Source organism: Triticum dicoccoides, chromosome 1B, assembly GCF_002162155.2.
Source record: "Triticum dicoccoides isolate Atlit2015 ecotype Zavitan chromosome 1B, WEW_v2.0, whole genome shotgun sequence".
NCBI lineage: Eukaryota > Viridiplantae > Streptophyta > Magnoliopsida > Poales > Poaceae > Triticum > Triticum dicoccoides.
Window position 1 is genome coordinate 361,362,620 of NC_041381.1, and position 72,089 is coordinate 361,434,708.

The 72,089-nt window shown below is 43.4% G+C and overlaps 1 protein-coding gene across 2 annotated transcripts; it reads left to right on the forward strand.

Annotated features, from left to right (window-relative positions):
* The first annotated feature begins 36,115 nt into the window (after positions 1-36,115).
* Positions 36,116-44,524, forward strand: LOC119335520 (F-box/LRR-repeat protein At3g48880-like). Of its 2 annotated transcripts, none has more exons than XM_037607644.1 (3): positions 36,116-36,340; positions 42,887-43,254; positions 43,643-44,524. In XM_037607644.1, the coding sequence occupies exons 2-3, from the start codon at positions 42,899-42,901 to the stop codon at positions 44,250-44,252; spliced, it is 966 nt and encodes a 321-aa protein (XP_037463541.1). In that variant the 5' UTR covers positions 36,116-36,340; positions 42,887-42,898; the 3' UTR covers positions 44,253-44,524. The 2 variants fall into 2 exon arrangements, with proteins under 2 accessions (XP_037463541.1, XP_037463546.1); XM_037607649.1 differs by lacking the exon at positions 36,116-36,340 and adding an exon at positions 39,678-39,702.
* The last annotated feature ends 27,565 nt before the right edge of the window (positions 44,525-72,089 follow it).

Genomic DNA, 72,089 nt, shown 5'->3' on the forward strand with positions numbered 1-72,089 from the left:
TCAGATCAAGATGGCAGTTAAGGACCAGGAGAAGACAACTTTCATTACTCCATTTGGAGCCTTCTGCTATGTGTCTATGCCTTTTGGGCTTAAGAGTGCCCAGGCGACTTATCAACAATGTGTACAGAACTGTCTTCACAATCAGATTGGGTGTAATGTTCATGCTTATGTGGATGACATTGTGGTAAAATCTAGAGAGAAAGAGACTTTGATAGATGATCTGAAAGAGACCTTTGATAAGCTCCGGGTCTACAAGATGATGCTTAACCCGGCCAAATGCGTTTTTGGTGTACCTGCAGGCAAGCTCCTGGGTTTTCTGGTTTCTAACAGAGGCATTGAGGTTAACCCAGAGAAGATCAAGGAAATCACCTCTTTGGCTAAACCGGCGTGTATTAATGACGTTCAGCGTCTGGCGGGTCGTATTGCTACTTTAAGCCGGTTCATAAGCCGGTTGGGCAAGAAGGCCATACCGCTATATTAGATGATGAAGAAGACAAACGACTTCGTCTGGAGTGACGCTACTAACGCTGCCTTTGAAGATTTGAAGAGACAACTGGCTGAGCCGCCGGTTCTTGCTGCTCCCATTGATAAGGATCCCTTATTGTTATATGTGGCTGCTAACACACGGGCTGTCAGTGTGGCCATTGTGGTGGAGCGCAAGGAGGCTGGCAAGGAACATCCGGTTCAATGGCCGGTTTACTACATCAGTGAGGTGCTCATTGAGTCCAAGCAACGATATCATCATTGGCAGAAGCTCGTTTATGGGGTGTTCATGGCAAGCCGGAAGCTTAAGCAATATTTCTTGGGCCATCCTATCACTGTGGTCAGTTCTACTCCTCTAGGAGATATCATTCAAAACAGAGAAGCCACAGGACGAGTCGCCAAGTGGGCCATTGAGCTTGGGCCTCACGGTTTAAAGTATGTGCCACGCACTCCTATCAAATCTCAAGCACTGGTGGACTTCATCAATGATTGGACAGAGCTGCAGATGCCTGAAGAGAAGTCGGATAACACATATTGGACTATTCACTTTGATGGGTCTAGGCAATTGGAGGGCTCGGGGGCTGGAGTCGTGTTAGCTTCCCCTCGAGGTGACAAATTTTGTTATGTGCTACGGTTGATGTTTCCCTGTACTAACAATGCAGCTGAGTATGAGGCCTTACTCCATGGTCTTCGCATGGCTAAGGAGATGAGCTTAAGCCGGGTAAGATGCTCTGGCGACTCAGATTTGGTGGCTCAACAAGTATCAGGCAAGTGGGATTCCAAGGATCCTCTTATGGCGGCTTATCGCCGTGAGGTTGATGCCATTGCTGGACATTTCAATGGTTACCAAGTGGAGCACATTGACCGCAGAAAGAACGAGGCGGCTGATGCCTTAAGCAGGCTGGGCTCCTAGCGTAAGCCGGTGTTGCCTAATACTTTCTTGGATATTCTCCATAACCCTTCTGTCAAGTTGCCTACAGAGGAAGACTTGGTTGTTCCTGACCCGGAAGCACAATTGGTGGCGGCTCTTCACGTCATCCCAGATTGGACAGTGCCTTAGTTGGCTTACATGACCCGGGGCGAATTGCCTGAGGATGAAACCTTGGCTAGGCAGATAACCCGGTGGTCTAAGTCAATGACAATTTCCAATGGCGAGTTGCATCATCGTAGTGTCACTCGGACGTTCCAGTGTTGTGTTTCTCCTAAAGAAGGTCAAGAAATTCTTCATGAGATTCATGAAGGAGATTGTGGCCATCATGCCGGGTCAAAATCCCTTGTGGCCAAGGCTTTTCGTCATGGATTTTATTGGCTGGCGGCTCATGCTGATGCGGAGGATCTGGTCAGTAAATGTGATGGTTGTCAGAAGTTCTCAAGACGTGCTCACGTGCTGGCTCAAGAGTTGAGGATGACTCCAATTACCTGGCCGTTTGCAGTCTGGGTGCTTGACATGGTTGGGCCTTTCAAAAGGTCCAAAGATAAAAAGACCCACCTCTTGGTGGCGGTTGACAAGTTCACAAAGTGGGTTGAGGCAGAGCCAGTTAGTAAGTGTGACGCAGCCACGGCGGTTCAATTCATTAAGAAGGTGATATTTCGCTTTGGCTTTCCACACAGCATTATAACTGACAATGGTACTAATCTTTCTAAAGGTGCCATGGAAGAGTTTTGTCAACGTGAGCATAGTCGGCTTGATGTTTCGTCAGTGGCTCATCCCCAATTCGATGGTAAGGCTGAAAGAGCCAATCAGGAAATCTTGAAAGGCATCAAGCCCGGGCTTTTGGTTCCTTTGCAACGGACGTCGGGTTGTTGGGTTGAGGAGTTACCCTCTGTGATATGGAGCATCAATACTACTCCTAACAGGTCTACGGGGTATATGCCTTTTTTCATGGTTTACGGAGCCGAGGCGGTTCTTCCAAGTGACATCCATCATGACTCGTCCCGTGTGGCGGCTTATGTTGAAGCTGATAAGGAACAAGCTCGTCAAGATGCACTTGACGTGTCGGATGAAAAGCGTGACTTGGCAGTAGCCCGCTCGGCGATTTACCAACAAGACTTGCACCGCTATCACAGCCGCCGGGTTGAATCCAGAACCTTTTAGGAAGGTGATTTGGTGCTCCGGCTCATCCAGGATCAAACTGATGCACACAAGTTATCCCCACCTTGGGAAGGGCCCTTTGTGGTCAGCAAGAACTTGAACAATAGGTCATACTACCTTATCGATGTTCGAGAGCACAAAGACTCATGTAAGTCGGACGAGGAGACCCGCCGGCCGTGGAATATCGCTCATCTTCGTCCTTACTACACTTGAGCCACCGTCTCTCATGATGTACATATTTTGACGATGTATATATTATGATAAGTAATAAAGCAGGATCTCTGTCCTTTTTCATCCTGTCTTCATTATTGTCACTTCAAATGATCACCTGGGGGCTGATCGTATTCTAATCTAGCTTGACCCGCTTGATCTGGCTTATGATCATATTTGAATCGAGCCGTTAAACCTCATGATCACTAGTGGGCTTCCTGTTCAAACATAGGTCGTATTCGAACCAAAGAGAACATAGCTGTCGGTACCCTCTTGATCGGCACACTGCCGAGCTCACCAGGGGGCTTCTTGATCTATTCGAATGATAGCTCAACCCCTTTTGGGAATCGACTTTGATCGTATTCGAATCAGAGTCGTTAAAAAACTCTCAAGGTCATTACGGGGCTTCCTGTTCAAACATAGGTCGTATTCAAACCAAAGAGAACATAGCTGTTGGTACCCTCTTGATCGGCGCAATGCTAAAGCCACTGGGGGCTACATGATCGTATTCGAATCCTAGCTTAACCCCTTTGGAACGGTTTATTGATCGTATTCGAATTAGAAGCCTCGATTGTCTCTTCTTATTTGCTTTAAGTTTTATATGAAAGCAGCCTTTTTTTTACTTGAGACTTTTTTTGTTCAAAGATCTAAGCGTGAGTGTGGTTTAAGTTTAACCCGGCTTGGCTTTGGATGATAAGTCGCCAACATATGACAATCATCATATCTTTGGAAGTGTTGGCTTCTAAGGATTGGGTTATCACCCTTACTGTTCGAAACTGGTAGTACAAATCAAAGGATCACAGGTATAATATTATAGTTGTGTTTTAAAAATTATATTCCACAACAAGCTTATCTGTGACTCTTTTTTCCATATTTATGGTTATATGTAAAGATATTATGACCCGCCTTGCGGTAAGCCGCCAAGGGATCTTGTGATCTATTTCTGTGTCCAGGACAGTTCAGAGCCTTGCTAAAGCATAAGGAAAACAGATGATAAGTATAATACGGGTGAATATAAGATGGCGGCTTAGCAAGTGTTGAGCACCAAAAATATGCACGATGGCACAGCAAAACAAAGTTATTTCTACCCTATTACATGACTCCCCGAGTCCAAATGATTCATATTGTTTTTCACCAGATCACAGGTATGAACCGCCTGGCGGGTTAATTCTCGTGTTGACCTGAAGCATCCGGGTCAGCCCTCTCCGCTTCTTCGCCCTGTTCCCTTTCCTGGAAGGTTGATGATGACCATTCAATGCCATTCAAAGCTTCAAATTTAGCTTCATCATCAATTAGTCCGGCTGGGTCAACTTCAGGGGCGAAGGTATGCTTACGGAGTGGGGGGATCAGGCTGGTCACTTTGTAATGTGGCATTGGAATTCTCTGGTTCTCCGTGTTATAACCCGGCTGGTACTTGGTGAGATCTGCTTCATCAGCTATCAGGGTAGCCATGGGGTGTATCTCCTTCACACAAGTGGCGAAGTCTTCCTGTTCAAAGGGAGTGCCATCCTCCTTAAGGCTTGGATAACCAGTGGCGATGTCGGCCGGGTCTAACTCCGGTAGACAAGCTTTGGCCCGACTTAAGGCAGCCACAGCTCCGGCTCTTACAGACGATCGCCTTAGTTCAGTAAATCATTGGGGCAGCACAGCGAGTTTCCATAGCACATCCGCCAGAAGGGTGGGCACTTCATTTGACAGGGCCACTGTGGCTAAGGCGCGCTAAGACCCGGTGTAGAGTTGTTCTACCAGTGTGTAAACCGCCTTCAGCTTGATCAGCATGTCTTGGTTCAGATTTGAACTCCTGGGGCCTGCATACCAATGTCAGGTGAGTTGATAATAAGTTATAGGATCACTTGAAAGATTCAACTATTTGACACTTGCAGGGTGACTTACCAAAGATTGATGAGACCATTTGAGTGACATGGCATTTTAAGCCGGATAATTCACTGGTCACCTCTTCAAGAGCTGCCTCTGCCTTCTCAGCTCGATTGATCAAAGCAATTTTTTCATCAAACCAGGCCTCTCCATTTCAAAGTATGTTTTTAGTTTTTCTTGTTCAGATATACTGAATTCAAACTTGGAGTTGGCTTTTTGGGTTTCCGTCTCTTGAGCTTGCAGGCGATTCTTCAAGTCAGATACCTCTGATTCCAGTTAACTGGTGCTGGCCTGTACAAATACCGGGTCAAGGTCATGACTATTATCATACAATATTAAGTCCCAAGCCTTTTGCAAGCAACAACACTTGGCACTTGGGGGCTAATGTCTACCAAAGAATTTTACTTAAGTAGGCGGTTTATGAGAGTAAGTCCCAAGCACTTTGCAAGCAAGAGTACTTGGCACTTGGGGTCTAATGCATATTGTTGTTAAAGTTTCTCAAGTATCTTATTCTATACAAGCATATGAAGAACCAGCTTAACCATGTTGATTAAGCTGGACCTTGGGGACTACGGAGTAAGCCATTTTTTCTTACATGTTATTCCAAAAATATCACTAATGTTATTTAGCTTGTTTCTAAGTCTACAGCATATTCATTATAAGCAATAGACTTGGGGGCTGGCATAGTAAGGATAAATGAGTACAGAGAAAGGATTGTACCTCAAACTTCTGGTGCATCTGCTTCACCATGTCAATTTCGATGTCACGGTTGCTGTGCACTTGGCTCATATAGCCAAAAAAACTTCCCCGATACTCATATGAGTATAATCAGCGACATCAAACTTGACCCAGCGGCGTTCCAGAAGCTCCTCCTTGGCGGAACACTTGGCCAGCACGATTGGTCTCCCCAGCTCAGCAAAGCCGGTCTTGGTGATCTCAACATCAGGGTCTTGAGGATTATCCGTCCTGGCCGGGCTAGGGATCTCCTAGTTTTTAGAGCCATCAGCGGCTCGCTCGGCAGGCGGGTCAGCAATTGGAGTTGGTGTGTCTTGAGCTGGTTCAGGTGGCGGCTCATGAGTTGAAGTTTCAGGTGCGGTCGTTCCAAGTTCCGGCTCGTTGAAGATTGGCTCTTCGGCCGACTTGTTCTTTTTCACCCTTTTGTTGTGCTTTGCTTTTCCGCTGCATAAGATCAAAAGGTCAGTGCAAGTACAACGAATTGAAATGAACACAGGATAAAGCAGGTTATCATTACCCTGGAGCAGTCTTGAAAGCCGGCAGATTAGACTGCATTGAGTCACCGGAGGAAGGTCAAGTTTCCTGATAATTTGAGTCAGAAGAATTGAGTGGTTGATGAGTGAGACATGCCAAAGGATAAAAGAGATCTGAATCAGAGGTGGCCTTGTTCCGGCGCTTCCTTGGTGTATTGGGTAAGCCGGAGGAGAGTTCCGCATCTTTACTGGTCCGGGTCTGCCTCCGTCTCTCCTGAATCTGTCGCTTCAAAAGAAATTGAGGATCGTAATAAGCTAAAGGATGTGAAAATCTTACTTTCCGGGTTACTCTTCGGATTTTCTGTCTTGGCAAAGGCTTGGAGTCGGAGGAAATGATAGTTACCTCTGCATCCTTTCCATGACTTGTTCATGTGTCCTCCTGCTGATAATTGGTGTCAATAAGATGGTTAAAAAAGGAGCCAAGAGAGTCAAGGGTTACCTCCGACTTAGAAGAATCTTCTAGCCGAAGTAAGTCAGAGGCGGTGGCCTTCTTGCCCTTCTTCTTCGCAGCTTCTTTCCTGGCGGCTCTCTTGGCCTTCCTGGCCTTTTTCGCAGCTTGGTGGTCATATTTAACCTTCCAGAATTTATCACCCGCCTTTGGAAATCAGCAAAGTGTGAGTACAAATAAAACATCAAGGAATGAAGGTAATTATTCAGATGGGCAGCTTACCGCTGGAGCCGGGTTAGCTTCACAGAAAGGGCTTAAGCCCACCTTACCACAATCTTCTAGGCTCTCGTTCAAAAGCGACTTCGCCATATCGTTGATGACATCTTCAGGAAAATCATCAGAGTTGTGCCGCAGAGGATCATCTTTCTTGCCTGTGTAGGTGCACATCAGGCCGAGGCGGCGGCTCAATGGAATAACCCGCCAGGCGAGCCAAACCTGGACTAAATCGATGCCATTTAGCATGTTCCGCAGAAGAGCCTTGATCTTAGCCAGGGTGGGGGCAAGCGTCTTGCGTTCGATGGTTGTTATCTTGTCAGTAAGTGGATGTTTGGACTCCAGACGCGGAGCACGGAAGCTGGGCAGAGGATTTTCATCAGCTGGAGAAGTGTCTTGACAATAGAACCATGTCTGATTCCAGTCTTTGGGATGACTCGGTGGGTTGGCATAAGGAAAAATAACGTCTCTCCGATGTTGGATCAAGACACCACCGAGTTCCAAGCTTTGGCCGTTGGCACACTCATTCTGGCGCTTTAAGTAGAATAACTCTTTAAAGAGTAGCAAGCTGGGTTCTTCTCCAAGGTACACCTCGCTGAACACTTGAAAGTTGCGAATATTCGACACGGAATTGGGTTCGATGTCATGAGGACGGAGGTCAAAGAAGTTCAGGACGTCCCTAAAGAATTTTGAGCTGGGTGGTGAAAAACCCCGGTTCATGTGATCAGTGAAAATGATGACCTCCCCTGCTTTGGGCTGGGGAATTTCCTCCTCCGGACCAGGAGCATGATAGGACATGACTTCCTTCTTCGGCAGATAGCCGGTCTTAACAAAGTCATCCAGCGTATTGTCTATGATGATGGATTTGACCCAGTTGCATGAAGTGGGTGCTTTCGGTGCCATTATGATGAAAGCCTAAGAAAGATTAAAAAGTTCTGGTTCAAATTTAAGCCGGAGAAAAATATTACAGTACATATTCATGATAGCGGCTTATAAAGGGGCCTAATGGTATAAGGCTAATGATGTCAGATTATTTAAGCCGCCATGAGCGCCATAAGCAGTTAAGTTGTTTAAACCGCCATGGGCGGTCAAGATTATCAATCGAGGTTGCCTTTTTAAGCCAGTGATAAGAGTCAACATGGCTAGGTGGATCTAACAGATACATGTTTTTTGCCTAAGTGTTGCATAAACAAGTTTCATAGATTGCAGCTATTATTTTGGATCAAACGGCTATTCAGAAAAGGAAATATTCTAGACCTAAAACAAAGTATAGAGGAGTTCATCAGTTCTAAAGAGGCCTTTGTACAAGAAAAAGGGATCTACTAGCATCTGAAATGGATGTGAAACAGCTACCGCGTGAGTTTAATACTTCTTTTAGATCAAAAGAGGTTGCGGTGGAGAAACTACGAAGAATCCGTGATGAACAGCGAAGAACATAGAAGAACTCGCAAACACTAATGTGGATCTAAGGTGTGGAAAGGCAAAGACTTACGGACACAGATCTACTGCGGAGGGTCGCCGCCGTTCTCTGGACAGACTCAGGTCGATGCAGCGGCCGGGGTCAAGGAAGACGAAGTGCGCTGCAGCGGCGGTGGAGCTCGAGCGGCAGTGGGGTTGCGAGAGGAAGAAGAAGAGGAAGGGGGAGAATGAGGAAAGACCTGGTCAGATCTATTTATAAGGAAAGACTATTAAGTGGGCGCGGAAAACGAGGAGGCCGAAAACATGGTTATCCAGCTACACGGACGCCTCGATTTTTGGTATGGTCATTAAGATAATGATCCGTTGAGATACGTTGGGCAAAAAATGCATTAATGGCATATGACGTCATGGCGAGCTACCATGAATCCAAAGGATGATGTCATGGCGGGTTATAAAAATTTCATAAGCAAAGAGCAGGAGATTTTTCTTAAGTGTTGAAGATTGACATGAACCAGTTCAAACCAATCTGGGGCCTAAGGTTGGGGATATAACTATTAGGTATGACCCGCCCAAGAGGTGCCGGGTTATACCTATGAAGATTCTTGAAGCCTAATACAAGCCTGAAGATGGCAGTTCAATGAAGGGCCCAAAGCCCATAGGTGATTTAAGGCCTCCAGAGATAAGCCACCATATGTACATGACTTGTATTGTAAAGCAAGAATAGTTAGAAACTGAGCCGGACACTGTTTATGAGCCGGCCGGGATTCTGTGAGCTGCTGGGCGTCGACCTCTGTATATAAAGGGACGATCCAGCGGCAGTTCAGGGCAAGTAACATCATATCGAAAGCTAGGTCAAGCGATGTCGCTCCCTGGTTATCGAGACATAAGCAATCCTAGCTCAAATGGATCGTAGGCTTTTACCTACACCGTAAGGGGCCGAACTAGTATAAACCCCGTGTCCTTTGTCCCGATTAACCCCTTTAAGCTTCCTAGTTGCGATGGCTCCACGACTAAGTCCTTTCACTAGGACATCTGACATGACAATTCCACGACAATTACCAAAACCACCCAGGGATAGTTGCACTTCCACTCTCCCCCTTTTTGGTAATTGATGACAACATATAGATCAAAGCTTCAACAAATGATAATAAGATTGAAATACATCGTTGCTTTGAGAAGTATGTGATAAGCAAGAGCTCCCCCTAAATTTGTGCATTATTTAAGATTTGCTTCTGAATGCAAATGCACAATTGATTAGTATCATGGGTTATTCTTCCATGTCACATACATCTTGGTGGAGCGCCCAAAATGATAATAGTTAAAAGCATGCACTCATCACCAAGCAAAGTGAATGATCATATATGGATACAAGAGATAATTTCATTCAAGCACACATTAAAGTAGCATATGATCAAACACATGATCATCCAAGTATCTCACAAAAGGACATAATGTATCAAGCAAACACACATTAAAGTTCAACCAAATAAAGTGCAAGAGAGACAAAAAGCAACTCTCTCTCTCTCTCTCTCTCAGACTATGATCTATACATACTTCTCCCCCTTTGGCAACAAGTTACCAAAAAGTTCAAATATGCATAGTGCTATGCGTATCTCACGCTTGGTCTCCATGAGGTGGGGTAGTGATGACTCCAAGGAAGAAGGCTTCAGTTGATGTAGCTGGAGCTGGTGAAGTGGCTGTTGGAGGTGGCACTGAAGTTGTGGCTACTGGTGCTGATGTAGTAGCTAGTGTATCTGGAACTGGCACTGCAGTAGACCTCTGACCTCTTGGCACATACTGAAAAGCTTCTGTAGTTGTCTTGCCTTTCTTCTCCTCTGCTTCCTCCTGGAGCTGCTCAACTACTGTCTGTATCTCAGTGACTTTTAGATCAAGATCATAGAATTTTTGCTCAATGATCCTTTCCAAGCTCTCCTGATTCTAAGTCAGGGTGGCCAAGCCCTTCTCAATCCTCAAGGTAGATTGGATTAGAAATCCAAGTTGATCTTGTTTGCTCTTCAAGAACACCTGAGATGCCTCTTCAGCACATGGCATCTTTGCAGCTTTCTCTGCCCTTGCCTTTGCTCTCTTCTCATGTGCTTGCACTGATGAAGGGTCATTCTCATCCATCACAACTGTGTTGTCTTCAAAATCTGGATTGAGAGGTAAGTGCTCCTTATCCAACAAATAAGTGCATGTGCCCATCTTTGAGTTGATGAGAACCTGAATTTGTGGAGCATACCCACAAGACCTTTTCTGATTAGCAGTTGTCCTCTTGATTGTCTCTACAATCAGATTCATCACCTTGAATTTCGGAGGGACATAAAAAATGTGCAGCAAATTGATTGAATGTCCTCTTATCATCCTGTGATCTCCAGACTTGGGCAAAAGAGTATGCCTCAGGATGATGTTGATTGTAGGCAGACCAGACAATAGATACTTCACTGAGCCCAACTTATGAGTTTCCAAGGCTTCATCAGGAATCTCCTTGTACATACTTGCCATGGGGTTGTGGCCTTTCTTCTTCTTGGCATACACATCCAAGTCATCCTCATGAGCTTCTGGAGCATTGATCAATTTGGCCCATTCTTCAACAGTTGATTGGTACCTTGTACCTTCAGACATCCATACTATCCTTCCATCTGGATAGAAGTGAGCAGTGGAGTAGAATTGCATGATCAGCTCATCATTCCACTTAGTGAGCTTCTGTCCAACAAACTTGTCAACTCCACAAGCCTTGAAGCTATCATATACTCCTGGGAAGTGATCTTCATTCTCTCTGATGTATGTTCAGTCAACCCATCTCATGTCACAGACAATTGGCTTCTTGTCAAGCAGAATGGTCTCATAGAAGTCTTACTGTTCTTTAGTGTGGAACATGTAATCTACACCAGTTCTCCTTCTCACAGCATAGGGATCACTTTTCCTCCAAAGTCTCAGACCTGCATCCTTCCTAATGCTCATGTCCTCTGCCACTGGATGAGTGTCATTGTGGTCTGGGATCTTTGGTTTGAGATTTCTCAGCACATGGGCTTCAGCATCTTCTTATTCAGCTTCAGGCACTGGGGCCTTGTTCTTCTCTTCAGCAGGTATGTTCCTTGTGCTTCTCGTGGGTGTTGACTTGGTGGTTTGAGAAGCAACTTTGGGAGCAGATTTCGGCTTAGGAGCAGCCCCTGACTTGATTGCATCTCCCATAAGCTTTTGGGATTTGGGTGCTGGTGCAACATCCTCTTCATCTTCCTCTTCAGAATCTATCATCATAGTGGACTTTCCAAGAACTTCGGCAATAGCGGTTCTTGCCCTCTTCTTCTTCTTGCCATCACCAGCTGCCTCACCATCTTCAGATTCTAGAGTGAATTTCATGGTTTCTCTGTGGCAACTTTTCTTGGCTTGGATGTTGGGATTCTCCTTGCTGGTGCTTTCTTGTTCAAGCCAGGCTTTGTTGAAGCAGCAGTGCCATACTCCTTCTTCATCACCTTCTTCTTTGAGGTGGCCTCATCCTCAGCTGCAACATAATCCTCATCCTCAGACTCTGAGGTTCTCTTATTCCTTGCTCTAGTGGCTGCCTTGGGCAAGTTACTAGGTGTGCTCCTGCTGCCCTCATCATAGCTGCTTGAGGTACTAGTGCCCTCACTCATTTGCACTTGCTCTTTAGACTTATTCTGGCTATCACTTTGGTTAGACATCTTGCCAAGCAAACTGACAACAACCCTGTGAATAGATATAGACGAGGTAGAGTAGATGAGCATCACAAAGTACAGAGATTTTTGCAAACCAAATGAGTCAAAAACTTAGTTTTAGTTTTCTACAAAAATGATCTCGAAGCTACCAAATTGATAAACTCGGTGATACCGAAGCAACCTTTGGAACCTAAACTAGTGAACTCGGTCAGATCGAGTCACAGTTTGGTGGCACCGAGATTACTAGGGTTTCACAGAGAATTGAACTCGGTCACACCGATTTATAGTTTTCAGTCAGACCAGAAAGCGCATGTGCAATGGCCTAAGCCAAATTGGTGAGACCAATTTCTACGGTTCGGTCGGTCCAGGATGAGTTCTGCGGAGTGCTAACCCTAAAATTTTCGAATCAAACAAAGCCCAAGGAAGATTTCTCTAGATAGATTGATTTCATCCGTGGCAAGAATCATGGCATTGTCCCCGTGCTTAGAATCGGAGGTAAATAGATAGCACAACGGGTCGAAAACATACCCTAGTTCGGTGGGTGTTCGCTACGGCGGCGACGGCGAAGCTGATTCCGTCAACGGCGGCAGAAACCAGCGGCGGGAGGTTGCTAGCAGCGAGGAGGGGATCTGAAGACCCGAGGAGGCAGAGCAGGACACACGCGGGCTGAGGGGTTTTGAAGAAATTTCCAAAATCTCACCCATGAGTATATATATCCCGACCCTGTCGGTGTGACCGAGTGGAACAACTCGGTGGCACCAAGATTGCAGAATCGCAAGCGGTTGCTACAACTCGGTGTGACCGATATGTTCAAATCGGTTGCACCAAGATGAAAACCTAGATCAACTTAGTGAACTCGGTTTGACAAAAATGGATGACTCGGTCAGACCGAAATGCACAAAGAGGTTTTGGAAGTTTAAGTCTATGACAAATCGGGGACTCCGAGTGCTCCTCACACAGACTGGTTCAAATCTGACTTGATCAAACTTTGTGATGTAGCATGAGTAGAGTTTGAGACGAGAAAAGCATAGATAGCTAGAGAAGGTTCTTAGGCAATCTTGTCCATCCACTTGGCAATAGAGAAAGCGCCAAACAATCAAAGCAACAAGTGGATGTCCTCGAATTAGTAAAATATGCAACCAACATGCTCACACAATAAAATGGCAAATAAAATATGTGGCAAAGCATGCACAATCACTCTAGCATCTATCAAGCAATTTGCGATGACTAGGTCATCTATATATGAGTATATTGACTTAGGAGTCAAATGAGAACATTTGAACATAGGTCATACTCATCGTTTAAGCACAAGTGGGGTTGCCACTTTTACATAAAGCATTGTTGTGTTCACACCATTAGAGTTGCTTTAGCTCAAGTCTTAGAGTAAAGCTCCCCCTAGATGTGATTTTCCCCCTAAGAGGGATAAACTAACCTTGGGTTTTGTCGATGATGACTTCATGTAGGTGTTGAAGATGTGGATGCTCAATGTTGATGTAGATCATTCGGAGCTAACCATTGGAGTGAGTTGCACTTTCAATACCTACACAGGTTAGTCCCACAAGGAACAAACAAGGATATCCATAGACATAGAGTGGTGTACACACAAGATGATGTCCATGAAAGCATTAGGTTACCTTGTCCCTTGTCTTACCAATAGAGGGTTTGTGACTCCTTGAATAGTGCAAGATGTGGAAGTTGTTTGCACTTGTCCTTGCCAAAATGATATGAGTGAAGTGTGTTGGCGGAGTCACCCTCAAGAACTCTCTAGTTCTTCTTCTTTGGGATCCACATAATCTTGATGGGAATCATTAGGGTTGTAGTCGTACTTGATGAAGTAGAACTTGATGTAGTCTTGGGAACCCACCTGACCAAGGCCTTGGGAGCTCCTTCAAATGCATCAATCTCCTCTTGAAGCTTATCCTTGCCTTTTTGCTTGTGGTCTTGTGGTGGAAGATCATCTTGAGCTTCTGTCCCTTGGAAAGAAGTAGGATCATACTTCTCTTATTGAGGAAAAAACTTCATCTCGGGGTATTGATCTTCTTCCCATTCAACTCCATTGGCATTGAACTTTCGTTCAAAACCAACACCTTGATTCTTCCGGTGCCTTCCTTGCTTGCGTACAATTTCCTCAAATTGCTTACTTCATGTAAGGCTCTTGTAAACACCTTTCTCTATAATTCCCTTCAATAAGCTATTTTCCTGCTCAAGTGTAACTTGGCTAAGAGAATCATTAGTGGAATCAAGAGAACTACTAGAACCAACAACATTGGATTTAGCATGATTATTGTTACTACTAGAAGAAGAATCTTTCTTACTTTTGTTGCTAGATTTAACTTGTGGCATGTAAGTAGACAAGAGTAAACGCTTGGCAATGTAAGAAGAACTTTTCTTGCGAAGATCATCATTGATTGCCTTTAAAAACTCATGCTCTTGCTCAAGGTTGAGCTTTTCAAAGTGTAACTTCTCATGAGTCTTTAAAAGTTCTCGATGATCTTCCAAGGTAGTTTCATGATCTAACTTAAGAGTGTTTAGTTCTTTAGTTAGACGCTCAATCCTCTCCTTATCACTGTCATTCGTTTTATCTTGATTAGCATGATTAATTGACGTTTCATCATAGTATTCATCACTAGAGTTGTCAACAAGTAAATCATCATCACCTAACAAATCATCTTCATCACTATTGAAATCAACATACTCGGGGTGTGATAACTTTGGGCCTTTAGCCATGAAGCATCTTCCAATTCCTTCATTTGGTGAGTCAAATATGTCATAGGAGTTGGTTGACACAAGTGCTAGACCGGCAACACCTTCATCTTGAGTATATTCGGAGTCGGAGTGATAACTTCTTTCAGAGTGATGGTCGGAGTCGGAACCGGATACCCATTCACCAACATGAGCTTGATGTCTTCGTTTTGTGTAGCTCTTTGATGATTTGTCCTTCCTTTCCGATTAGACTCAATTCTTCATTGAAGGTTTGTTTCTTCACCATTAGACTCAATTCTTCTTAAAGGCAATCAATCGGTCGGTCATCTCTTCCATCCAAGGCTCTTAGGATCTTCTTGATGATGAATCTATCGGTCATCTCTTCACTTCCTAAGCCGGCAATCTCATTTGTGATGAGAGCAGGCCTAGAGTACATTTCAGCGACACCTTCACCATCCTTCATTTTGAACTTGTCAAGTTGACTTTGAAGCACATCCAATTTGGATTCCTTGATGGAGTCGGTACCTTCGTGCATATCAATCGAAGTATCCCAAATTTCCTTTGCATTCTCAAGGTGGCTGATTTTGTTGAATTCTTCGGGGCACAATCTGTTGAAGAGAATATCACAAGCTTGAGCGTTGTATTGCACCATCTTCAACTCTTCCACGGTAGCTTCAACGGTTTGGTTCTCTCCCATCGAAGAATTCACCTTGCAAGCCAATACACACAATAGCCCAAACGGCAGGGTTATGTCCAAGAATATGCATTTTCATCTTATGCTTCCAACTAGCAAAATTAGTACCATCAAAGTAAGGACCTCTACGGTGGTAATTTCCCTCGGTAGACGTCATACTCTCCTAGGTTGTGAAACCAAGGCTATGATCACCAAAAGCAATGGAAAGCAAGGAAAATGGAGACCGTAGCTCTGATACCACTTGTAGGATCGAAAGTATGTCTAGAGGGGGGGTGATTAGACTACTTGACCAAATAAAAATCTAGCCTTTTCCCAATTTTAGTTCTTGGCAGATTTTAGCAACTTAGCACAAGTCAAGCAATCAACCTACACATGCAATTCTAAGAGTATAGCAGCGGAATGTAAATCATTGCATATCAAGGTAAAGGTGAGGAGTTTGGAGGGAGCAAACGCAATGTTGACATGGAGATTTTTGGCTTGGTTCCGATAGGTGGTGCTATCGTACATCCACGTTGATGGAGGCTTCAACCCACGAAGGGTAACGGTTGCGCGAGTCCACGGAGGGCTCCACCCACGAAGGGTCCACAAAGAAGCAACCTTGTCTGTCCCACCATGGCCATCGCCCATGAAGGACTTGCCTCATTAGGGTAGATCTTCATGAAGTAGGCGATCTCCTTGCCCGTACAAACTCCTTGGTTCAACTCCACAATCTTAACGGAGGCTCCCAAGTGAGAACCAATCTAGGAGACACCACTCTCCAAAAGGTAATAGATGGTGTGTTGTTGATGAACTCCTTGCTCTTGTGCTTCAAATGATAGTCTCCCCAACACTCAACTCTCTCTCATAGGATTGAATTTGGTGGAAAGATGATTTGAGTGGAAAGCAACTTGGGGAAGGCTAGAGATCAAGATTCATATGGTTGGATTGGAATATCTTGGCCTCAACACATGAGTAGGTGGTTCTCTCTCAGAAAATGAATCCTGGAAGTGTAGGCTTGTTCTGATGGCTTCCCTCACGAATGAGGAGAGGGTGGAGGGGTATATATATCGTCCACACAAAATCTAACCGTTACACACAATTTACCAAACTCAGTGGGACCGGATCATAAAACTCGGTCAGGCCGATTTAGTACATAATGTGACCGTTAGGCATTTCGGTGGGACCGACACATCAACTCGGTGGAACCGATTTTGTTAGGATTAGGGCATAACATAAACTCGGTGAGACCGATTACACAAACTCGGTGGGACTGACTTTGGTAATTAGCTAACCAGAGTTGGTCAGGCCAACTCGGTGGGACCGATTCGCTCATCCGGTGGGACCGAAACGTTACGAAAGGGAAACAGGGAGTTTGCATTGCGAACTCGGTGGGACCGATCGCTCATCTCGGTTAGACCGAAATGTTACGAAGGGAAACAGAGAGTTTGCAATCCCATCTCGGTGAGACCGAGATCCCTATCGGTGAGACCGAAGTGACTAGGGTTTCTGGCAGTGGCTATGTCAAATGAACTCGGTGGCACCGGATGGATCAAATCGGTGGGGCTGAGTTTGACTTTTGGTTTGGTACATATGTGGATATGAGAAAGTGGTTGAGGGTTTTTGGATCATATCATAAAGCATTTTGAGAAAAGCAAGCCATTAAGCAACACCTCATCCCCTTTTAATAGTATTGGCTTTTCCTATAGACTCAATGTGATCTTGGATCACTAAAAGTAAAATGTAGAGTCTTGAGCTTTAGAGCTTTCAGCCAATCCTTTGTCCTTAGCATTTTGAGGGGTCCACAATCCTAATCCATGCCATGCCAATCATTGAACTTTCCTGAAATATTCATCTTAAAATAGCATTAGTTCAATGAGCTAAATGTTGTTAATCATTACCAAAACCACCCAGGGATAGTTGCAGTTTCACAACTTCATTGTCAAAATCAATTGAAACCTCTTCCAAAATAGTGGATTCATCATTAAATGATGACCTCTCCAAATTCACTCTCATAATTATTACAATAAGATTCAATACCCTCCAAAATAGTGGGATCATTATTTCCTAGAGTTGACACTCTTCCAAACCCACTTTAATCAATATAATCATCATAAATAGGAGGCATGCTTTCATCATAATAAACTTGCTCATCAAAAATTGGGGGCTAAAAATATCATCTTCATCAAATACAACATCCCCAAGCTTATGGCTCTGCATATCATTAGCATCATGGATATTTAAAGAATTCATACTAGCAACATTGCAATCATGCTCATCATTCAAATATTTTATGCCAAACATTTTATTGAATTCTTCTTCTATCAACCGAGCACAATTTTCTGATCCATCATTTTCAAGAAAGACATGATAAAGACTAATAATATGAGGCCACCTCAATTCCATTTTTTGTAGTTTTCTTTTATAAACCAACTAGTGATAAAATAAGAAACTAAAAGATCAATTGCAAGATCTAAAGATATACCTTCAAGCACTCACCTCCTCGACAACGGTGCCAGAAAAGAGCTTGATGACTACTACACAACTTGTTCTTGTAGACCCGTTTTGGGCCTCCAAGCGCAATATTTTGTAGGACAGTAGCAAATTTCCCTCAAGTGGATGACCAAAGGTTTATACATCCGTGGGAGGCATAGGATGAAGATGGTCTCTCTCAAACAACCCTGCAACCAAATAACAAAGAGTCTCTTGTGTCCCCAACACACCAAATACAATGGTGAATTGTATAGGTGCACTAGTTCGACAAAGAGATGGTGATACAAGTGTAGTAATGATAGTAGATATTGATTTTTGTAACAGTAACAATAAGAAACAACAAGGTAGCAAGCAACAAAGTGAGCACAAACGGTATTGCAATGCTTGAAAATGAGGCCTAGGGTTCACACTTTCACTAGTGCAATATCTCAACAATGCTAATATAATTGGATCATATAACCATCCCTCAACGTGCGATGAAGAACCACTCCAAAGTACTTATCTAGCGAAGAACATAAGATCAAATTGTTTGTAGGGTACGAAACCACCTCAAAGTTATCCTTTCCGATCAATCTATCGAGCTATCCCTATAATTGCCACAAACAGCCCAAGAGTTCGTACTAAAATAACACCTTATGATACACATCAACCAACTCTAATGTCACCTAGATACTCCAATGTCACCACAAGTATCCATGAGTTGATTATATGATATGCATCAAACAATTTCAGATTCATAATATTCAATCCAACACAAAGAACCTCAAAGAGTGCCCCGAGATTTCTACCAGAGAAACAAAGACAAAAACATGCATCAACCCCTATGCATAGATTACCCCAATGTCACCTCAAGAATCCGCGAGTTGAGTGCCAAAACATATATCAAGTGAACCAATATGATACCCCATTGTCATCACGAGTATCCATAGCAACACATACATCAAGTGTTCTCAAATCCATAAAAGTATTCAATCCGATAAAAGTGAAATCTTAAAGGAAAAACTAAATTCATCACAACAAGATAGAGAGGGAGAAACACCATATGATCCAACTATATTAACAAAGCTCGCGGTACATCAAGATTGTGACAAATCAAGAACACGAGAGAGAGAGAAGAGAGAGAGAACACATAGCTACTGGTACAAACCCTCAGCCCCGAGGGTGGACTACTCCCTCCTCATCATGGTGGCTGCAGGGATAATGAAGATGGCCTCCGGTGATGATTTCCCCCTCCGGCAGGGTGCCGAAACAGGGCCTAAATTGGTTTTTTGTGGCTATAGAGGCTTGCGGCGATGGAACTTCTGATCTAGGGTTATTTCTAGGGGTTTCTATATTTATATGATTTTTTGGTGTCGATCTCACGCTGAGATGGGCCTCGAGGAGCCCACTACCCATGTGGGCGCGCTAGAGGGGGGTGGCGCGTCCTGGTACCTAGTGGGCAGCAAGGGCCCCCCTCCAGTGGTTCTTTGCTCTAATATTCTTCATTTATTCCATAAAAAATCTTCAAAAAGTTTCGTCCAATTCCGAGAACTTTTATTTCTACACAAAAAACAACACCATGGTAGTTTTGCTGAAAACAGGATGAATCCGGGTTAGTTCCATTCAAATCGTACCAAAACCATATAAAATTGTTGTAAATATGGCATGAATACTTCATAAATTATAGATACGTTGGAGACGTATCAGGCATCCCCTCTTTCTTCTAACGACGATCGACAATTTTACTTGGAGCTATATTTCTATTTGCCAAATGTCATGAGTTTCACTTGGAGCGTCTTGTGTTACATGAGTCTTTGCTTGTTTTGCTTTTTAGTTTTCCACAATCATCCTTGCTGGACACACCTATTTGAGGGACTGATGCTATGACTTTTTAGAATTGCTCCATGTGCTTCACTTAAATTTTTTGAGCTATGGAATTGGTCTAGTACTCCACTTATATCTTTTTGAGCATGGTGATAGTTTAACCTTTGAAAAAAATACTCTCACGCTCCACTTAGATCATTTTGAGAGACGAAAATTTTGAAGAAATATTTATGCTCTTGTTCTTCACTTAAATTTATTTGTGAGCTTGTTAGAAGAAATGGTAATATAAGAAATTAGTCCCAAAGTGATGGATATTCAAGGGGAATATAATAAAAACTTTCATGAAGATCATTGGATATTATAAACTTGGTTCTTGTAATAGTATTGAGATGGAGATAGTAATATGTGAGTCATGTTGGTGAGTAATTATGCTTTAGTAAGAATATTGGTGTTAAGGTTTGTGATTCCCTATGCAAGCACGAAAGTCAGTAGTTATGCAATGAAGTTATATCCTACTTATGGTGCATTATTCAGTGTTAGTTATGTGTAATGCTCGTTTATGATCGTTTTTGTTTTTTGGTTGGTTGCTTCTCAATCTATTTGCTAGCCTTTCCTTGTACTAAGCGGGAATACTGCTTGTGCATCCAAACTCCTTAAACCAAGTTGTGCCAAATGACTCCACCATACCTACCTATATGCAGTATTTCCATGTCGTTCCAAGTAAATTTGTATGTGCCAACTCTAATTTTCAAATGAATTTCCTTTTGTGTGCCTGTACCGCTCATGAAGCAGTAGGGGGTGGCCAATATTTTCCATGCTAGATAGGTTATTCTCAAGGTGAGTGTTTATTCACTTGTCATTGCACGAGAGTGTGGCGGGTAATAGGGATGCCTAGTCCCGAAATGCAAAAAATACTATGATAATAAATTCCTTGGAAAGTGTTGGTATGGAAGGCACACCCGTGGGTACGGCTAGCCATGGATTGTGAAAGAATGGTTGAAATAAACTTTATTTTATGTTTGGGAACTGCCTATGATTTATCAAGCACACAAAATATTGGGAATTCTCGGTCATTTTCGTTCAAGGGAAAAAAGCATGCCTCTCAAAACAATTTTATATCTCAATTTAACCTATGAGCTCTGGCACCTCTACAAATCTCTGCTTCCCTCTGCAAAGGGCCTATCTATTTATTTTATGCAATTTTTATTTTTATTGAGTCTCGATCTTCTCTTATAAAGAACCAACTAGGGAACACTATTATCATACTTGTGCATTGGGCATAGCTAATATTCGAGTGTATTTCATGAATGGATCAATGATTGAGCATGATGGGCCAGGGATAGCTTTCTTTAGTGTTGATATTTTAAAAGACATGGTTGCTTGTTGATATGCTTGAGTATTGATGTCTTCATGTCAATTATAGACTATTGCTTTGAATCATCTAAAGTCCAAATATCCATGCTACAAAAGAAAAAGAATATGTGATGAACATGTTAGGCAGCATTCCACATCAAAAATTCTGTTTTATCATTTACCTACTCGAGGACGAGCAGGAATTAAGCTCGGGGATGTTGATATGTCTCCAACGTATCTATAATTTTTGATTGTTCCATGCTATTATAGTATCAACCTTTGATGTTTTATATTCATTTACTAGCAACTTTATATCGTTTTTTGGGACTAACCTATTGACATAGTGCCCAATGCCAATTGTTGTTTTTTGCTTATTTTTTTACTTTGCAGAATATCAATACCAAATGAAGTCCAAATGCAATGAAACTTTTTTGAGATTTTTTTCTGCCCAGAAGACACCCAGGGAGACAAAGGAGAACACGGGAGGAGGCCCGTGGGGCCCACTAGGCACTAGGGCGTGCTAGGGGGCCCAGGTGCGCCATGGTGGGTAGTGGAGCCCATGGGAACCTTCTCGACCGACTTCCATCTCTATAAATACTCTAAAATCCCCAAAACCCTAGGGGAGTCAAGGAAATATAGTTTCCGCCGCCGCAAGTTCCAGAACCACGAGATCCAATCTAAAGGCCTTTTTCGGCACTCTGTCGGATGGTGCAATGATCACTGAGGGGTTCTTCATCATCCTTGTTGCCTCTCCGATGATGCGTGAGTAGTTTACCACATACCTACGGGTCCGTAGCTAGTAGCTAGATGGCTTCTTCTTTCTTTTTGATCTTCAATACAATATTCTCCTCGATGTTCTTAGAGATCTATTTGATGCAACTCTTCTTTTGCGATGTGTTTCTTGAGATCTGATGAATTGTGAGTTTATATCAGTTCTATCCATGAATATTATTTGAGTCTTTGTTGAACTCTTATATGCATGATTGTTATAGCCTCATATTTCTTCTCCGAAATTTTGGTTTGGTTTGTCCAACTAGATTGATTTTCTTGCCATGGAAACAGGTGCTTTGTGATGAGTTCGATCTTGCGGTGCTCAATCTCGGTGACAGAAAGAGACATGACATGCATGTATCGTTTCTATTAAGGGTAACAAGATGGGGTTTATGTTAGTTTATCTTGTCTACATTATGTCATCGTTCTTATTGTATTACTCTATTTTCCATGAACTTAATACACTAGATGCATGATGGATAGCGGTCGATGTGTGAAGTAATAGTAGTAGATGCAGGTAGGAGTCGGTCTACTAATCTTGGACATGATGCCTATATACACGATAATTGCCTTGGATATCGTCATGATTATTCGCTTTTCTATCAATTGCCCAACAGTAATTTGTTTACCCGTCGTATGCTATTTTCTTGAGAGAAGCTTCTAGTGAAAACTACGGCCCCCGGGTCTATTTCCTATCATATTAAAACTAAAAATACCTTCCTACACTTTTTCTTTCTTTATTTTATTTTGTGTTTTAGTTAGATCTATTTACCAAATATCATACAATTTAACCTATCTCAATACCGAGGAGGGATTGACAACCCCTCTTACGCATTGGGTTGCAAGTCTTTGTTGTTTGTGTGCAGATATTGTTTAGATAGTGTTGCTTGGTTCTCCTACTGGATTGATAACCTTGGTTTTATAACTGAGGCTACTTACATTTGTCGTGCTGCATCATCCCCTCATCTTTGGGGAAATACCAACACAGATACGAGCAATCATGGACAGACGCGTAGGAGGGCTCCGGCTCCTCCTCCTCCTTCCCGACCTCATCCATGTAGGCGAGCATCTCCTCCTCCTCTGCGGTGTGCTCCGCCTCCATCTCCTGCCGACGACGACATCTGGCCTCCGCATCCGGCTCTGAGCAGAGGGAATTGAGGATGGCATATTGCTCTGCCTGCAGATCCGCGTCCATAGTGTCCCCACATCCTCCTCCCCCTCCTCCAACTCTCCTCCAGATCCACTGCATCCGGAGGTAGCCCCGCGGAGATCCGGGCTTCGCGCCTTGCCCGGATCTGCTCAAGGAGCTGCAGCCAGCGCTCCGGCGTTAGAAATGGGTAGCTCCTCAGCCAGCGGCATTAGGGCTTGGCTGCTAGTACTGGCGGACGGGGAGTGGAAAGTGGTGGCTGCAGCAGACAAGAGGAGTGTAGGACCTTGAGAAGATGTGTCTAGAGGGGGGGTGATTAGACACTAAGTACCAAAGTTGCAGTTTTTAAGATTCCTTAAGTTTAAGTGGAGTTTAGGCACAAGTTTAACAATCACAATACATATCAAGCAAGCATGCAAAGAGTATATGAGCAGCGGAAAGTAAAGCATGCAACTTGCAAGAATGTAAAGGGAAGGGTTTTGGAGGATTCAAACGCAATTGGAGACACGGATGTTTTTGGCGTGGTTTCGATAGGTGGTGCTATCGTACATCCACGTTGATGGAGACTTCAACCCACGAAGGGTAACGGTTGCGCGAGTCCACGGAGGGCTCCACCCACGAAGGGTCCACGAAGAAGCAACCTTGTCTATCCCACCATGGCCGTCGCCCACGAAGGACTTGCCTCACTAGCGGTAAATCTTCACGAAGTAGGCGATCTCCTTGCCCTTACAAACTCCTTGGTTCAACTCCACAATCTTGTCAGAGGCTCCCAAGTGACACCTAGCCAATCTAGGAGACACCACTCTCCAAGAAGTAACAAATGGTGCGTTGATGATGAACTCCTTGCTCTTGTGCTTCAAATGATAGTCTCCCCAACACTCAACTCTCTCTCATAGGATTTGGATCTGGTGGAAAGAAGATTTGAGTGGAAAGCAACTTGGGGAAGGCTAGAGATCAAGATTCATATGGTAGGAATGGAATATCTTGGCCTTAACACATGAGTAGGTAGTTCTCTCTCAGAAAATGTATGCTGGAAGTGTAGGTTTAGTCTGATGGCTCTCTCCACAAATGAAGAGGAGGTGGAGGGGTATATATAGCCTCCACACAAAATCTAACCGTTACACACAATCTACCAAACTCGGTGGGACCGAATCGTTAAACTCGGTCAGACCGATTTAGCAAATAATGTGACTGTTAGGATTTTCGGTGGGACCGAAATGCAACTCGGTGAGACCGATATGGTTAGGGTTAGGGCATAACGTAATCTCGGTAAGACCGATTACACAAACTCGGTGAGACCGAATTTGGTAATAAGCTTTCCAGAGAGTTGGTCAGGCAAACTCGGTTGGACCGATTACACAAACTTGGTGGGACCGATTTTGGTAATGAGTCAACCAGGAAGTTTGCATTGTAATCTCGGTAGTACCGATTGCTCAAACTCGGTGAGACCGATTTTGGTAATGGACATACACAGAGAAATTTCAATCCCATCTCAGTGAGACCGAGATCCCTATCGGTAAGACCGATTTGCTTAAGGTTTGTGGCAGTGGCTATGACATGCAAAATCGGTGGCGCTGGATAGAAAGAATCGGTGTGACCGATTTTGGCTTTAGGTTTTAGGACATATGTGTGGAAGTGGGAAAGCAGTTGAGGGTGTTGGAGCATATCACTAAGCACTGTGGAGCAAGAAACTCATTAAGCAACACCTCATCCCTCCTTGATAGTATTGGCTTTTCCTATAGACTCAATGTGATCTTGGATCACTAAAATGGAAAATGAAGAGTCTTGAGCTTGAAGCTTGAGCCAATCCTTTGTCCTTAGCATCTTGAAGGAGTTCCCACATCCTTTAGTCCATGCCACTCCATTGTTGAACTTATCTGAAACATACTGGATAAAGGTGTTAGTCCAACAAGAGATATGTTGACATTAATTACCAAAAGCACCTAGGGAGCACTTGTGCTTTCAAATCTCCCCCTTTTTGGTAATTGATGACAACATACATCAAAGCTTTAGATAAAGATATAAAGAGTAGCAAGTAAAGCTTTGGAAAGACATGTAACAGGCATAGGCTCCCCCTACATGTATGCAATCATGTAAATATGGAATATAGAAGCATGTGAGAGCATAACCATGATAGAGTAGGCAATGTGTTACATGTATCTTGGCCATATGCATCAGAGCAAAGAATATCAAAGAAAATACCTTCATGCCCATGAGTCCTTCTTGCAAACAGTATGTACATCAGCAAGAATTCCTCATGTACATGATTGTGATGCATATACTTACCTTGTAGTCTTGGATAGGCTTAGGATAGAATGAACCTGCGTAAACAAGGTTAGATAACACAGATGCACCTACTAGCCAGAGCAAACAAAAGAAACCACAAGAATACCAAGACTGGGATGACATGTAGAGAGTAAGTACTAAGTGCCACATTGGATTAGACATGTCCCCAAGAGTAAAGATATGCAATGAATTTGAATGATTTCTTTCCCTTAGATGTCTTGCTCCCCCTGAATCTAGCATGGGATACTGGGAGAAGATAGGGAATAGAAAATCAGAGATGAAAGATATGAATGATGAACAGAGCTAATGCAAGCTAATGCAAATAAGCACAAAAGATCATATGAACATGTCTCTCCCCTCAAGAAGACATGTGGCATCTCTCCTCTTAAACACCAAGCATCTGGGATCCTTGAGAAATACTTCTACTTAAGCATTCTCTCCCCCTGGAGATCTCTCTCTCCCCCTGAGGATCTCTCTCTCCCCCTGAGAAGGTGATATACTCTTTCTCTGATGTGATCTCTCTCTGAATGATAAGCTTTGATGTGATCTCTCTCTCCCCCTTTGACATCAATTTCCAAGAAGGGTTTTCTGGAATCTGTCGAATGGGTTTGGTCCTTGAGTCACGGCACAAAGCAAGAATAAAAATGTGATGCTTGTAGAGGACAAGATTTATTGAGTGGAGCTGGAACAGAAGAAACATAGAATATGTGGCAAACTGTTTTTCTTGATGTGAAATCGGTGGCACCGAGTGGTATGCTTCGGTTGTACCGAAAGGATTCGGTTGGACCGAAGACAACAAATCGGTGAAACCGAGTTCATCACAGAGTAAACACTTGTCACCTCAGCTCACTAGACTAGTAAGATCTCACAAAGATTTGCAAGGAATTTACTGAAGGATATGCAATGAATTTGAATGCAGAAAAATGCAGAGCAAACTGAAAGAAATATAGATGAAGTTTTTTTTTGAAAGGGGAAACAAATATGCATGAGACAAATGCAAAAACACAGACAAGAACACAAGAGAACTTCATCTAGAGATGGTCAGCGACAAAGTCACCTATGTTAGAGTATATAGGAGTCAAGTGAGATCACTTGATCATAGGTCATACTCATCGTTTAAGCTCAAAATGGGGTTGCCATTTTTTTAAGCATCTTGATGTATTCACATCTTGTCGAGTTGCTTTAGCTCATGACTTGGAGTAAAGCTTCTCTAAGATGAAATAGCATACCTTGGTTGGTGGTGTTGTCCATGTAGTTGAACTTGTGTGGGTTGCTCAAGGTTGATGTAGCTCATCAAGAATTTGGAGCACCACTTGGAATTTGAGTCCATCTACCTACATGGGTTAGTTCTTGCAAGGAAGAGCACTTGTGTATCCAAAAATGACAATCATGAAGCTCAACATAGAATTTGTCAAAGGATATGTTTGAGTGGTTTCGTGCTTCCTTGACTTCAACCACCTTAGTGTAGAGACTTGGTGATGTAGAGATTGCTCAAGATGTGAGTAGATTACAATCTCATGGAATTTGATTCAACCAAGTACCTACATGGGTTAGATAACATGCAAGATGCAAATATATCCAAGACATAAGATTTTCATCATAAGAGAAGTATCAAGGATTAGTCATAGCCTCATGTCTTGCATGTATCCAATGGAGTTTCTACTCCAAGTTTGAAGCATCGATGATGTTCAATTCTCCTCTTAACCTGCAAAACACTTTCTCATCAAGAGGTTTAGCGAATATATCCGCTAATTGCTTTTCGGTGCGAACATGCTTAAGATCAATGTCACCCTTAGCAACATGATCTCGAATGAAATGATGACGAACTTCAATATGCTTAGTTCGAGAATGTTGCACAGGATTATGACCAATTTTGATAGCACTTTCATTGTCACAAAGCAATGGAACATGTCTCACATATATCCCATAATCTTTAAGAGTTTGGGTCATCCAAAGTAATTGAGCACAACAAGAACCAGCGGCAATATATTCCGCTTCGGCGGTGGATAAGGATACCGAGTTTTGTTTCTTGGAGGAACAAGACACAAGAGATCTACCAAGAAATTGACAAGTACCCGAAGTGGACTTTCTATCAACCTTGTCTTCGGCATAGTCCGAGTCGGAATAGCCAACAAGATCGAAAGAGGTCCTCTTAGGATACCAAATGCCAAAATTCGGTGTATGGATTAAGTATCTCACTATCCTTTTCACGGCCTTAAGATGACATTCTTTAGGAGCAGCTTGATATCGTGCACACATGCACACACTTAGCATGATATCGGGACGTGAAGCACATAGATATAACAATGAACCAATCATAGAGCGATAAACCTTTTGATCAACCGGTTCACTATCTTTGGTCAAGTCAAGATGTCCACTAGTAGGCATGGGTGTAGACATACCTTTGCATTCTTGCATATTGAACTTCTTGAATAAGTCCTTGGTGTACTTCGTTTGAGAAACAAAGGCACCTTCCTTAGTTTGCTTGATTTGCAACCCAAGAAAGAATTTGAGTTCACTCATCATAGACATCTCAAACTTCTCCGACATTAGCTTCCCAAACTTTTCACTAAAATGAGGGTTAGTTGAACCAAATATAATATCATCAACATAGATTTGGCACACAAATAGTTCTCCATTAACCCTTTTAGTAAAAAGAGTAGAATCAATTTTCCCAATTTCAAAGCCTTTTTCAATAAGGAACTTGGTCAAGCATTTATACCATGCTCTAGGAGCTTGTTTAAGACCATAAAGGGCTTTGTGAAGTTTGTAAACATGATTTGGTTTCTTAGGATTGACAAAGCCGGGAGGTTGCTTAACATAAACTTCCTCCTCTATTTCACCATTTAGAAAAGCACTTTTAATGTCCACTTGGTACAAGGTGATATCATGATGATTAGCATAGGCAAGTAAGATGCGAATGGACTCAAGTCTAGCAACGGGAGCGTAAGTCTCACCATAGTCCATACCTTCGACTTGTGTGTAGCCTTGGGCGACGAGACGTGCTTTGTTGCGAACTACTTGTCCATCTTCATCTTGCTTGTTGCGAAACACCCATTTGGTACCGATGACGTTGTGGTTGTTGTCGGGCTTCTCAACCAATGTCCAAACTTGGTTCCTCTCAAAGTTATGTAGCTCTTCATGCATAGCATTTATCCAATCCGGATCTTCCAATGCTTCTTAAACCTTCATAGGTTCAATGCTAGAGATGAAAGAATAGTTTTCACAAAAGTTAGCTAAACGAGTTTTAGAGCGAGTGATTCTCCCGGTTTGAATGTCATTGTAGATTTGCTCGACGGGATGATCTTTAGCAATTCTTGCTCGAACTCGTGAAAGCTTTTGCTTGGGTCTTCGTTGAACATCTTCTTCATCTTGTTCTTCTTCTTGGCCTTCTTCATTGTTGGTGTTGTCGTTCTTTTGTCGTGGTGGAGAAGGAGGTTGCTGACGTTCATTTTGATGCACTTCCTCGTTTTCTTCATCTTGGTGTGTCCCACTTGTGGATGCTTCCGTATCAACTCTTGGTTCACCTTGTCGTGAAGTAGAAGCTTCCACTTGGACGGACGAGGTACTCTCCTTCACCTCCGTTGGACGGACCTTGCCAATAGACAAGTCTTGGATTGCTTCCGAAGGATCTTTGTCTCCTACATCAATTGGTAATTGCTCTACTTGCGAGCCGTTAGATTCATCAAACTTCACATCTACCGTTTCTTCAACCTTTCGGGTGAAATTGTTGTAGACACGGTAAGTGTGAGAGTTTGAGCCATAACCTAGTAGGAAACCTTCATGAGCCTTAGGAGCAAATTTAGAACGACGATGCTTATCAAGAATGTAGCACTTTGAGCCGAATACTCGAAAGTATCCAACTTGGGGTTTGTTACCGGTGAGGAGCTCGTATGCCGTCTTGCCGAGTAGCTTGTGAAGATACAAGCGATTAGTTGCATGACAAGCTGTCTCAACCGCTTCTGCCCAAAAATGCTTCGGTGTCTTGTACTCATCAAGCATCGTTCTCGCCATTTCGATGAGCGTCCGGTTCTTCCTCCCAACAACTCCGTTTTGTTGAGGTGTGTACGTAGTCGAGAACTCGTGTGAAATCCCTTCTTCGTCAAGAAAGGTGTCCACATTTGCGTTCTTGAACTCCGTTCCGTTGTCGCTGCGAACCTTCTTGATCTTCACTTCAAATTGATTTTGGGCCTTCCTAGCGAAGTTTTTGAAGATATTTTGGACCTGCGATTTATCATCGAGAAAGAACATCCACGTAAATCTTGAAAAATCATCAACTATAACTAGACCAAAAGAATTTCCACCGAGACTCTTGTAAGAGTTGGGACCAAAAAGATCCATGTGAAGTAGCTCGAGTGGCCTCCTTGTGGTCATGATGTTTTCACGGGATGCCTTCCTCCAACTTGTTTACCTGCCTGACAAGCACTGCAAAGTCTATCCTTATCAAATATGACATCGTTAACTCCAAGGATATGATTTCCCTTAATAAGCTTGTCAAGGTTTCGCATACCAACATGACCTAATCGTCTATGCCATAACTAACCTTTTGAGGATTAAGCAATGAAGCAAGTTTTAGGTTGAGCCTTTTTAGTGAAATCAACAATGTATAGATCACCTCTACGCACACCGGTAAAGACCATTTTATGATTGTCTCGACGAAACACTTGGCAATCTACTTTAGTAAATAGGACATTGAAACCGAAATCAGCAAGTCTAGATACTGAAAGTAAGTTGTATCCAAGAGATTCAACGAGCATGACATTTTGTATGGAGCTATCATGTGATATGGCCACCTTACTAAGGCCAACCACCTTACCCTTTGAGTTGTCACCGAAAGTGACATACTTTCGAGGACTATCATTTTCAGCAAGCTCACGAAACATGTCTTTATCTCCGGTCATGTGATCGGTACATCCACTATCAAGGACCCATTCCTTTTCTCCTGACATATATCCCCGAAGATTTGCCATAAGACCAAAATGTCTCATTGCATCATCAAGATCGAAGTCACTATCATCATCCTCATCATAGTATCCATGTTCAACATCGTCATGTGGTGGAACAAGTCCTAGAGAGGGTGATTCGTTAGAGTGAGTTTGACAATGATCCTGCTTATGAATTTTTATAGCTTCGGAAATAATATCACTAATAATTCCAACATCTCCTTTGGCACGCATAAGGTTTGTAAGCTCAAATAGACGATCACCAAACATAGGATCACTAGTATTCATTTTACTCAAAGCAATGGACTTATGAAGAATTTCATCAAGATTTTTCAAGGAATAATTTGGAAAGCGTTCCTCAAGAAATTTCCATATGGTGTAGGCACACTTAAAAGTAGGCAAGCATCCAATCAAGTTTCTAGGCAATCCTCTAATGATAAGTTCGGCAGTTCTAAGATTCCTAATCATGTCAATTAACTCATCATGGGTAGGATGCATAGGATCAACATAAGGTGCACAAGGACTAGCAATGTACTTGTTCAAATGATATAGATTGAAAATTACAAGCATCTCATTTTTTCACTCATGAAAATACTCTCCATCAAGAATAGGCACTCTATGTCTAAGAATCCCAATAGTAGACTCATCCATCTTCCTCCAATGGTGATTAAACCAAAGCAATGGAGACCAATGCTCTGATACCACTTGTAGGACCTTGAGAAGATGTCTCTAGAGGGGGGTTGATTAGACACTAAGTACCAAAGTTGCAGTTTTTAAGATTCCTTAAGTTTAAGTGGAGTTTAGGCACAAGTTTAACAATCACAATACATGTCAAGCAAGCATGAAAAGAGTATATGAGCAGCGGAAAGTAAAGCATGCAACTTGCAAGAATGTAAAGGGAAGGGTTTTGGAGGATTCAAACGCAATTGGAGACACGGATGTTTTTAGCGTGGTTCCGATAGGTGGTGCTATCGTACATCCACGTTGATGGAGACTTGAACCCACGAAGGGTAACGGTTGCGCGAGTCCACGGAGGGCTCCACCCACGAAGGGTCCACGAAGAAGCAACCTTGTCTATCCCACCATGGCTGTCGCCCACGAAGGACTTGCCTCACTAGCGGTAAATCTTCACGAAGTAGGCGATCTCCTTGCCCTTACAAACTCCTTGGTTCAACTCCACAATCTTGTCGGAGGCTCCCAAGTGACACCTAGCCAATCTAGGAGACACCACTCTCCAAGAAGTAACAAATGGTGCGTTGATGATGAACTCCTTGCTCTTGTGCTTCAAATGATAGTCTCCCCAACACTCAACTCTCTCTCATAGGATTTGGATCTGGTGGAAAGAAGATTTGAGTGGAAAGCAACTTGGGGAAGGCTAGAGATCAAGATTCATATGGTAGGAATGGAATATCTTGGCCTCAACACATGAGTAGGTAGTTCTCTCTCAGAAAATGTATGCTAGAAGTGTAGGTTCAGTCTGATGGCTCTCTCCACAAATGAAGAGGAGGTGGAGGGGTATATATAGCCTCCACACAAAATCTAACCGTTACACACAATCTTCAAACTCGGTGGGACCGAATCGTTAAACTCGGTCAGACCGATTTAGCAAATAATGTGACCGTTAGGATTTTCGGTGGGACCGAAATGCAACTCGGTGAGACCGATATGGTTAGGGTTAGGGCATAACGTAATCTCGGTAAGACCGATTACACAAACTCGGTGAGACCGAATTTGGTAATAAGCTTTCCAGAGAGTTGGTCAGGCAAACTCGGTTGGACCGATTACACAAACTTGGTGGGACCGATTTTGGTAATGAGTCAACCAGGAAGTTTGCATTGTAATCTCGGTAGTACCGATTGCTCAAACTCGGTGAGATTGATTTTGGTAATGGACATACACAGAGAGATTCAATCCCATCTCGGTGAGACCGAGATCCCTATCGGTAAGACCGATTTGCTTAGGATTTGTGGCAGTGGCTATGACATGCAAAATCGGTGGCGCTGGATAGAAAGAATCGGTGTGACCGATTTTGGCTTTAGGTTTTAGGACATATGTGTGGAAGTGGGAAAGCAGTTGAGGGTGTTGGAGCATATCACTAAGCACTGTGGAGCAAGAAACTCATTAAGCAACACCTCATCCCTCCTTGATAGTATTGGCTTTTCCTATAGACTCAATGTGATCTGAGATCAGCAAAATGGAAAATGAAGAGTCTTGAGCTTGAAGCTTGAGCCAATCCTTTGTCCTTAGCATCTTGAAGGAGTTCCCACATCCTTTAGTCCATGCCACTCCATTGTTGAACTTATCTGAAACATACTAGATAGAGGTGTTAGTCCAACAAGAGATATGTTGACATTAATCACCAAAACCACCTAGGGAGCACTTGTGCTTTCAAGGAGGAAAATATGGAGGGGGGTTTCGGTGCCGACCGTTGGCTTAAATAGCCGGCTAGGCAGTACGCGGCCCGCTAGAGCAGCGCCACGCGGCGACATCGGTCCAACGGAGGAGACAAGGTTCAGACCGCCGGGTTTCAGACTATTTTCGTGTGGGACCCCAGCGTCAGTCCGACATGGCGGGCTCCGCTCCATATTTGTTCTAGATATGAGGGGTGCTGGTCAGCTCAGGCGTTTGAGGCCCGTTTGAGGCGCCCGTCTGAGCCAAAATTTAGTGACCGGTCAGTGACCGGGCGGCCCGCCAGGATGTATGAGACGAATTTAAAGCGTTCGGCTGTAGATTTATTATATATGAGGCAATTTTTTGCATACGTTTAGAAAAAGGGGCCGGGAAGCACTTTGCCCAACATCGATTTTGGAAATGGGGGGGAGGGGTTGTTGATGAAAAATTTGAAAGAGTAACTATGCATTTTTTTAGAGAAGTTACTATGCAATTAAGAGGGTAGGGAGTAACATACTTTGACCCGCAAGCTGGGATAGAGTTGATACAATCACATGGGTGTCCTTACATCTAGTGTTTAAAACGGAAAATGGCCAATTTCAAAAAAAGAACATGTCTAATCTCCCGTTTTCACACAAAAAAACCCATCTTGGCATACTTGTTTGGTCCCCAAAACACGACTTTGACCAAAACCTAATAAAGCTCCAGACATACTACCTCTGTCCTGGTTATAAGTCCCCTTTGTATTTTGTGTCAAATTTTAACTAAAAATTTAACTAACAAAATATAAATGCATGTCACCAAAAATTATATTGTTGGATTCGTATTTGAATATAGCTTTCAATTATATTATTTATTATTTTTTTGCGGGGAAATTATATTATTTATTATGATATGAATTAATATTTTGTTAGTTAAATTTAAGGTCAAAATTTGACGCGGATTACAAAGGGGACTAATAAAGAAGGACGGAGGTAATAGTATCCAAATAGTTTTGAGACAAATTTGTGCACATAGTTTTAAACATTACTGCACGTGTTAGCCAAAGCCATGCCCCGTGTCATTTCCGTTTGACTCTGACATGAGGCGATGCACCATGGCAGAGAGATCTTCAGAGGAAGATACGTACATGACCGAGGAAGTCAGTGCGAGGTCATCGAACGCACCACGCAAAAAGCAGATACCTGGCAGAGGAAGAAGCGAGGAACAACAGCTTACCACCGGCAGGCAAAATCTATCTATCAATCTCGGAAAAGTAGACGGGAGGGAGAGACGGCAGCAGGGTGACGTCGCAGAGAGGGACAGCTGAGGCGGTCACCGCAGGGGAGGTGACGGAATGAAGAGAGAGCCTTTTGTCGGCCTCCCCGGCCGTCCGCGTGGAAGAAAGAAAAGGCAGCGGCAGCGAGGCATATTCGTCCCCCACTTGCCCGGGCGATCGGCGTCCGGAAAAAGCCGCGTTCGCCGCACGCTCCACCGGCCTCCGCTGGCAACGAGACCATCGGCTGGACTGCTGAAAGGGTTGGCTCCTTTTCCCTCTGCTCGGTTCCCACGTCCCAGCTCTGCTGTCAGATTAGATTACAAGATCGAGGTGGGAACGCGCTACGATCTGATCAAGCCAAGCCAAGCCAACCCAATGCGTCCAGCATCATTGGAACGCAATTAACGTCGCCTTAACAATGCCCATAACCGTTCCGTTCCGTTCCACGGAACAGCAGAAACCACAGCCAGGCTGAGGCAGGCCGACGCGGTACTTAGAGCATCTCCAACAGCCGCGCTAAACTAGCGCCGTGTTTTAAAACAGGCGTTTTTAGCGCGCGCGCAACGCGTCAGGGCGCTCCAGCGGGCGCGCAAAAACGGCGCGCGCGCTAAAACAGGTTGGACGCGCGGGCAAAAACACTTACCCGCGCGGCGTATTTCGGGCGCCCACTACAGCGCGCGGCACACTCGAGCGCTCGCGCCCGCTCTTCCTCTCGCGCTTCCACCTCCGACCGGCCGCGCCGCCGCCGCCGCCTGCGCACCCCGGCGACCGTCTCAGGCTTCCCCGGCTTATCCCCGCGCGCCCGCGCTTCCGCCCATCCCCTCCTAGTACCGCCGGCGCCCGCGCGCCTCCTTCGTCCGAGGAACAACGCCCGAGCGCTCGCTGCCGCGCCGCGCCCGCAAGGTGTTTGACAAAACGCCTACAAGGTATGTATTGCTCAAACTTCATGAATTTGGTGCATGTTTTGAATTGTAGTTTTTATAGTATAGTATTGAACATTGTAGATGAGTTCGTCGTATGATTCTTCCGAAGAAGAATTTGATATGGAAGAGGAGGAGGATCTTGCAATGATCGTAGCTATGCATATCAATAAAAAACCGAAGCACGGTGGTTCGGTTATGGGTCGGGAGAAAATTTGGAGAGATAGGATTGATGCCCATAACAGATTGATGAAGAACTATTTCGTGGAGAATCCCACGTACCCGGAGTCGTATTTTCGTCGCCGGTTTAGGATGAGCACTGAGTTGTTCAGGCGCATTGCAGAGAAACTAGCGAGCCATGACCGTTTTTTCCAGCAAGAGCTCGGGCATAGCACTTTTCTGAAGGTGACAGCCGCTTTGCGTATGTTGGCATACGGTATCCCGGCTGATCTAGTTGATGATCATTTGGCTATGGGTGAGAGCCAAGCCATCATGTGTGTCAAGCGCTTTACAGTGGGAATTGTGCAAGTGTTTGGCGAGGAGTATTTGAGAGCTCCCACTGCTGAAGACGCCGCAAGGCTATTGGCGATGAACAAAGCGCGCGGCTTTCCTGGCATGCTTGGCTCAATAGATTGCATGCATTGGAGTTGGAAGAATTGTCCAAAGGCATGGCATGGGCAATTCCACGGCCAAAAAAAGGGTTCCACTATAATCCTTGAAGCGGTGGCCGATCAGGAGACTTGGATTTGACATGCATTCTTTGGAATGCCTGGATCTTTGAATGATATCAATGTTCTCAACCGGTCACCACTGATGAATAAGATTGCAAACGGTGAGTTGCCACCTATGCAGTTTGTAGCAAATGACCATACGTACAACTATGGCTATTATCTAGCGGATGGCATCTATCCAAAGTGGCAAACCTTTCTGAAGCCGTTGAAAAAACCGAAGGTAAGAAAAATCTTGATTTCCACAATGCTCAGGCGGCGGCTAGAAAAGATGTGGAGAGAGCATTTGGGATTTTGCAAGCCCAATTTGCTATTGTGAGAGGACCGGCAAGATTTTGGGATCAACAAATGCTTTGGTACATCATGCACGCTTGTGTGATCATGCACAACATGATCATCGAGAATGAGCGTGGCCAAGATTTAGACTACTCACAGTATGAGCTCTTGGGACATCCCGTGCGAGTGCGGCGGAGGGCTGAAAGGGTAGCCCGTTTTGTTGCCTCCTATCATGCCATTCGGCGTCCCGCAACGCACAATGAACTTCAGAAAGATCTAATTAAAGAGTGGTGGGCATGGCATGGACGGCAAAGAGCATGAACTTCATGAACTATTTGTTGTGTTGTAACAATTTATTTTGAACTATTTGTTGTTGTACTGAACGATAAACTATTTGTTTGTGTTGTAATGATTTATTTTAAACTATTTGTTATGATTTTTATTTTGTTTGTTTGCTCATTTTTGTTCATCTTCTTGCAAATGTATATGTGATTTGTGCGGTGCGCGCTGCATTTTTGCGCCCTGCTGTAGCAGCGTGCGCGCTGCATTATAGCGCCGCTGCTGGAGCCAGCGCAGGCGGGCGCGCAAAACCAGCCGCAGCGCGTGTTAACAGTTTTTTGCGCGCGGCGCTATAGCGCGGCTGTTGGAGATGCTCTTAACGCCCAGCAATACGCCCGCGCCCGCTCCGCTTCGTTCTCTTCGCCCCGGTTGAGTAGGCCGAGAGGGAGAGCGAGACCCATGCTCGACACCGCGACGCCCCGCAGTTTCCGACCCAGCCTCTGCCGCTCGTCGCCACCGGTGGCCGCCGCCGGACCAGCTCCCGGCCCCGATCTCCTCCTCCCGAGCCAGCGCCCGTCGGGGCCGCGCCGGTCGCGCCCCGGCTTCCTCCTCCTGCCCCCGGAGATCCATTCGGGTAAACACTTCTCTCCCTCCCTCCTGGCTTACCTTCCATAGGCCCGATCGATTTCGCGCCCCCACTAGTCCGCGCCGCGGGGAATTGGGCCGAACCCGTCGAGGGACTCCGCATCCGCCTCTCGCCGTCGCTGGATTAGCCGTGAATTGCCTGATGTCTGCGCGTGCGCAACTGGTGTCGATACGGTTGGTTCCTCCGCCGCCCATGATTTCGCGCGGGTCTGGTGGTCGGTTGGTGCTGACGGATTGCGCTCCTAGGAGTATGGGAACGATGGAATTGTTCGAGATTCATGCTCCTGTCTGTCTGTCGGTTCGCGTGTCGGTTTTGGTGCTCGTATGGTTCGTGGGATGGACATCGCCTAGTTTCTCCCATTTGTCCTTGCGCTGCTGAAATTCTCTTTGTGCGTGTTCATCGGAAAACACGATCCATTCGTTCATTGTTAGGTTCTTGTGTTTTCCCCCGTTTCACTCTACGGTAAATTGTGCGGCAAAACTCCGAACCGTGTGTCACTAGTTTAGTTTTCTATGGAAAATGGAACGGGGGCGAGGCCAGCCCCATTGAAGGAAAAATTGGGCGGCTACCTTGTCAAGGGGAGGGTGGATCATCCCCAGTGAAAATTGCATTTGTGGCACCTCTGCCAGTTACGGGATCAGTGGATTAGTGGTGAATGTGATAAGATTCGACCTTCTTCAAATACCCCTTCTCCTCTCGCAAGAGATTTTTAGGTTGTATTTCTTCTCTATTGTGGATGAACTAGAGTTATATAGTTGCATTTCCTTCCCATTCCACTACAATTCTGAGTAGGCTATCGCAACTGTAACTATGAATTTGGGCTTTCAGCTTTGTTATTTCGTTCCAGCTATTGCAACCAGAAAATGTTACTCGGCGGAGGTTTCTTAAGGTGGTTGTTTAGCTGTGGGAGTAGCACATTTCCCATTTTGCCAGTTTCTTTTTTTTAGGGAAAGCCTTCATGGCGCTCCCATTTCTCCAGTTAAAAGGGCTGAAATCTCTTGTGGGCTGCTTTCTCTTTTTAGTGTATCTTTGTTTTGCTTATATATATAGGATTCGTATGTATGCATGGTATGTACTCCCTCCGTTTCTTTTTACTTCGCATATAAGATTTGGTCAAAGTCAAACTACACAAAGTTTGACTAAATTTATATTAAAAAAATATGAACATCTACAATACTGAAACTATATAGTATGAAAATACGTTTCATGATGCATCTCATAATATTGATTTCATATTGTGAATGTTTATATTTTTTAATATAAAGTTAGTCAAACTCTACAAAGCTTGACTTTGACCAAACCTTATATGCAGACTAAAAAGAAACGGAGGGAGTATGTACCTTTTCATCTTAATCTCCATGTACTTTTTCTAATGCACAATAAAGTCTGCTGGTTTAGGCCAACTGATTTTGTCCGCTTTTTGTCCGTTTGGCTCGGCTAGGCAGACACCAATGTCTGTTTTTGTGCGCTGGCCTGTAGGTGCGCCCAACGCGGACGGACGCATTTCACATTTGCATTCGCTTAAGGACAGATTTTGAATATATTTTTAAAAAATAAAAGGCAGCAAGTCCAGTTTTCATTAATTAAAACTAAAAATATTAAATAAAAACAGCTAGTGGTGGGCGGTAGATCTAGGTGGCATCGGCGTCGTCCTCCTTGGTCATGGTCAAGTCGACGTAGACTGGAGCCTCCATCCACGGGAACGCCTGCTGGAAGGCTGCCAGCACTGTCGCCTGCTGCTGCTCCGCCCGCCGCTCAGCTTCCATCTCACGCTCAGCCGCATGCCGCTCGGCCTTCGCCAGGTACTGCTTGGCCTCCTTGTCGTCGTGCCCACCCACACGGCCGGGCACGAGACGTACACCGGCACCATGCTCGGCCACAACCACGTTTGCGTAGGCTCAGGCGTGGGCGGTGCTGGCGGCCGTGGGGGCGCGTTCGCTTGCATTCCGGCCGCCAAATCGGCCAGCGCCTTCTCAAGGCCAGGCCACCTGGCGAGCTCGTTGAGCTCGGACTCCTTGATGGCCCTCTTCTTCGCCTCCTCGAGGGCTCACAATGTAGGCCTTCTCCTCCTCCTCCTGATCCTCCTTCACCACCACCGGCAGCGGTGGTGAAGCGGGTGCATGGGGCGCACGATCGAAGGACAACCGACGTTGCTCCTCGTGCTCGGTGGCGAACCATGCGTCTTAGTTTGGCGAATCCAGTGCGTATGCTGGGTCGCGGCAGAGGTCGGCCAGGAGTTGAGCACGGCGGCGTGTGGTCTGAGGTCGGCATCGCCGGCGTCGGAACCCTATCGGGATTGAGGTGCCACCTGTGCAGCAGGTTCACGTCGGGCCACGGCACCGACACACGATGCTCCCAGAAGTACTGGCAGCGGTGCACCGACATGTATAGGTGAAAGCATGGCCATGGTTCAGCACCTGGCAGCGCCATGCTGAAGTTGGCCGGGCTGCGTCACCCCGACGAGTTGCCGGTCTCGTGATCATTCTTCCCGAACCCCATGGTGGCGGCGACTAGGCTGGGTTGTCAGGCGGATGGGGGGCAACAAGAAGAAGAGGATTAGGGAGGAAAGCATTAAAAAGGACGGGTGTGGACTGGTTTTGTTGGCTGACGTGCGGGCCCAAGCGCACACGTGGAATTTAATAGGACCGGTGGGTGGTGGTTGGGCGGCCAACGTGCGGGCCTGAGGCAGACACCGACCGGACGCGCGGCACGTTTCTCTTGTGTCCGTGTGGACGCAAATTGGGCCCAAATTTGGGGCGAAAGTCCGTCTGAGACGGGTTTGCGTCGGCGCGTTGGGCCGTGGTTTTTGGTCTCGTGGCCCCAAATGGACCAAAGCGGATGAAATGGGTTGCCGTGTTGGAGTTGGCCTTAAACACCCTTGATGAATGGGTTGGAGTTTACTTTTGGGTTCATATTTACTGGCTGTATTTTGTGGAAAGAGGCTAGCTGATAAGTTGAATACCTTAATTGTTCAAATCATGTCAAATTCTGGTACTTACTAAGTCACGGCTGCACTAACTGTACATACCTTAGTAACAAACAGCACAACATTTTATTGGCGGCATTGAAAGCGGATGGGGAATTACTTTACTCTTTTGTTAGGTTCAACCTACATTACGTTCAGGTTTCCATATGAGTTGCACCTGCACTATGTATTCTCATTCCTGTCTTTGATGAAAAGTTAGCTCAATACAAACTATTATACAACGGCACCTCGCAGATCCCAATCCAGCCTCCGCCGCCGCCGCCGCGGGATCATCCCTCGGCCTCGGTCTCCTCCTGAGCCAGCCGTGGTCGGGGCTGCGCTGGTCGCGCCCCGGCTTCCTCCTCCCCTTGCCAGATCCATTCGGGTAATACTCCTCTCTTTCTCCCTCTTGGCTTCCCTAGGCCAGATCGTTTTCGCGCCCCCTAATCCACGCCGTGGGGAATTGAGCCGAACCCGTCGTGAGATTCCGCGTCACACTGTTGCTGGATTAGCCGTGAATTGCTGGTTGGTGCTGACGGATTGTGCTCCTCAGGAGTACGGAAATCATGGAATCGTTCGAGATTCATGCTCCTGTCCGTCGGTTCGCGTGTCGGTTAGGTGCTCGTACGGTTTGTGAGAAGGACATTGCCTAGTTTCTCTCATTTATCGCGGCACTGCTGGAATTTTTTTGTGCATGTTCGTCGGAAAGCGAAGGGGAGCCTTGGCGCAGTGGTAAAGCTGCTGCCTTGTGACCATGAGGTCATGGGTTCAAGTCCTGGAAACAGCCTCTTACAGAAATGTAGGGAAAGGCTGCGTACTATAGACCCAAAGTGGTCGGACCCTTTCCTGGACCCTGCGCAAGCGGGAGCTACATGCACCAGGTTGCCCTTTTTTTTCGTCGGAAAGCACGATTTATTCGTTCATTGTTAGGTTCTTGTGTTTTTTCCCCGTTCCACTCTACGGTAAATTGTGCGGCAAAACTCTGAACCTGTGTCACTGGTTTCGTCTTCTATGGAAAATGGAACCGGAGCGGGGCCGGCCCCTGTTGATTGAAGAAAATAAATTAGGCGGCTACCTTGTCCAGGGAGGGAATGTTAAACAGGTGTATACACGGTGTTGTGGATCATTCCCAGTGAAAATTGCATTTGTGGCGCCTGTACCAGTTACAGGATCAGTGGATTAGTGGTGAATGTGATAGATTTGGCCTTCTTCAAATACCCCTTCTCCTCTGAAGAGATTTTTAGGTTGTATTTCTTCTCTGTTGGGGATGAAATAGAATTTTATAGTTATATTTCCTTCCTATTCGGTAGTCACTACATTTCTGAGTAGGCTATCGCAACTGTTACCATAAATTTGTGCTTTCGGCTTTATTATTTAATTCCATTGTATTTCCTTCCTATTCGGTAGTCACTACATTTCTGAGTAGGCTATCGCAACTGTTACCATAAAATTGTGCTTTCAGCTTTTTATTTAATTCCAGCTATTGCAACCGTAAAATGTTACTCGGTGGACGTTCTTAAGGTGGTTGTTTAGCTGCAGGAGTAGCACATTTCCCATTTCCCCAGTTAAAAGTGCTGAAATCTCTTGTGGGCTCTTTGTAAATCTATCTTTGTTACTCAGCTTTCATAAGCACACATGGTATGCATGTACCATTCTTCTTAATCTGCGTGTACTTGTTCTAATGCACAATAAAGTCTGCTGGTTTAAACTCATTTGATGAATGGGTTGGAATTTACTTTTGTGGAAACAGGCTAGCTGATAAGCTGAATACCTTAATTGTTTATATCATGTTAAGCTCAGGTACTTACTAAGTTCATATTTACTGGCTAGTATGGTGTGGAAACAGGCTAGCTGATAAGCTGAATACCTTAATTGTTTGTATCATGTTAAGCTCAGGTACTTACTAAGTCACGGCTCCACTAACTGTACGTACCTTAGTAACAAACAGCACAACATTTTGTTGGTGACATTGAAAGAGAATGTGGAATTACTTTACTTTTTTTTGTTAGGTTCAACATACATTACCTTCAGGTTTCCATACGAACTGCAGTATTCCCGTTCCTGTCTTTAATGAAAAACTAGCTGATACAAACTATTATAGTTACCTTCCTAGTTTAGAAGTTAGCTGGAGCATGCATTGCTGCCTCTGTTTGATTTGTTTCTATTTATTTATTTTGTATTAGAAGGAGCACACAAACTCTGCGCGCAGATTACAGAGCCAAAGCCATCAACGGTGGTGTTATCCAAAAACAAACAACAGGCTGCTAAGGAAAACAGAGTAGGCCTAATAAAAAAGTGGAAGGTGGAAAAACAATCTACAGTAGTGCAAGAGCTACTCCCTCCTTCCCAAAATCTAAGGCACATAAGTTTGATCCTAGTCAAACTGTGTTAAGTTTGGGAAAAAGGGAGAAGTTGCCTCATTCCAGGAAGTAACACAATTGATCGTTGTTGCTAGCACCTTAGTATCTCAGAATTAATCCTTTGATCAGATTGGTTTAACTTTATGTTTTAGCTCAATAATCCTTAGGCCGCATTTGGAAACTTGGGAAAAAAATGTACTCCCTCCGTCCCATAATATAAGAACGCTTTTGACACTAGTATAGTGTTAAAAACGTTCTTATATTTTGGGACAGAGGGAGTACAACCAGATGAAATCTGCAATACCTTAAAAAAAAATTAGGTGGTGGTGGTGGGAGTTAACTTCCCACTCCACCCCAATCTCCCTCATCTATCTAGAACCCACCAGACCTGTCCTGTTTGGAAGAGTTCACTCCCCACACTATCGCATCTCCCTCATCTATCTAGAACCCACCAGACCCCTCCTGTTTGTAAGAGTTCACTCGCCACGCCATCCGCATCTCCCTCATCTATCTAGAACCCACCAGCCCCTCCTGTTTGGAAGAGTTCACTCGCCACGCTATCCGCATCTCCCTCATCTATCTAGAACCCACCAGAACCCTCCTGTTTGGAAGAGTTCACTCCCCATGCCATCCGCATCTTCCTCATCCATCTAGAACTCACTAGTCCTCTCCGGTTTGGAAGAGTTCTCCCCACTCCACCCAATCTCCCCTACTCATCTAGAACTCATCAGACCCTCGGGTTTGAAAAAAAAAATCCATAAATAAAGAACTAAAAATTAATGTACTTGGAGTCTTGAACCTCATACACGCCTGTAGGTACGCCTTTTTTGTTTGTTTTATCATTGTTTTAGAAACTGTAATACCATAGATTTAGAAGGGATTCAACACTTGAGCTACATTGTTGATCGAATAAAATATAAAAAATTGGCTCACGTTGTACCTAGTGCTTACCATATTTGTTTGCATGTCGAGGGTCACCATACTTCTTCTCACTAGTTATTGCATTGATCCTAGAAATAGAATATGTGGTAATTGAGCCAATTTCCTGTTCGTTTTGTGAACTAACTTGTTTCATTTTATCACGAGTGTACTCATTCATATGTGTTCATGGACACTCATATTTGGGCACAAGCTTTTATTAGTGCCATGTACATGGCAGAAGCCTGGCCAGATCTTTTCACCAATTGATGTGTTTTTGTTGATTTTCAGGATTTGATAATAATGGGGGAGAGCAAATGGATGGGAAAAAGATGGGAGGAGATGGATACTGATGTTCTCGTGAAGATATTTAAGGAGCTAAACTTGGTTGAGCTATCACCAGTATCTCAAGTTTGCCGCTTATGGCGTTTGGCCTGTTCAGATCCACTTATATGGGGCACTCTTGACTTTGGGCTTCTAAAATCCAACTTCATTCAAACAAGAGCATCTCCATATATTTGGGTTGATGACAGGTCTGACAAGAGGCTTGCAAAAATACTACGGGTGGCAATGGCAATTAGCCGTGGAAATGTTAATTGTATGATATTCCATTACAATCTGTACATGAAAGATGAACACCTGCATTACATCTCACAAAGGTAACTAGTCTTTGCTACGTAGTTTTATTTATGTTTTGTTTCTGTATTCCGCTATATTAAATCTGCATTACATCTCACAAAGGTTGCTTTAATTATGAAGCTCGTGTGCCCAATGAGCTTCGTAATCAAAGCAACCTTAAGACATTAAATTGGTGAGGGGTTGAAATATTATTGCCTTTAATCTTCATGGCTTGCACTGCCAGTTTTGAAGATTATCTGTGTAGCCAATGAATCTATAATAGGTCCAAGGAATGTTTTTTAAGTTGAATGGATGGTTTTATATCATTGATCATATCTTGACAATGCTCTTGATGCTCAAGTTTTATGGCGTGTCATTGTAAATTGAGGAACGCTAACAGTAAATAGTTGTGTACTCCTTGTTTAACAGATCTCCTCATCTGAAACGATTGGTTATGCCAGCATGGAACCGCATTTCAAGGGCGGGAATATGCCAAGCTATTGAAAGGTGGGAAGAGCTGGAGTCCTTGACTATGCCTACCATTGGTCATCCTCCATATATCATGGAGGGGTTAGCCAATAACTGCAAGAACTTTAAAGAGCTCAAGATCATGGGTTCATTTGATCTCCTATTTGCTTCAGCAGTTACCACATACCTTCCAAAGCTGAAAGTCTTGAGCCTTCGTTGCTCAAAGGTGACAATGGGTGCCTTGCAATGTGTTCTGAACTCGCTGGAGCATCTTGAGGTTCTGAATATTTCCCACTGCCTGCTGTTTGAGATGGCGACGAATGGGCGTAGGCAAGTGATTCATGAGCTAGATAACAAAGCTCTCGAGAGAGCTTCCCGGCTGCGGGAGTTCCACCACTGCCAAAGCAGACAATGTGTCGCATGCCAGCGGATGATGCTGGATGAAGGTATCTTGCGGTGGTATAGGTATGAGGACTGGTTTTGGCGACGGGATGAGGTGAGATCGCTTGATCTGAAAGATTATGGGAGGCTGTTTGGTGCACAGTGTGAGATGCTGACATCGGTGGATTAGATGCTAATCGGGAAATAAACCTGCCTCCTCATTTTAGAAGCTTGCTGATGATGAGCCAGTCATTCGTAAATCGTAGCAAAGCATCGGTAAGCTGTAACCCCAGAGAAATAATGGCAATAATAATGTGCATGCATGGTGGTGTGGATAGCTTATGTTGTAAATGGATGAATAGTCTGTCTTGTTTGAAGGTGTTGTTGCATATCTGTGGTGTTCAGAATGTAAAACTCAGAAACATATGCTTTGAAGTGGTGTTTGCATTGGACTTGGATTCATGGTTATCGTGTTTCTTTCATGCACGGGTTAGGCTATTTCCAGGCCCAGGTGGGCTGTGATGGAAATAACCCAGGTTGGCTATCTCCAAGCTGGTATTCATTCGGTGCCTTTATTCTTTCAAAAGAATTTCCTTCCAATTTCTTTGTTGTTTGAGCTATATTTCTGCTGTCAGGTAGCATGTCGTGATCTTCCTACCTGCTTGTCTGAGGCTACGACAGTGAAGGTGTTAATTTTTTTTTTTGGAGGAGTGAAGGTGTCAACATTAGTGTGATACTTCACCATTTCATAATGTCGATTTTTTGAACAGTTAAACTTTGTAAACTTTGATCAAGTTTATAAAAAGGTATTCTTATCTACAATACAAAATATATAAAATATGAAACAACATCTTATGATGAATCTAGTGATATATGGTTGGTATTCTAGATTTAAATATTTTTTTTCATAAATTTGATCAAAGTTTGCAAGAGCTGACTTTTAAAAAAATCTATATGCACTGCATTATGAACAAAGGGAGTACTATCTTACACTTAAACGCAGTGGAAGTGTTGAATGCTCCTGTGATACTATCTTACACTGAAATGCGAAAAAATAAATGGAGGGTGCTATTTAAGAACGTCGTTGTGCTATCAGGCCCTCCCAATGCTCCACCTTGTACATGTGCTAAGGCTGTCATGTAGGCAAAAAGTCTGATGTGGCAAGGTAATTAAGAGGAGAGAGATGAGTGTGGTGATCCGAGGAAGAAACAATGCTAAGCGCGAGAACCTAGGCAAAAGACTTAAATGGAAGAATTCCACCAATGCATGAAGAACTTTAGTTGTAAAACCATTAAATGAAGGATGCTTAGCACCAACAAGTTAAACACCTATGCATTGGGGGCTTTAGTTGCTAAAATTTTTAATGTGCTTAGCACCTCATGTAAGCACCAATGCATTGTAAGTAGCCTCAATCAATAAACAACAAGTACACATCTTTTTCTGAGAGACTCTAATCTTCATAATCAATCATGTCAGTATAAAGAACACGAGAATTACAAAAATTATAATAAGATGCATGGACTATCTAGTGTGACGACTACAACATTGTAGTGAGTTAAAGGCGTGTCGCCGTCATTGGTTCTCCTTCACAGGAGCCGGGGAAACCTTAGACAGTCCAAAAATCTCCTTGTGATGGCCCCACAAGACCAATACACCCGAAAAATAATTCATCATCGATGAAGGCAGTCCCAGATCCAAAGGGTCAAATTTGTAAACACTCAAACGAAGACGAATTAATATCGACAGATCCATTAAAGACCAACACCGACCGGATCCCGCGAGACCGCACGGAGATACACTTACACGCCCTTGGAGAACGCTAGACACACCATTGGGATGGGTATCAAACGTGAGAGACATTGTTCCTAGAGGGACATCGTCGCCCCCACAACTCCAACCAAGAAGCTAGACCTAACAAGAGCGAGAGCAGGGGTCCCTCCCCATTTGGGGGGGAGGGGGGGTCCTCTGCACCTCCACGACCCAAAGGCCATCCGAGATGAGATGGATAGGCGACGACACCGAAGGTAGGAGAAGGAAAGCATGGGTCTTTTTGTGGGGGAGAAAAGAGACACGTAGTTGTCAAGTGTGCTACATAACTACAAGTACACTTTAGTTCTCTAATAAGTAATAAGACATAGAAACGTGCTGGCAGCACTACATGTCGGCCGGGTGATAATCCAAGACGATTGATTGCCTAGGGAGCCGCTGGATGGATTGCAAGACAGTCGTCCGATCTCTCCCGCGTTAGTCGCCGAGGTGTGCCAGCCTTTGCAACAATGCTAGTATTGTGCTCAGCTTTGAAACACAAGTCCTATTGCGCTCTTCACTGAACCGTTTTTCCTTTGTTTCACACTATGCGTCGACCTTCATCTCGTTGCAACACGTGCCATATTGCAATCACCATTGCAACATGGTCCATGTTGTGGTCACCTTCGCTTGCGTGAGGTGGGCCTTTTATCACCCACTGCAACATGGCTTGCGGTCACCCATTGTAATATGGACCATGTTGCAATCCCTCGCCGTTGCATTGTCGCCGTTGCACCATCGCCACCATTTGCGACGGGGTTTTCGGCAAAATCCGTGCGTGTCGCTGATACGTCTCCAACGTACCTATAATTTTTGATTGTTCCATGCTGTTATATTATCATTTTTGAATGTTTTACAATAATTTTATACCAACATTATATCATTTTTTGGGACGAACCTATTGATATAGTGCCCAGTGCCAGTTGTTGTTTTTTGCTTATTTTTTACTTCGCAAAAAATCAATACCAAACGGAGTCCAAACGCAGCGAAACTTTTTGGAGATTTTTTTGGACTAGAAGACACAAGATGAGCCAAAGAAATACCAGAGGGGTGCTCCGAGGGGGGGCACAACCCACCTAGGTGCGCCTGGGGGCCAGACGCTCCCTGGTGGGTTGTGCCCACCTCGGTGGCCTCCCGCACCGCCTTTTCGCCCTATAAATACCCAAGTATTCCAGAAATCCTAGGGGAGTTATCGAAACACAATTCTAGCCGCCGCAAGTTCCAGAACCATGAGATCCAATCTAGACACCATCACGGAGGGGTTCATCATCCTCATTGGTGCCTCTCTGATGATGCATGAGTAGTTCATTGTAGACATATGGGTCCGTAGGCAGTAGCTAGATGGCTTCTTCTCTCTTTTGATTCTCAATACAATGGTGTGTTTGTTGGGATCCGATTAACTTTGAGTTTATGATCAGATCTATTTTATCCATGAAAGTTATTTGAGTTTTGATCTCTTATATGCATGATTACTTATAGCCTCATATTTCTTCTTCGAATCTTTGCTTTAGTTAGGCCGACTAGATCGATTTTTCTTGCCATGGGAAGAGGTGCTTTGTGATGGATTCGATCGTGCGGTGTTCTTTCCCAGTGACAGTAGGGCAACAAGACACGTATTGATCGTTGCTATTAAGGATAACAAGATGGGGTCTATTACTACATGAATAGATCTTGTCTACATCATGTCATCGTTCTTATTACATTACTCCATTACTCCATGAACTTAGTACACTAGATGCATGCTGGATAGCGGCCGATGTGTGGAGTAATAGTAGTATGCAGGCAGGAGTCGGTCTACTAATCTTGAACGTGATGCCTATATACATGATCATTGCCTTGGATATCGTCATGATTATTCGCTTTTCTATCAATTTCCCAACAATAATTTGTTCACCCGTCGTATGCTATTTTCTTGAGAGAAGCTTCTAGTGAAAACAACGGCCCCCGGGTCTATTCTTTATCATATTTGCTTCGAGATCTATTTTTATATGCTTTTGTTTTCAGATCTATTATTCTAAAACCCCAAAAACACCTTGCTACACTTTTTCTTTATTTTTTTATCAAGAGATCCATTTATCCAAAATCATACAAATCAATCTATCATTTACCCGGGAGGGATTGACAACCCTCTTACGCGCCGGGTTGCAAGTATTTGTTCTTTGTGTGTAGGTACCGTTTACATAGTGTTGCTTGGTACTCCTACTGGTTCGATAACCTTGGTTTCATCACCGAGGGAAATACCTACCGTAGCTGTGCAGCAACATCCCTTCCTCTTCGGGGAAAAACCTGATGCGGACACGAGCCATCAAGAAAGGATATCTGGCGCTGTTGCCGGGGAGGCATCATCAACATCTATCAGGTTCCTAATCTCAAATCTCATCTCCTTGCAATTTACATTATTTGCCATTTGCCTCTCGTTTTCATCTCCCCCATTTCACAAAAATTTGTTATTTTATTCGCCCTCTTTTTCGTTAGCCGTTTTCTCGTCACATATGTTTTTGTGTGCAATCTTGTTTGCGTAGTCACGATGACTCGAGAAAACTCCAAGTTGTGTGATTTTTCCAATGCCAATAATAATGATTTTATTAGCACTCCGATTGCTCCTCCCGCCACTAGTGCCGAATCTTGTGATATTAAAGCCGCTTTGTTGAGTTTTGTTATGAAAGATCAATTTTCCGGCACTCCTAATGAGGATGCCGCGTCCCATCTAAACACCTTTATAGAATTATGCGATATGCAAAAGAAAAAAGATGTGGACAATGATATTGTGAAGTTGAAATTATCTTTGTTTTCTTCGCGAGATCGTGCAAATATTTGGTTTTCTTCTTTGCCTCACGATAGTATCGATTCTTGGGATAAGTGCAAAGATGCTTTATTACTAAGTATTTTCCGCCCGAAAAATTATTTCCCTTAGGACACAAATCATGAATTTTAAGCAATTTGAGCATGAACATGTTGCGTAAACTTGGAAAAGAATGAAATTGATGCTAAGAAATTGTCATACTCATGGTTTAAATCTTTGGATGATCATACAAAAAATTTATGCGGGGTTGAATTTTGTTTCTAGAAATCTTTTAGTTTCCACCGCGGGTGGTACTTTTATGGAAATTACTTTGGGTGAAGCTACTAAATTTCTAAACAATATTATGGAAAATTATTCACAATGGCATACCGAAAGAGCACCTACTAGTATGAAAATTAATTCGGTTGAAGAAATTAGTACTTTGAGTGAAAAAGTTGATGCTCTTATGAAATTGGTTGCTAATAAAAGTGGCCCTATTGATCTTGGTGATGTGCTTTTGTATACATTGATTGAGCAAAATAGTGATCCGTAGATTTGAAGTTGGTCTCGCGAAACAATTTCAATAACAATGCTTATAGAGGTAATATTAATCTAGGCCTTTTCCTGGAAATTCCCCTAATAATTATGGTAATTCCCATGGTAATCCTTCTTATAATAATAATAGGAATACTTCTGATCTTGAGAATAGTATTACAGAATTTATCAATGCTCAAAAGATTTTTAATAATACGATAGAAGAAAAGTTGAATAAGATTGATGATATGTCTAGAAGCATTGATAGAATTTCTCATGATGTAGAAAATCTCAAGTTGAAAATTTCTGTGCCCAAGGTTGAGGAATCAATTAAAGCTTTTTATGTTTCTATGGATGAAAGTAAGAAAAGAACCGCTATGCTTAGAGCTAAAAGAGAATTTTTAGAAAGAGCGTTTTCTAGTGAGCTTTCATAAAAATGTTAAAGATCTTAAAATGATTGGTGTTTCTTCTATTGATTCCTTGTTTAGTAAAATTAAGATTGATGATAAAGGGACTGAAGAAGAGTCAACTTTAGCTAGAAGGTGTCCCAATAATTTGGAGGGTGAAATCTTGTTGAGAAATTGATAAAAGTGGGTTTGGAGAGGTCAAAACTTCAACTAGTGATGTGCCCACTCTTTTGGATTACAAATACTTTAATTATGATAATTGTTCTTTGATTGATTGTATTTCCTTGTTGCAATCCATGATTAATTTGCCCCATGCCTATGAACAAAATAAAGCTGTTACTAAACATATCGTAGATGCAGTGATGAAAGCTTTGGAAGAAAAATTGGAATTACAGATCTCAATTCCTAGAAAATTACATGATGAATGGGAACCTACTATTAAAGTCAAGATTAAAAATTATTAGTGTTTTGCTTTGTGTGATTTGGGTGCTAGTGTTTCCATAATTCCGAAATCTTTATGTGATGTGCTTGGTCTTACTGATATTGAAGAATGTTCTCTTAATTTGCACTTGGCGGATTCTACTATTAAAAATCCTATGGGAAGAACTAATGATGTTCTTATTCTTGCAAATAGGAATTATGTGCCCATAGATTTTATTGTTCTTGATATTGATTGCAATCCGTCTTGTCCAATTATAGTTGGTAGACCGTTCTTACGCACTATAGGTGTCGCGATTGATATGAAAGAAGGCAGTATTAAATTTCAATTTCCACTAAGAAAGGGGATGTAACACATCCCTAGAACAAGAATTAAGCCACCATATGAATCAATCATGAGGGCATCCTATGGATCTAAAACCAAGGATGACAATACTTAGATCTATGCATTATGCCTAGCTAGAGGCATAAAATGATAGCGCTTGTTGGGAGGCAACCCAATGAATAAAATTTTATGTTTGCCTTTTACTTTCTGTTCTTGAGTGTTTGCACAATTATGCTACTGTTTTGATTGTGTTTTTTATGTTTTAATTAGTGTTTGTGCCAAGCAAAGCCTTTGGGATCATGTTGGGTGATAGTTGATTTGATCTTGTTGAAAAACAAAACTTTGTGCACCAGTTATAGCATTATTAAAAATCACAGAAGCACGATAAAATACTGATTTTTGTAAAAACAGATTTATATACAAATTGCCCACGTTGTCATAATTTTTCAGAATTTTTGTAGTTACAGAAAATTCGGAGTTTTCAGATTGCTATAGACTGTTCTGTTTTCCTTGCGTTGTGTGCTTATTTTGATGAATATATGGACTTTATCGGGGGGGATAAGACATAGCAAAGTTGAAATACAGTAGATATAATGCAAAAATAAAATATGAATGGGTTTGCAACAATACTTAGAGTAGGGATTTGGTTTGTTTTACTAACGGATCTCACGAAGGTTTTTGTTGAGTTTTGTGTGATTGAAGTTTTCAAGTCTTGGGTGAGATCACGATGGACGAAGGAATAAGGAGTAAGAAGAGCCTAAGCTTGGGGATGCCCCATGGCACCCCAAGTTATTATATAAAGAGGAACAAGCAACTAAGCTTGGGGATGCCCCGAGTGGCATCCCCTCTTTCTTTTATCGCCCATAGGCATATTACTTGGAGCTATATTTTTATTCATCACATATCATGAGTTTTGCTTGGAGCATCTTGTATTATATGAGTATTTTCTTTCTTTTTCTTTTTTTTTGTGTCATCTATCCTTGCCGGACACACCTATTTGAGAGAGCCAAAATTATGCTATGATTTGTTAGAATTGCTCTATATGCTTCGCTTAAATTTTTTGAGCTATGGAATTGCTCTAGTGCTTCATTTATATCTTTTTGAGCACGGTGTGCTTTAATATTTTTGAAGAAATGCTCTCATGCTTCACTTAGATTTATTTGAGAGTTAGTGAAATTTTGAAGAAATTTTCTCATGCTTCACTTATATTATTTTGAGAGAAGAAAATTTGTATGCTCATGTTCTTCATTTAGATTTGTTTGAGCTTATCAAAAGCAACATATGAAATTAGTCCCAAAGTGATAGATATTCAAGAGGGGTATAATACAAACTTTCATGAAGATCATTGGACAAAATAAACTTGATTCTTTGTAATAGTTTTGAGATATGATGATAGTGATATGTGAGTCATGTTGATGAGTAATTATGCTTTAGTAAGAATATTGGTGTTAAGGTTTGAGATTCTCTATGCAAGCACGAAAGTCAATAGTTATGCAATGAAATTACATCCTACTTATGGTGCATTATTCGGTGTTAGTTATGCTTAATGCTCGCTTATGTGATTTTTCGTTTCTTGGTTGGTTGCTTCTCAATCTTTTGCTAGCCTCCACTTGTACTAAGTATGATTACTACTTGTGCATCAAAAACCCTTTAAACCAGTTTTGCCACATGCGTCCACCATCCCTACCTATATGTAGCATCTTCGTATCATTCTAAGCAAATTTGTATGTGCCATCTCTAATTTTCAAAATAAATTTCCTTTTTCTGTGCTTGTACTGCTCATGAAGCGGCAGGGAGTGGCCAATATTTTCCAGTCCTGAAATGAAAAGAAATTTTCTTTATGTTGTCAAATAACAATTTTCTTGGAAAGTGTGGGTATGGAAGGCACCCGTGGATATGGTGTAGCGACTACGATCCCAATGGACCGAAGTCTCTGTGCTTAAGTGTCATCCCTCGATCGGTAATGCTGACATACACAGTACTCGAGGAACTATAACAGAGTTCAATCACACACTTATTACATCGAGTCCTTATAAAGAGTATGGTTACACAAATAACATGGCTGAAGGCCATCTAAACTAAATAACGGCGGAAGCTTTGAAGGTAAATGAGTCCATCAACTCCAACGGCATAGCTGAGTGCACGACAACGACCTATCACGCCTTATTGATCGTCTGAGTAGTCTGCAACATGAGACGTTGCAGCCGTGTAGGTCAGCACATTGAATATGCTGGCAGAGTTATATTGTAAAGCAATGAGTGCAAGAACTACATCTACATGCAATATTTGGCTGGTGGAGGCTCTAAGTTTATTATTTTGCATAAAGCTAGTTTTTCTCTACAACAAAGGATTAAATTTATTTAAACTACTCCCAAGTTGTATCAATATTTGAGAAGGTTCCTCCAAATCAAATCCCAATTAGAAAAGTATCATCATTAAACCCAATTCAATTAATTTAAGAGTGATGAGATCAACAATAATATCCAATTCCAGATACTCAAAATGTCCATAACCGAGGACATGGCTAACCATGATTAGTTTATACACTCTGCAGAGGTTGCGCACTTTTCCCCACAAGACTCGACCACATCCATGATCAGAAGATCGAGACATAGTCTTTCTGAAGCATTAACTCTCTACTCCGGGCAGACCAGTACACCTACTTTCCCCTACATCTGCTAGTCCACCTCTTCGAGAGCTCATACAACTTACTCAACTATGCCAGAGCCCATAATGGCTTGTGGCTGCACACGGAAGTTAAATATCATATGATCCCTTTGAGCTTGGTTGGCGAACCGAGGAAAAAAATCACACGGGTACTCCGGGATTTCCCAAATGGACAAACACTGGATTCTCTAGGTGCCCCAACCAATCCAACAATATGTGTATTAAAGTTGCCGCCTTAATGTTATCCAAGATTAATAACTCTCACAACTTTCATGTGTATCATGATCCAATCCCCGTCTATGAGCATGGCTAAGCAATAATAGAGCACAACGTATATTCCCGGGGTGAATCAAAAGGTATTATGTTCCTACCTCAAGTACTACAACCAAACCACATGTTCCCAATCCTACTCATGCAAAAATTTGAGGGGCAATACCAATGCATAGTAAAAACTGGGTATAGAGGAGTATGATCAAAGTGTAACTTCCCTTCCTAACGAGCTGCAAACTCTAGAGATTCATGGTAACAAGCTTCGCACTCCGGATAATCTAGCGTAGACAAGCAGTAGCATACATAAGCAATCACTCAAACGAAACACAGAGAAATTGAGAAAAGATCCGAATCAAACTCGAAACAAGCAAACGGCTAAACTAAACATAAAACAAAACCTAACAGAATTATTTTCATGTGGATTAGATCTTAATAGTAGGTACATGTGATTATCTACGATTTGCAAAAAAAACAACTCAAACGGAGTTACGAAACTCAAGATACAAACAAAACAAGATCGTTTACTAATCTGAACTAAACTCAAATTTTAATTGTCCAAATCATGTTCAAGTTGGTTTACTGGAAAGAAGAGAACGTTACGAAGATTTATGCATTGGTTTCATCTAATTTGGATAAACGAGCAAAAAGTTACGCTAGTTTTAAGGTCAGGGGCTAAATCGCGATAAAACTATTCGCAGATAGGTCCTTGGCAATAAAACTAAAAAGAAAAATCTATCGGACGAACGTCCGCTAATAGAACTAAAGGAATGAAAGCATTCACTAACAGATCTAAACGAACGAGCGATCGTTAATCAAACTAACCTAATAAAATAAATCGATAAAACCGAAAACTAAAAAAAACCGGGACGGGTTTTCGGCGGTTATAGCGGTTCGTGAAAAAAACCCGGTGGCGGCGAGCGAGGCTCCGGCGGCGGGTGGCGGCGCAAGGCGACGCGGCACAGGTGGCGATGGAGCTGCGGCGGCGACGGCTGGCGGCGCGACTGACGAGGAGAGGAGATGGGCGGCGGCGCTCCTTATAAAGGGGCCGGGGGGAGTTTTCTTGGGGAGGGGGTGGCTCGGCGATGTGGAGTCCGGGCAGACTCCGGCGGTGGCTCGGGGTAGGACTCCCAAGTTGGAGGCGGCGACACTCGGCTCGGCCTTTGGCCTAGTTCGGTCCGAGAACTTTTTTTTCAAATAATTTCACCATAAAGAAAAATCCTAATAAAATATTAAAAAATCTAAAAAGTCCAGAAACAATTTTCACTGTCCAAACCTAATATTTAGGACAAGATGAACATTTTTCTAGACTAAATTGCAATTTTTTAAAATGCATGTTTTTCTCTAATTCAAATAAAATTGCAAATAAAATAATAATTTGATTTCAACATTTCTTTTCCAATATTTCTCTTTTGTTGAAGAAGTCATATTATATTCTCTCATTTATTTTTTATTGTTGGAAATAATTGGAGAGAAATTATTAAAATCAAATTGATCCTCTTTTCAAATTTGAAATAAATTCAAATATTAAAATTTTGTGAAACCTTCAACTCTCTCCTTGGGTCCTTGAGTTATTTAAGATTTCTAGGATCACAACCAAATGCAAATAAAATATGATATGCATATAATGATCTATGTATAACATCCAAATTGAAAATTGGGATGTTACAAACCTACCCCACTTAAGATGAATCTCGCCCTCGAGATTCGGGTTGGTCAGCAAAAATGTTTGGATGGTCCTTGCGAAGATCTTTTTCTCGCTCCCAGGTGGCTTCCTCCTCGGTATGGTGGCTCCACTGAACTTTGCAAAACTTGATAACCTTGCAGCGAGTAACTTGGCTAGAAAACTCGAGAATCTTGACGGGCTTCTCTTCATAGGTCAGATCAGTATCCAACTGAATTGCTTCCAGTGGCACTGTATCTCTCAGAGGAATGTCGGCCATCTCTGCGTGTCACTTCTTCAACTGGGAAACATGAAACACATCATGAACTCCTGACAATCCTTCGGGCAATTCCAACTTGTACGCAACTTCTCCCATGCGTTCCAAAACTCTGTATGGTCCCACAAAACGTGGTGCTAGCTTTCCCTTGACTCCAAAACATTTAATTCCTCGAAGTGGGGACACACGAAGATATGCTCTGTCTCCGACTTTGTAGGCTACCTCCTTGCGTTTAGTATTCGCATAACTCTTCTGCCTGGACTGGGCTACCTTGACTCTATCTCGAATCAACTTAACCTTCTCTTCAGAATCTCTGATTAAGTCTGGTCCAAACAACTGTCGATCTCCAACTTCATCCCACGATAACGGTGTCCTGCACCTCCTTCCGTACAAAGCTTCGAAAGGGCCATCTTCAAACTGGCTTGATAACTGTTGTTATAAGAGAACTCTGCATAGGGCAAATTGTCATCTCAACTAGATCCATAATCTAGCGCACAAGCTCTCAACATGTCCTCTAGAATCTGATTGACTCTCTCGGTCTGTCCTTCTGTCTGTGGATGAAAGGCTGTACTAAACTCTAGCCTGGTTCCCAAAGTTTCATGCAGCTGATTCCAAAACTTTGAAGTAAACTAAGTTCCTCTATCTGATATAATGGTCCTCGGAACTCCATGCAGACATACGATCCTGGTCATGTATATCTTCGCCAACTTAGCGCTCGTATAAGTTGTCTTCACAAGGATGAAATGGGCTACTTTCGTCAAATGATCTACTGCAACCCAAATAGAGTCATAGCCTGAACGAGTCCTAGGTAATCCAGTGATAAAATCCATGCCAAGTTTGTCCCACTTCCATTCGGGTATCGACAAAGGCTGTAGTAACCCTGCCGGTTTCTGGTGCTCTGCCTTTACTCTCTGACATACATCGCATACTGCTACATACTCGGCAATATCCATCTTCATTCCTGTCCACCAGAAACTTTCCTTCAAATCCAGATACATCTTGGTGTTGCCTGTGTGAATCTAGTAAGGCGAATCATGAGCCTCGTGAAGAATCAACTTCCTGATCTCAAGGTCATTAGGCACATATATGCGATCCTCAAACCATAAAGTGTCGTTCTCATCCTCACGAAATCCTTTAGCCTTTCCTTTACTCATAATTTCCTTTATTTCAGCAATCTCCTTCTCCGTCTTCTGGGCTTCTCTGATCTTACCCAACAAAGTGGACTGGATTTCCAATGCTGCAACATAACCTCTCAGAACTATCTCCAAGCATAGCTCTCGAAGGTCGTCTGCTAACTCCTTAGGTAATCCTCCGGTTATGAGCGTGTTAACATAACTCTTGCGGCTCAACGCATCTACTACGACATTGGCCTTTCCTGGATGATAATGCAATCTCATATCATAATCCTTTATGAGATCCAACCATCTCCTTTGCCTGGGGTTTAACTCCTTCTGTGTGAAGATGTACTTCAAACTCTTATGATCCGTGTATACATCACAACGGTTTCCGATGAGAAAGTGTCTCCATGTCTTGAGCGCATGCACTACGGCTGCTAACTCCAAATCATGCATCGCATAATTCAACTCATGAGGTCAAAGCTGTCGTGAGGCATACGAAACAACTCTTCCGTCCTGCATAAGCACACCTCCAAGTCCTCGACGTGAAGCGTCGCAATATACTTGGAAATCCTTACGTATGTGTGGGAGAATCAGCACTTGGGCTGTAACCAAATGTTTCTTCAACTCCTGAAAACTGGCCTCACAATCCTCAGTCCATTTAAACTTGGTGTCCTTCTTCAATAACTCCGTCATGGGCTTTGCAATCTTGGAAAAATTCTCAATAAATCTCCGGTAATAACCCGCGAGTCCAAGAAAACTTCTGATCTCTCCCACTAAGGTGGGTACTAACCATTTAGTGACATAAGCAACCTTGGTAGGGTCTATTGCTATTCCTTCTTCGGATATAACATGTACAAGAAATCCAACTTCCTTCAACCAAAACTCACATTTGCTGAACTTGGCATACAACTGATGTTCCATGAGCTTCTCGAGAACCAAACGCAAATGTTCCTTATGCTCTTCTTCATTCTTCGAGTAGACCAATATGTCATCAATGAACACCACGACGAACTTATCCAAAAACTCCATGAACACCTTGTTCATCATACTCATGAAATACGTTAGTCAAACCAAATGACATGAATGTATACTCATATAGCCCATACCTCGTGGTAAAAGCTGTCTTTGGTATATCCTACTCTTGGATCTTCAACTGGTGATAACCTGATTGAAGATCGATCTTGGAGAAAACTTTAGCTCCTTGCAGCTTGTCAAACAAATCATTGATCATCAGCAGAGGGTATTTATTCTTGATTGTCACCTCATTTAGTGCACGATAATCAACAACCATCCTCAAAGATCCATCCTTCTTCTCCACTAGAAGCACTGGGGCTCCCCAAGGTGATGAACTTGGTCGAATATAACCATTCTCCAGTAACTCCTTAATCTACTTCTTAATTTCCTCCAGATCATTTGCGGGCATACGATACGGTCTCTTGGATATTGGTCCGGTGCCTGGCAATAACTCAATCAAAAACTCAATGTCTCGATCTGGTGGCATGCCTGGTAACTCCTCTGGAAATAGATCGGGATAATCCTTCACCACTGGAACTTCCTCCTGAACAACTCCTGATAAGGAATTCACCTGAGTCCTCCTCGGTGCATGCCTAGACACATACTTGATCCTCTTTCCTTCCGGGGTGGTGAGAAGAATTGATTTACTAGCGCAATCGATGTTTCCCTCAAACTTGGATAGCCAATCCATACCTAGTATCACATCCAATCCTTGTGACTCCAAGACAATTAGGGTGGTGGGGAAAACATGTCTACGTATGGTTACTGGCAACTGATAGCATCCCCTACTAGCCATATACTCCGCTCGTGGGGAACTTACTAACATAGGTGACTTAAGGGCTACTATTGGCAACTTATACTTATCCACAAATCCCCTTTATATGAATGAATGAGATGCACCAGTATCGAAAAGAACAAGTGTTGTAAATGCATTAATCAAAAACTTACCGACAACTGCGTCGGGTTGATCCTCAATTTCCTCCACACTGACATGGTTCACCCGACTTTTGGTGAAGGGGTTGGGCTTCTTTGCAGAACCTCCATTGCCATTTCCATTCTTTGCTTCAGGACATTCAGTGGCATAATGTCCGGTCTTCCCGCACTTGAAACAAGTAATGTGACTCAGATCCCTCTTGGCTGGTGTTGCAGGGTTGGAACGGTTCTGACTGTTGCTTCCTCCATTCCCGTTGCCATTCTTGGGGACACTATGGTTGTGCGAACTTCCTCCATTGTGCGTATGTTCTCCATGGTTGTGAGTATGTCCTCTCGAGTACGGGGAATAGCGGGGCTTCTGCTGAGCTCCAGAAGTGTACCTCCCCTGTCCATACTTCCTCTTGCGATTATCAATCTATTGCTGCTTGCCTTCTATCACGAGGGCCCTGTCTACCAACTCCTGGTAGTTGTTGAAGGTTGCCACCATCAACTGCATACTCAGCTCATCATTGAGTCCCTCAAGAAACTTCTCCTGCTTCGTGACATCTGTGGCCACATCATCTGGGGCATAACATGCTAACTTGCTGAACTCATCCACATACTGTCCCACTGTATGACCTACTTGGCGCAAGTTGCGAAACTCACACTTCTTCATGCTCATAGCTCCTGCTGAAACATGGGCGGTGCGGAAAGCATGCTGAAACTGATCCCATGTAACTATATCAATGGGGTAATTGGTGGTGAAGTTCTCGCACCAAGATGTCGCGGTTCCATCAAGCTGATGTGCGGCAAAGCGCACTCTCTCCGCATCTATGCATCATGCAGTAGTCAGCTCCCTTCCAATCTTGTGGAGCCAATCATCTACAACAATTGGCTCGGTGCTTCTAGTGAACATGGGCGGATTCAACCTCAGAAAATGGGCTAGGTTATCAACAGGGGGTGGTGGCAGTGGGTTGTTGTTGTTGTTGTTGTTGTTGTTGTTGCCTTGGTTCTGGTTCTGAACTAGCATCTTCTTCAAGGCATTCTGCTGCTGGATCAACTAAGTGAGCTCCAGTGGGAACACGAATCCATTGTCACGTCTTGGAGGCATCTGATGGGTTAGAAGAGGTGAGAAAACAGAATAGAATAAGGTCTAAGAGAGATTCACTACCCATATGAACATGAGGCAGACACAATCAATTCACTTCATTCAATATCAAACAAGGTTCACACAAAGGATCTAACTACGATTACAAACTCGATCGATGCTAACTACTTGGAAGAATACTACTAGTAACATGGTGGTCATCTAGAAATTTTGATCGGAGGAAGACTCCATGATATCTGCTCCAGTTTCATCAACATAGTCGTCATCGCTGTCATCATTTGCATCACAGTCCGTGTCGGTGTCGTTCTCCTTTGTAGGTTCTCGCTTACTGTTCTCCACGGGTAGTCCTAGCTTCATCTTCAATTCTTCATGCTTCTCCAGTAGTACAACAATTTCTTCCTCATATCCATCGCGTGTAGACTTGAGTTCCTCTTCTAGCTCGATATTCTTCTTCATCAGCTTCTTGATCTTCTTCATGTAAAGCATAGTTGATTCTCTTGTCGGTGAAAGTGATCACCCATCTCGTGAATGTAAGCTGCAATTGATCCATCCTTCCTGGTACGAATCATATCCCATTCTTCGTCTTGGCGGCCGCATATTTGATATATGGTGTTTTCAAGCTCCTTGTGATACACCTCACATATGCGTCCAAAAGTAATGTGGGCTGCCATGCTCTTTCCCAAACTCCAGCTCGGTGCATCCAAGTAGAAATCAATAGGATCCGTTGTTAGTGCAAATGTCCTCCTAGATACCCAAACTTTGATCTTCCAGCGCTCCTCTTCCGGTAAAGTTGCAGAGAAAGTCCCAGTGAAGCTTAGTAGTCCGATGTTCAAGTACTTAGTGACTTCCTTCAAGTGCCGTCCGAAAGGGGTGTCGTCATCCAGCTGGGTGAACTTGTTCCTGGGGTCCGCCATCTATAGAGTAGAAATAGATGAGAATTAGAAATGAGCAAGAAGAGAAATCCCGTGGCTTGTTCCTAGTGGTCGTGTCCTACAGTCAGCGTGTGCTCTGATACCATCTTGCAGCGACCATGATCCCAATGGACCGAAGTCTCTGTGCTTAAGTGTCATCCCTGGATCCATAATGCTGACACACATAGTACTCCAGGAATTATAACAGAGTTCAATCACACACTTATTACATTGAGTCCTCATAAAGAGTATGATTACACGAATAACATGGCTGAAGGCCATCTAAACTAAATAACTGCGAAAGCTTTGAAGGTAAATGAGTCCATCAACTCCAACGGCATAGCTGAGTGCACAACAACAACCTATCGCACCTTATTCGTCGTCTGAGTAGTCTGCAACATGAGACGTTGCAGCCATGTAGGTCAGCACATTGAATATGCTGGCAGAGTTACACTGTAAAGCAATGAATGCAATATCTACATCTACATGCAATATTTGGCTGGTGGAGGCTCTAAGTTTATGATTTTGCATAAAGCTAGTTTTTCCCTACAACAGGTATCATCATTAAACCCAATTCAATTAATTTAAGAGTGATGAGATCAACAATAATATCCAATCCCAGATACTCAAGATGTCCATAACCGGGGACACAGCTAACCATGATTAGTTTATACACTCTACAGAGGTTGCGCACTTTTCCCCACAATACTCGACCGCATCCATGATCGGAAGATCGAGACATAGTCTTTCTGAAGCATTAACTCTCTACTTCGGGCAGACCGGTACACCTACTTTCCCCTACATCTGCTAGTCCCCCTCTTCGAGAGCTCACACAACTTACTCAACTATGTCAGAGCCCATAATGGCTTGTGGCTGCACATGGAAGTTTCTAGGCATGAAATATCATATGATCCCTTTGAGCCTGGGTGGTGAATCGAGAAAAAAAATCACACGGGTACTCCGGGATTTCCCAAATGGACAAACACTAGATTCCCCAGGTGCCCCAACCAATCCACCCGGATGTGTATTAAAGTTGCCACCTTAATGTTATCCAAGATTAATAACTCTCACAACTTCCATGTGTATCACGATCCAATCCCTGTCTACGAGCATGGCTAAGAAATAATAGAGCACAACGTATATTCCCGAGGTGAATCAAAAGGTATTAGGTTCCTACCTCAAGTACTACAACAAAACCACATGTTCCCAATCCTACTCATGCAAAAATTTGAGGGGCAATACTAATGCATAGTAAAAACTGGGTATAGAGGAGTATGATCAAAGTGTAACTTGCCTTGCTGACGGTCTGCAAACTCTAGAGATTCGTGGTAACAAGCTTCACACTCTGGGTAATCTAGCGTAGACAAACAGTAGCATACATAAGCAATCACTCAAACAAAACAAAGAGAAATCGAGAAAAGATCCCAATCAAACTCGAAACAAGCAAACAACTAAACTAAATAGAAAACAAGACCTAACAACATTATTTTCATGTGGATTAGATCTTTACAGTAGGTACATGTGATTAGCTATGATTTGGAAAAACAAACAACTCAAACGGAGTTACGAAACTCAAGATACAAACGAAACAAGATCGTTTACTAATCTGAACTAAACTCAAATTTTAATTGTCAAAATCATGTTCGAGTTGGTTTACTGGAAACAAGAGATCGTTACGAAGATTTAGACATTGCTTTCATCTAATTTGGATAAACGAGCAAAAAGTTACGCTAGTTTTAAGATGAGGGGCTAAATCGTGATAAAACTATTCGCGGATAGGTCCTTGGCCGAAAATAAAACTGAAAAGAAAAATCTATCGGGCGAATGTCCGCCAACAGAACTAAACGAACGAAAGCGTTCACTAACAGATCTAAAAGAATGAACGTTCATTAATTAAACTAACCTAATAAAATAAACCGATAAAACTGAAAACTAAAAAAAAGGGACGGGTTTTCGGCCGTTATACCAGTTCATGAAAAAAATCTGGCGGTGGGGTCAACGGCGAGATCCGGCAGCGGTGGGCGAGGCTCGGCGGCGGCGGCGGCTTACGGCAGCGCGAGGCGCAAGGCGGCGGCGGCTTGCGGCGGCACAGCGCAATCGGCGGTGGAGCTGCGGCGGCGGCGGTTCCGTCGCGATTGACAAGGAGAGGAGAGGGGTAGCGGCGCTCCTTATAAAGGGATCGGGGGAGTTTTCTTGCGGAGGGCGCGGCTCGGCGACGCGGAGTTCGGGCGGACTCCGGTGGCGGCTCGGGGTCGGATTCCCGAGCGAGAGGCGGCGGCGCTCGGCTGGGCCAGCTGGGCCTTTGACCTAGTTCCATTTGAGAACTTTTTTTTAAAATAATTTCGCCGCAAAGAAAAATCTTAATAAAATATAAACAAATTCTAAAAATTCCAGAAACAATTTTCACCTCTAAACCTAATATTTAGGACAAGATGAACATTTTTTGGACTAAAATGCAATTTTCAAAAATACATATTTTCTCTAATTCAAATAAAACTGCAAATAAAATAATAATTTAATTTCAACATTTCTTTTCCCATATTTTTTTGTTGAAGCAATCATATTATCTTCTCTCATTTATTTTTATTGTTGGAAATAATTGGAGAGAAATTATTAACATCAAATTGATCCTCTTTTCAAATTGGAAATAAATTCAAATATGAAAATTTTGTGAAACCTCCAACACTCCCCTTGGGTCCTTGAGTTGCTTAAGATTTCTAGGATCACAACCAATGAAAATAAAATATGATATGCATACAATGATCTATGTATAATGTCGTGGTATTTCCTCGACATACGCCAACGGGTGGCTAATCATGTATGGGGTCAATAGAACGTTGTCGGGCTCTAGAAGCGGGAGTAGGCAAGACCGTAAACAACGTCGGGTCTTACCCAGGTTCGGGGCTCTCCGTGGAGATAACACCCCTAATCCTGCTCTGTCGGGTCTCCGCATCACTGTAAGTGCATCTAGTGCCACCCCTAGTTGGTTTTGGAGTATTGACGACAAAGTTGGTTGAGGGACTAATGCGTTTGTGAGAATTGCAGGATAACGCAAGTAGTGTCCCTCATTGATTCGGTTTACCTACCGGAGATGACCCCTAAAAATGTATGAAGACATTGAAGACAATGGTGGTATGAGAAGATATTCGTATTGAAGACTATGACATGAGAAGACATTACGTGAAGACTATGGAGCGCGAAGACTGTGTGGTTTCGTTGTTTCCTTTTCTTCTTTGTTGAGTCATAGGAACCACCGTACTGTTAAGTGGGGTCCAAGTGAACTAAGTCAGAGTGACTGAAGTGATGCTCAACTCAAATCCTATGTCTTCGAGCGAAGACAATGAGAGCAAACCTTATCCAGAGCTGGATGAGTCAGCTTTGCTTGTAGCCCAAGTAAAGTTGCCGCGTGTGTTTGAAATCTGACCGTTGGAACACGTGTCAGTTCCTTAGTGACCCAGGGTCATTTTGGACAAATCAGGTCGGGTTGCCTAGTGGCTATAAGTAGCCCACCCCCTACACCATAAATTGGTGGCTGCTCAGAGTTTGTGCACGGCTTTTGTCGTTTGAGAGCAACCCACCTCGAAGCATTTGAGAGAGAGAAAAATCCTTGCGAGGACAAAGCCCAAACACCCAGAGCCAAAGAGTGTTAGGCATCACTGAAGTCTTTCTGTCTATGTGACCTGAAGACTTATTACACTTGAGGACTATGAATCCTCCAGCCGGTTAGGCGTCGCGTTCTGAGCATCCAAGAGTCATTGTGGATTGCCGGTGAACGAAGTCTGTGAAGGTTTGGAAGTCTCCCTTGAAGACTTACCAGAGTGATTGGGCGAGGACTGGGTGTCCTTAGCTCAAGGGGAATAAGGTGAAGACACGGTCTTCTGAGTTAAATCTCAGCCTCCCTAACCAGACGTACAGTTGTCACAGCAACTGGAACTGGTCCAACAAATCCTGTGTCTTCAACAAGCAACTGGTTCTATCCCTTCCCATCCTTACTTTAGTTTGTCTTCGTGAAGTCATTGCCTATCTGTGTATCTGTTTGACTTCATTGCTTGACTACTACTGTTGATTGGCTTCATACTATCTTCCATCCTGATCCTTACTACCTAGCTGCTATTAGTCCTGTGCCTTCATATCTTTGTATACTTGACTATGGCTTGCTTTGGGTAGTTTATCTTCCGCTGCATTACAATTAGGTCATTTCTGTTGTTTGTCTTCGAAACTTCCAAGTTTTGAAGACTTTCATAAAAATCGCCTATTCACCCCCCCTCTAGTCAATAGTAGCACTTTCAATTGGTATCAGAGCAAGGTACTCCCTTGTTCTGTGTGATTCGGTTTAACCACCTGGAGTTTCAGCTATGTCGACTGCAGGATTGAGGAACATGTCTTGTCCCACCTTTGACGGTCATGAGTATCCCCGATGGAAGGCCATGATGAAGAAGCGACTCATGTCCATGGATAGTGAATTGTGGACCGTCACTGAGATTGGACTCACTGATCTATGCAAGATGGCAGAGGCTGATGACATACGCAAGTATACTCTACCGAACCTTACAGCGAAGGATGTCATCTGCTCTCATCTGTGCCGAAATCAGTTCAGGAATGTTATGCACCTCAATCACGCGAAGCTAATCTGGACCGGCTCTCTGAAGTATATGAAGGTCATCGTACTCGCCATGATCCATGGTTTGAAGATTACAAGGAGTCTCTCAAGGAGATGACCTTTGCTCCTGAATCATCATCATCCTCATCGTGCCACATGGCAAGGGGCGATAAGGTAACTAAATGCTATCTCTCTGAATCTAGCGATGATGAATCAGGTGATGAATTTGGCCCCAGTTAGGACAAGCTTGCTTCCCTTGCCACTAAACAACAAAGAATCTTGGAAAAGGTTCAAGATATGCTTAGTAAGAGCGATGATATGTTGGGTGAAGAAATGGATCAGTCAAAAGCTTTGGCTGACAGTCTTCAGATACTTCATGCAAAGTTTGACGCCCTTCAAGATCAACATAATGCTCTCCTGTCTGATCATGAGAAGCTTTCTTATGAATGTCTTCAAAGAAAGCTAGACCTTGAAAAGATAAGAGTGGATTATGAAGATCTTCAGAAGGAGCGAGATTCATTACTCGCTTAACAAATCAGCGCTACACAAGATAGATTTGAACCAACATGTCTAAAATGCATTGAGCGTGATAACGCTACATCTATTGCTGAATGTTCCACTGCTGCTACTGTTTCATTGTCTTCACCTGCTGATGTGGTTACTAACCCCTTTGCGGAGGATACCACTGCTGTTGCTGATGAAAATGCTATGTTGAAGACATTGCTTGAAACATGGATGTACAAAAGTTTGAAGGGACATCAGACTCTCTGCGATGTCCTCAAAAAGCAGATTCTGAACCGAAACCCTAGGAAAGAGGGTGTTGGGTTCGAAAGGAAAATGAATGTTGATGGCTCGTACTGGAAGCCTGAGCAGTACCCCAAAACCACATGGGTTGCTGCAAAGGAACCTTCAGTAGATCCATCCACCTTATTTGGCTTTACCTGTGCTAATCCTATTATCATTGATGAATCCTTTGATGCAAACTATAAGCTGTTCAAAAATCAGAATGGTGAAGTGTTTGCCAGGTACATTGGTACTAACTGCAGGAATGGACCACCTATGAAGAAGATCTGGGTACCTAAGCGGTATATTGAGAATCTTCCTGTGAATGTCGTCATGACACCACCAATGAAGAAGACAAACCCCAGACCAATAGCTTCATGTGGCCCAAAGGCTTCATACAGATACATGACTCACATGAGTCACCCTAACGCCAATGTTTTGCAGGGAAATCATGCTCAGACTTATGAATATGAGCGTGTATCTTCGAACCGCTATGTTCATAGGACTAAGAACTTTTCTGCTTATTCATATGAGTATCATTCATCTCCTGCAAGGCTATTTGCTAGGGCTTCAAAGCCAAAATTCTCAGATGCTGCACTAAGACTCATTGCTTCTAAGCCACCACTGAAGACGTGGGTGGCAAAGAAGAACTAACTCTCTTTTGCAGAAAACGGTCTCCAGCCAGCAATCAATGGTGTCCGATACTATTGCTGGGGATCTAAAACTCATTGAGGACGCACGATAGAATGTCATTATATATACTTCACGTCTGAATCTCTTATCAGCCACACTATGTCCTAACCTTGATATAAGCTGTGACTGTCCCTATATGTGTCAAATGCTTATGCTTCACAACACTCTTGTGAAGCCTATCCTCCTAACTGCACTGTAGGGTACATCACCAAAAGCTTCAGAATGGATTATGGACAGTGGATGCACCAATCATATGACTGGTGATGGAAGTCTTCTCATGGACTCAACCTTACGTCCATCCGACAAGAGTCACATTACATTTGCTGACACTGGTAAAAGCAAGGTATTGGGTCTAGGTAGAGTTGCAATCTCAAAGGATCAACACATGGATAAAGTGATGCTTGTTGAATCCCTTGGTTTCAACTTAATGTCTGTCTCAATGCTTTGTGACTTGAACATGATTGTGATATTTGGCAAATATCATTGCCTTGTGCTAATGGAATCTGGCAAATCTCTAGTCTTTGAAGGGTATCGAAAAGATGATCTATACATGGTAGATTTCTCAGCAGGTCCACAGCTTGCCGTATGTCTTCTCACAAAAGCTTCAGAATGCTGGCTCTGGCATCGAAGGCTAGGGCATGCTGGCATGAGGAATTTGCACTCACTCGTCAAGAAGAAACATGTCATAGGCATCGAAGATGTCAAGTTCAAGAAGGATCATCTGTGTGGTGCTTGTGAAGCTGGAAAGATGACAAGGTCAAAGCACCCCTCGAAGACAATCATGACAACATCTCAACCCTTCGAGCTGTTACACATGGACTTATTTGGACCTACTCACTATTCCACACTCACAACAATAGCCTGTCTCTATGGCTTCGTCATTGTTGATGACTACTCAAGATACACATGGGTTCATATAATTCTTTACAAGACTGAAGTGCAAGATGTCTTCAGGCGCTTTGCAAATCGAGCAATGAACAATTATGGTGTGAAGATCAAGCACATCAGAAGTGACAATGGCACTGAATTCAAGAACACTGGACTTGATCTGTATCTGGATACAATGGGAATCACTCATGAGTTCTCTGCTCCATACACACCTCAGCAAAATGGCATCGTTGAGCGCAAAAACAGAACCCTCATTGAGATGGCTCGAACAATGCTAGATGAGTACAAGACACCAAGAAAGTTCTGGCCTGAAGCTATTGATACATCATGTCACATCATCAACCGTGTGTACATCCATAAGATTCTGAACAAAACATCTTATGAGCTACTCACTGGCAAGAAGCCAAACGTCAGTTACTTCAGAGTATTTGGAGCTAGATGCTGGATCAAGGATCCCCATCACAAGTCAAAATTTGCACCTAAGGCTCACGAAGGCTTCATTCTTGGCTATGGAAAGGATTCACACTCCTACAGAGTTTTCAACCTTTATCTCTATAAAATCGTTGAGACTGTGGATGTGAAATTTGATGAAACCAATGGTTCACAGAGAGAGATTCTGCCAAGTACACTAGATGAAGCTCCTTCAAACGAGTCTATCAAGCTGATGGGAACTGGTGAAATCATGCCCTCTGAAGCACAGCCTGAAGAGGAACTTATCATCTCTGCACCAAATCAACCTGAAGACAATGCTCAGACCGAAGACAATCCTCCCAATGATGACAATGATCAGCCAGAGCAAAATCTTCGTCCTGTTCATCCTCGTGTTGCAAATGAAGTTCAAATAGAGAAGATAATTGACAGCATCAATGCACCTGGTCCGCTCACTCGATCAAGAGCAACACAACTAGCAAACTTCTGTGGGCACTTTTCATTTGTGTCTATATCAGAACCCAAGAAAGTTGCTGAAGCTTTTATGGAACCTGAATGGATTCAAGCCATGCAAGAAGAACTTCAACAGTTCAAACTAAATAATGTCTGGGAACTTGTCAAGCGACCTGACCCTCGCAAGCATGAACAAAGTGGATATATCGAAACAAGCAAGATGAGCATGGTCAAGTCGTCAGAAACAAAGCACGTCTTGTGGCTCAAGGATATACTCAAGTTGAAGGAATTGACTTCGATGAAACATTTGCTCCTGTTGCTAGACTTGAAGCTATTCGCATACTGCTAGCCTACGCTAATCATCACAATATCTTGCTATATCAAATGGATGTAAAGAGTGCATTTCTCAATGGCAAGATTGAAGAAGAAGTATATGTCGCACAACCACCTGGCTTTGAAGATCCAAAACATCCTGATATGGTATACAAGCTAAACAAAGCACTGTATGGCCTCAAACAAGCTCCTCGTGCCTGGTATGATACAATCAAAGACTTCCTGAAGAGCAAAGGCTTCAAACCTGGATCCCTCGATCCTACACTCTTCATGAAGACATATGATGGTGAACTGTTTGTGTGCCAAATATATGTGGACGACATAATCTTCGGCTGCACCAACCAGAAATATAGTGATGAGTTTGGGTACATGATGCAAGAGCAATATCAAATGTCCATGATGGGTGAGCTGAAGTTCTTCCTTGGTCTTCAAATTCGTCAGCAAAGAAATGGCATCTTCATATCTCAAGAAAAATACCTCAAAGATTGTCTGAATAAGTTTGGAATGGAAGACTGCAAAGGGTACACGACGCCAATGCTAGCCAAACACCATCTTGGTCCCGACGACAATGGTAAAGAGTTCGATCAAAAGGTATACCGCTCCATGATTGGTTCTTTGCTTTATTTATGTGCATCTAGGCCAGATATTATGCTTAGTGTTTGCATGTGTGCTCGATTCCAAGCGGCACCAAAGGAATCGCATCACTTAGCTGTGAAGCGAATTCTTCGATATTTGGCTTACACCCCAACACTCGGATTATGGTATCCCAAGGGCTCAAAATTTGATTTGGTTGTATTCTCGGATGCTGATTATGCTGGTGACAAGGTGGATCGCAAGTCTACATCAGGCACATGTCATTTTCTTGGTCAATCACTTGTCTGTTGGTCTTCAAAGAAGCAGAACTGTGTATCACTCTCAACTGCTGAATCTGAATACATTGCTGCTGGATCCTGTTGTGCTCAGCTTCTGTGGATGAAGCAAACTCTCAAGGATTATGGCATCAACCTGAAACAAGTACCTCTCTTCTGCGACAATGAAAGTGCCATCAAAATAGCCAACAATCCAGTCCAACACTCGAAGACAAAGCACATTGAAATTCGTCATCACTTTCTCAGAGATCATGTTATGAAGAAAGATATCGATATCATTCACGTAAACACTGAAGAGCAGCTGGCAGATATCTTCACAAAGACCTTGGATGAGAAAAGGTTTTGCAAGTTACGGTGTGAGCTAAATATCTTGGAATCCTCTAATGTCCTGTGATCAGGCACACATCCTAACACTTATGCATGTTGATGACTTAGATGTGCAACACACAAAGTAATGTATATCTTCAATCGATGAAGATTTACACTCTGAGTGTGAATACATTAAGATGGAATATGACTTCGGAGCGCCACGATAATTGTGTGCCGTGTCTGGGTCTAATACTTCCTATACGGTGGGTAACGCCACCACCAACTTTTTCTGTTTGAAGTGTTTCACTCATGTCGTTATATTGCAATGACTTCACATTTGGTTTGTCTTCAGTTTCAATTTATCTTCATAACTTTCAACACTATGATGATTTGATTGCTTTCTGATATATATATGTACTAGTGTTCTGTCCTCTACAGCATTCACTTATAGCTATGTCTTCAAGATTGGATCTTTTGAACTAAGTGAATGTGATCGGACCCTAATATCTCTATGCTTCCTATCTCAAACTCTATCTGTCCAAATCATATGCATTCTATTGAAACTTTCGAATGTCTTCTCTGCATCCTAGTCAGCAGAAGGCAAAGAGACAAACATTAAATCTGTTTTAAATGACTTATCTTTATTGTTGAAATCCAGAGAAGCCGGAACAACTCTCCGACATGCCTGGCGGGCGTGGGAATGTGGGACAACCCTGAGTGTGTTGCATGCTTGCCATGTACCCCTCAGATGTGAACCGCCAGGGGCATCAGCGTAATTGCGCTGTGTCTGTCACCTACTTATAAATACTTGTCCCCTGCGGTAAAGAAATCCTTCTTCCACCTCTCCACCTCTGTCAAAACCCTAGCACCACCGCTAGCTCGCGACGACGCCGACGACGAAGCGCTTAGCTGCCGCGACTTCTCCGACGCTGTCCTCACGCCGGCCGCGAACATCGTCCTCTCCGCCGTCGCCGTAGGTGTCCTCCGTCGCCAAGTTAGGGCACGGTGGGCTGAACTGCTCGGCCTCCTATTCTTCCCATCTAGCAGTTCTTCGTGCGGTAATTATAACTCTATTTTACCACCTTTTTGATCTTCAAGATTCATCCTGTTTACCAAAAGTAGTTTCTGCCTATTCAATGTTAGATCTATTCTGTCTGCATCTCATACTGCCTAGTCGATTCACTTAGATTTTCAGTCTAGTTTGATTCCTCACTTGTACTTATTCACGGATTGGTACAAATCTGGAACCAACTCACCTATATAAGTGAATGTCTTCGCATCATGAGGTCAATGTCTTCAAACTGATTTATCTTCAAAATCTTCTGAGAATGCATATGACCTCTTCCCCTTCCCTCGCATCTCTAATGCTGTCACAGGTACATGTCTGTGGGAGAATCCCTTGGTTCTCATAGTCTGCATTCATTTGCAGAATACTTAAAGCATCATATGAATTCTCCTGAAGCAAGTTCCTGCTTGACCAACAAGCGTAAGTCTCTGAAGCCTTTGAACGTATTGAAGCCATTCAGCTTGAAGTTTATGGCTGCAGAAAAATCAGCAAGGAAGGGTGGCAGACAGCGCAGAGAAGGAACATCCAAAGATCTGCCTGATGACTTAGCAGAACTATACAAGACAGATCCCGAAGAGAATTATCATCAGAGAAAGACGCGAATCCAATGGATTCGACGCTATTGGGCTGAGGAGTGGTTCAAGTACAAGTGTGTGACGAAGGAATATGCAGAGAAGAATGCCATCAAGAGACCTTGGGGTGATATCCTCTATCGAGGCCTTCAACCCAAGACCAGAGCTGAAGCCATTGACCAAGGCTTCTATCCTTGCATGGTCCGTGGACCATAGCCTGAGAACGCAGATCCCACCTCACTACTCTGGTGTGGTGACGACTCTCTCTTCAAGCGCAACTACCAGTTTGCTGTGGCTTCGGCCAAGAAAAACAAGAAGTCCTTGGGTTTGGACTTCAACCCAGGTCCCTCTGCTCCCCGTGCTGACGGCTCCCGTGATGCTAATCCCAATGTCATCGGCCCCTTCTCCAACCTTGATGACCTCATCACCTACATCATGGTCCAAGGTGCCAGAGTAGATCATTCTGACAATGATGCTGACTCTGATGAAGCCCCTGCTCCTCCTCCAAAGACGCAGAAGCAAAAGAAGCCAAAGGCTTCAACATCAGCTGCACCTCCGAAGACTTCTCGTGCGAAGCCACTAGCCACTGCACCTCCTGAAGCCAGTGTGCAGTCTGAAGATCAATCCCGTGTCTCCAAGAGAACGGAGAAGAAAAAGCAACTTGTCAGACCATCTGATCAGAGAGCCTTGACTCCTGCCGCCATTCTGCGCGAAGAACCCATTGATCTGTCAAGTGATGAAGATCTTGCTGATGATGCCCTTGAGCAGCTGATCAAGAGCAAGGAAGAAGCAGAAATCTTCAA

What these genes read in the sequence shown, in the direction of transcription:
- LOC119335520 (XM_037607644.1), top strand. Translation starts at nt 42,899, where the DNA reads ATGGGGGAGAGCAAATGGATGGGAAAAAGATGGGAGGAGATGGATACT. An exon ending in CTGCATTACATCTCACAAAG is followed by an intron (nt 43,255 to 43,642) that starts GTAACTAGTCTT and finishes CTTGTTTAACAG; the next exon opens with ATCTCCTCATCTGAAACGAT.